The following is a 71,839-nucleotide window of genomic DNA, read 5'->3' as shown; positions in this document are numbered from 1 at the left end:
CTCCACCAAATCAGCATTGCAAGATATGCAAAGGGACTACTTTAAGATGAAGAGAAAGTTTCTATGAATACCCAGTTCCTTTCACAGTCACCAATACTTGATATTACCAATATTTTTAATTCTTAGTAATCTGATTCTGACAATAATGTGTTATTCTAATTGTTACTTTATTATTTGTTGAAAGTAAACCTGTTTTTGTATATTTCTTGCCTATTTCTATTATTTTTAAAAAGCTTTAAATTACTTTTTGGTATTCCTTAACCATTTTTTGATTAAATGTTTGTAGAATTTAATAACCCCTAAACACCCCCCCCCCAAAACTCTTAACCCTTTTTAGATGTGTTGGAAATACTTTCTATTCTATTACTTGTCCTTTAACTTTTTTTATATGTATATGGCTGTATAGTTTTAAATGTTTAATATAGTCATATTGTCAATATTTTACTTTATGGCTTCTGGGTTTAAATATTTCACTTCGGGGTAAGAAAAATATTATTTTGTATTTTCTCCTAAAACTCCTTAAATTTAACGTACTGATTTTTAACTCACCTGAATACTTTTTGTATAATGTGTGAAATAGGGCTCTATATTTGTTTTATTTCAAGTAATAGTGGTCTATGCACTTTATTTGTTGAATAAACCTATTTCCCCATTGATTTGAAATATCAATTTAATCATATATTACATTGTTAGACAGATATATACATTTGTTTATAGAATGCTCATTTTATTTCATTGATCTACTTGATTATTTCTGTGTTGGTGTCATGTTTTAATTGCTGAAACTTTATAATGGATTTAAATTTTTTAATATTTTATAATGGATTTGACATTGTAAAAAATAAATTAAAAAATCAATCTGCATTTAAGAAAAAAAAAAAAACAAGAAAAAAGGGAGAAGGAACCCCTACCTTTTGCAACAACAGGGATGGAACTGGAGAATATTATGCTAAGTGAAATAAGCCAGTCAGTGAGAGACAAATACCACATGATCTCACTTGCAAGTGGAATCTATTCAACAAAATCAACTAACAAACAAAATAAACCACAGGCATGGAAACATGGAGCAGACTGAAAGTGACCAGAGGGGATGGTGGAAGGAAGGGGAAGGGACTAGACAAAGAACGTGTATGAATGACCCATGGACATGGACAACACAGTGGGAATTGACTGTGGGAGTGGGGGTGTGGCGGGGGTGGAGAAGGGCAAAGCGGGAAAAATTGAGACAACTGTAATAGAATAAACATGATTTTAAAAAAAAGATGTGGTACATACATACAATGTGATATTTCTTGGCCACAAAAAAGAATAAAATCAGACCATTTGCAACAACATGGATGGACCTAGAGGGTATTACACTAAGTGAAATCAGTCAGACAGAGAAAGACAAATACCATATGATTTTACTTATATGTGAAATCTAAAAAACAAAAGCAAATAAACAAAACAAATAAATTCATAGATACAGAGAGCAAGCTGATGGTTGCCAGATGGGAGGGGGTTGGGGACTGGGTAAAAAAGGTTAAAGAGTTTAAGAAGTACAGATTGCCAGCTATAAAAGTAGTCATGGGGCCTTAGCTGGTGTGGCTTAGTGGATTGTGTGCTGGCCTGCAAACCAAAGGGTCGCCGGTTCAATTCCCAGTCAGGGCACATGCCTGGGTTGCAGGCCATGTCCCCAGGAGAGAGCATGCAAAATGCAACAACACATTGATGTTTCTCTCCTTCTCTTTCTCCCTCCTTTCCCTTCTCTAAAAATAAATAAATATTTTTTTAAAAAATAAGTAGTCATGGGGATGTAAAGTACAAGTTAGAAAATATACTAAATAATATAGAATAACTATGTATGTGCCAGATGGGTGCTAGACTTATTGAGGTGATCACTTTGTAAGTTATGTAATATCATATCACTGTGTTATATATCTGAAATTAAGATAATATTGTATGTCAAATGTAATTGAAAAATAATTTTTTTTAAAAAAAGAGCCCATGGTTTGTTGGGTCTTTTAAACTATGTTTAGGAACTTGAATCTTGACCCAAGGCAACGGGGAGCCATCATCTGTCCCCTCCACCTAACCGTAAGCTCTGTAAGTGTGGGTTCTATGTTTGTTTTAGTCACCTATACATACCCAGTTCCTAGCACTGTGCCTGGCAAATGGTAGAAACTAAATAGACATTTGTTGAACTGGTGATTTTATGCTGGAGATGAAATGATAGATTTCTGTTTCTAAAAGCTAGCTCTGGCTGAGACATGGAAAATCCGCTTGAAGAAATCAGAGTTGAAGTCAGAGAGACACACTTCTTAGAAAATGGTTGCAACAATTCAGACAAAAAACGGAGCGGGTTTGCATAAGGCTGGCATCTGTGAGGATGGAGGGAAAGTAACATGATCCAACCATCAGTGATCGATTTATCCAACTGCGTGGGACATGTTGGCAAGTATCTGAATGTCTCTAAGCCTTAGTTTCCCAACTGCAAATGAGGGATAATACTAGTATGTTGTGAGAATTCAATGAGTTTTTAGCATAGTGCTTGGTATATGGTAAGTATTCAAAAATATTAGTTTAATACCGTTGCTGTGGTTGTTCTAAATATAAGGCCCTGGAAGGAACTCTGGACTAGCTACAAACTGATCTCATCATAGCTCAGCTTGGCCTAGTGCCAGTCACTCTTTCACTGGCCTCAGTCACCTGATCTCTAAAAATAAGGGTGTGACTAACTGACCTGGTCAGGACCCCACAGTGCTCACATTTTGTGGACGCTAGAGCTTTTATCAGCCTGGACAGACAAACATAGATTTACAGGAGTCAGGCAGGCTCTCTCAGCACGGAAATTTAGCATCTGCCAAAATTTTAGTTTGGTGCCTCTCACTCAGTACAGCTTCCTGGAAGCAAAGTGGAGGATAAAGAATGTTAACTGTAATATCTATTCAAGGGTCCACAGCGGAACTATTAGGTGGGGGGTGGTGATAGTGGTGGAAATCTACACACTTCTGAAATATCTGTTTTCTTCTTGCAAGATAGGGCACAGAATTCAAGCTTTCAAACTGTTTATAAAGTAATCAGCATTAATTTGTACTGTTCAGATTTTAATTATACACTGTAGGCCATTCTGACAGGACACTGCCACCGCCAAGCCTGTCAGGAGATAATTTCCCACCAGGATGACCATGCACCTCATGAATTATACATGAAACTTTGTTTCCTTGTGACTGTTGCTAAAGATGCTGTCAGCCTCCTGAAATCTCAAAAGATCTGCAATTGTTTTTCAATAAGTCTAATTAGCAGCAAGTAGGTGGGGAGGTGTTAAGAATGACTTCCCAGGGATGTGAGATGCTGAGAGATGCTGGAAGGGTCCTTTCTCAGCTGGTGACCCCAGCGGGCCTGACACAGAGCTGGCCTGGCCTCCACTGGTAGGAGTCAGGTCAGGATACTTGCTCCCACACAACCAACAGGCAGGAAGATTTACACTAGTTCTCTCTGAGACTGGGCTTCAGCAAGCCAGCCAGAGACTTCAGACATAATTCTGTTATTCAAATGGGAGAAGAGTTTGATAGCTATGCTAATGACTTTTATCTGTGAAAACATAACTAATAGCTTGGTTTACATTTGCGTACATTTATGAGCATAATTTTAGCACATAATTTTATTGCACAATAAAACATAATGCAGCATTAGTCGGCTTCACACACACAAAAAAGAAATACCTTAGAGTGATCTGCTTGTAAACCTTTACACCGCATTTATATGACAGTATCATTTAAAATGTTGACCCGTTTGAATTAATGAAAGAGTTTCCCAGTTAACAATTAGCTGTATAAGACCATTTCTTGTAGACATAATATTTGGGGCTGATGCTTATGATTCACTGAATAATTCATCACAGCATTGATTGTTAAAGATAGTTTTTCAGCACTGTTATTCTTTTGGTTAAATTGGATGGAATGAAGGTGGTCCTTCTTATCTGGTATGCACAAGCTTTCTTGGAGCCTCTGCAGTGTGGTTTCCATCTGAGGAATGAAGAGACATGGACTAGCCAAGCAGACCCCCTTTGGGCCTGAGGACAACAGGACCTTGACAATGCATGGGGACACCCATATCTGCACAAGAGGTCTCATGGAGTAGAGCCCAGAGATGGGGCTTACAGAGCAGGGAAGGGTAGGACACCCGGACTGGAAGCTGGGTTGCAAATGGCTAATGTGAAACAAGAAGACAGCAGTTCAGATGTTCTGAAGGAATGCACAACTTTGGCTGAAGGCAGAATCAGAAAGAAGCAAGGAGGTTTAGCAATACCCAAGACCAAGCACAGCCAGTCCTTCTTAGGTGGCCCATAGGAAAGCACTGGCTCGACTGGATGTATTGGTCAAGACTCTTGCTTGCAAAGGAAACAAAACAGGTCAAACTAGTCCAAGCAAAGATGGCATTTGTAGGATCACATAACTGAAAAGTCCAGGAGTAGTTTTGTATCAAACACAGGTGAATCCAAATGCTCCAGGGACATCACCAGAAAATCTGTCTCTCTCTCTCTTCTTTCCCCTAATATCTCTCTCTCTCTCTCTCTCTCTATCTCTCTTTCTCTCTCTCAATTGTTTTCCATTGTGCTGGCAACACTTTCTACTAGGGCCTGTCCCAGAGGTAGGAAAGATACCCCTTGACACTTGCATGATAAAACAAACCCTGATCACAAATGACTCTCAGCAAGAGTCCATCCTGCCTTACATACTGTGTCCAGAGGGATGAGGTGCTCTCCCTGTGGTGAGAACATTAACACCCTTGATCATCCTCGTCAGAATCACAAGGAGCAGGACACAGAATCTTCTCAAAAGGAAGGAAGGCAAACAGGCAAGAAAGAATGGTTGACCTGGCCCTCCCCCACGGGCTGTGATGTGAGGGGCTGAAGAAGCTTTGTCATCATCCATGTGAGTGGGTGGAGCCACAGTGGAGGTGCCCAGGCTAGAGAAGCTACTACAGAGGAGAGTGCTCCACATCTGGAAGGGGCCAAAAAGTACATTCAGCACAGGAAATGGAGCTACTCACCCTGAGACCAAGAGAACTTAGGGATGATGACAGACAACACTCTGCAAATATAGGAAGTCTGCTTGTCTTGTGCGACTCCAGATGGAGAAAAGAGCAGTGGGTGAAGTTACAGACAAGGAAGCAGGTCCAGCTTAATATCTGGCCAATCCAAGATCCTCAAAGGCAGACAGAACCTAGCTAGACAGGTTCCCTGGGGTTGGCAGTCTCCCTGGGGTTGGTGATCTCCCCATCCATGAATAAATGCAAGCAAGTGAGCAAGATGCTAGTAAGGCCTCCTGCCAAGATGCTATAGAAGTGAAATCAGAAAAGGAAGAAAGAATACTCTAGTGACCATCTATGATAAAAGTGCAGGGAGGGGCCAAGGTCTGCCAACAGTGTCCTAACCATGGGTATATTCAGATTGAAAAGACGAGGCTGGGATGCATACATGTAAGCCCCCAAATATTAAAAAATAAAGTATGAAAATGGGATATAATGGAGAAAATAGTGGACTTGGAGAACTGAGTGAGCAGACAGAACATTGGGAGAGGACCAACTTTCTGAGTTAAACAGGAAAATTGAAAGTAAGTGGAAGAGATAGGGTGATGTCCCCATTGTAAGATAAATTACCCTTCCCAGACAATACTGGAGGGAGGGTTGGGAGAGAGCTTAGTAGGAAGCAAGCTGGACTGGTGTATTAGTTTCCTTTGACTGCTGCAAAAAATTATACAAACCATGTGGCTTAAAACAACAATTTATTCTCATAGCTCTGGAGGATAGATGTGCGAAATCAAGTGTCAGCAGGGCCACACTCCGTCTGGAGGCTCAAGGAGAGAATACTCCTCGTCTTTCTGTCATCTGGTGGTTGTTGGCTTTCCTTGTGGCTGCATTGCTCCAATCTGTTTCTGTCTTTATAGGCTGTCCCTCTTCTCTGGTCATGTCTCATCTTTTGTCTTTTCTAAGGACACTTGTCATTGGAGTTAGAGTCCACTGCGGTAACCCAGGATGATCTCATTTTGAGATTTTAACTTAATTCCATCTGCAATGATTCTGTTTACAAATAAGTCCCCATTCACAGGTTCCAGGTGGGCATACCTTTTGGGGGCCATCATTCAATCCACTACAATAGGCAACTGGCTAGGCTTAAGGACATTTCAAGAGGATATCATGCATGTGGTAGGAAGTGCTAGCTGAGGGGAGAGAGGCTGACTTCAGGCAGAGCTAGCCCAAGTTCTCTGGCCTCTTCAGAAGCTCAGAGCCTACAGCAGATGTCCAGAGTGGAGGAATGTGTAAAGGTGTCTTGTGTGCTTGAATGTCTTCAGGAAAAGAAAATGCATGAGTTGCAAACAAATTTTGCAGACTGACATCTCCCATTAAAATCCCAAGGTTTATATCTGGCCTAGCCAAATAATAGTAGGTATCTATTAAGCTCTTAATCAAATATTAAATCTAATGTAACTTCTGGTAAAAGTATTTATTTGTATTTCAGATTTCCAGGAGTATTGGTTAATGACATATGCCATGATATTAATTATTGGGACAATCCATGAGAAAACTCAGAGAGAGAGGCTCCCCTCCATGCAATCACTAATCAGTGTGAACATGAACAGTCACAGTCGGCAGATATTTGAGTGAGGGAGATCACTCTCAAACTTCCTGACTTAGCAACCCCACAGTGTCTGAGGAGTGTCTCCATTTATCCTGATTGCCAAGATTCCTGCCATATTATGTCTTCCTTGGGGGGTTAAATCTAAGCTTAAGATCGTGCTCCCACCATTGTCATCACTCTCTCTATAGAGGACACCACCATCACCGTTTTTAATGAGCTCCCTCAATATGTGTGCCACGGTGTCACTGAAAACCGTAAAAGGAACCCAGGCTTGGAGTTATTTTATTGTATCATCACACCTGCCCTTGGTGGCAGATATTATTGTCACCACTTTACAAAGAAGAAAATTAAGGAAGAAGATGGCGGCTTGGAGAGATGAAATGACTTCTTGCAGTTAGTAAGAGGCAAAGCTGAGAACTAAAACCAAATCTTTTTATTTCAATATTCTTTATGGCTTAGATTTGCTTACAGCACATGACCTATTAATAATTGCTTTCTGGGCCTGGGTGCTGGTCCTAACTCAGTCTGTGAGTTCAGGGTGTACCCTCTCGTGGGTCTGCCCTAGGCACATCTATAAAGTGGTTGCTGCGAAAGATTCCTATGACAAGTGTCACATATAAGTAAACTGGGAGAGGCAATGTAGTGTTTTACTCTTATTAAGTTGGCTGATTTCAAAAGATGAGAAACTTATAGTATTTCCCTTAAACACCTGAAGAGTTTAGGGAGCTGGTGGGGCAAATAGAAAGACACCTACTTAGATGTCCAGCGGGGGGGACCTCTTTCCATTCTTGGCTCTGCAGGGTTTAGGACCAGCCAGCATTTGAAGACCCCTATCTTAATGGTGTTATAAAAGCTCCTTTTCCCTCATGGCTCCCACAATTACAGAGAGGCCCCCAAACTTCCCACTGCATTTAATATTTAGGGAACTGCAATTTGGTCCCAAGTTATCTTGTCTTTACTTCTTTTTTTCTTCCTTTTACAATTTCTTGTCTTGGTCCTTTGTTTAGCCAGCTCATCTTTGTAATTAACCTTTTTGTGAGTGTCTCTGGTGGGATGCAGACTAGCTTTTTAGAGGCCTCTAATGACACCCACTTTGGCTCCTGCTGGGCCCCAGGAGATAATGGCCTTGAAAGCTTTCTTAGCAGCACACAGAACCTCTCCTTCCCAGCCCACTGTGCCCTAGCACTGGGCAAGGTTTTGTATTAATAGATACTCAGTTTAGAAAAGTAGACAAAGAAAGATGACTTAGCCTGTTGTGTCTGAAAGACACAGCACCATATAACTGTTTTCCTGTCCCTAAAGCCAAATGTTCCCTAAGCTCAAGAGCACTTCTCTCAGACCCCTGGGATGTACCATTCAAACTTGATTAACCAGAGTGTTCAGGGAAGGGCCAGGGGCAGGGAGAGTGAACTATAAGCAATTGGAAAGTTCTAGCTTATTTAAAATTAACCAAAACCCCCCCCCCCCCCCCGAATCTATACTTCAACTTTTGTCTTGAAATGTTTTGGGAAATCACCCATTTCCATATTAGGGTAGGCTGGTGAACATGGTGGTTGTTCCCATGTTCCCATGTTAAATTCTTAAAGAAGGAGTAGTTGAATATTCATCTATACTCTCAGAGCACTGGGTTTAATTCTGTTAGCCCTAGTTCAAGTGGTTTATTATTTTCTTTTGTATCTGTTCTTATTTCTTTACACTTAGAAGGAGCAGGAACCATGTCTTATATTTGTGTACAAAAAGCAGGATGTTTGGGCCTCACCATTGTGGCTACAAATTGGTTCCACATATTGTGTCCTCCACTTACTACTGGCCTAGACAAAAGCACAGGAAGGACATACCGTAGGCATAGATATGGGAAAGAGAGGCAATTTGGACTAGCCATACAATAGACCAACTCAGTGCCAGAAAGTCATTCAGGAAATCCAAGGGTGATTGCTCACAGTTCTCTAGGATTTGCTGTAAATAATTATTGTGATTCTTTTATCCGAGTCTTAATGAATATTATCTTTAAAAGTAATTAACATGAAATAAAAGACAATGGATAAAAATAGAAATGCTGACATGTGGACATATATAATTTGACCCAGGAAAACTGAACTTGAGAGAAGTAATGGCTAGAAAGAAAACTCACTAAAGCCAAATCTATAATCAATGTAACTTGACATGGATCAAAAACTACAAATCATATCTCTATTGCAAAGTTTTCATGGAAAAAGAATGAACAAAAATAAGTGTTATTTTAGTAATCTACAATTATGACCAAAAAAGAGACAGTTTAATTAATAGTTTAACTACAAAAAATGAACAAGGATTTGAATTGGCCTAAGGTCTTTTGGGGACTGAAAATATTTTCATAGTAGAAATGCATCAGTGTTAGCATAACTGATTTAAATATTTATATTCAAAATGCCTGGATCAAAATGGCAAATTTGAGTATCCTTCACCTTGTGTACCTTCATTGCTTTGCACAGGATCTCCATCCATAGAAGCTACGTGCCTGTGCAGACCCACAGGGTGAAGAAATAGATTGTTGTTCAAAGGAAGGGGAGTATCTGTATGCACTGACACAGAGGGGTGCCCATAATAGCATTTCAAATGTAATTGCCGTAATTTAAAAATATAAATTAAATTAGTGAGTGTGAATGTGAGTCTGAGAGAGGGACAGCATGCACATGACAGAAAGAGATTATATATGTACACATGAAAGTTTGGAAAGATAGATACCAACTACTGACAGAGACTGTATATGGGGAGAAGGAATTGGGAAAAGGAGTTTTTTGTTTTTTAAAACTTTTTACATTTCTGCATTATTTAAAATGTTCACAGCCAACAGGTATTTGTTTTGTAATTAACTCAATAAAAGATGTTTAAAATGTTAAATGGAAAAAAAAGATGACTGAGTGGCAAGAACTGTGATGGGTCTAGATTTTATCTTACTGGAACTAACAAATTAGGAGTTAGGCACATTTCATGAATGCTGGACTGGGTGACCAAATTGGAAGAGAAGAGGTGCCAACAGAATAGCCAGAATATTAGTACTTGCACTGTTTTCCAAAGCCCCAGTTCTCACAAGTGGGCCAGATGGTCCCTGTATATGCACTGGAGTGCACCACAGGGGAACAATCCTCAGTATAGGGAGCCCGCATCTTTTATAATGAACACCTATCCTTCCTGATTGTTGTTCTAGAAAGAGGCTCTGTCTTAGTCTATCAAGGATGTTAACTATACAGACATCCTTGAAAAGATAGTCTGGAATAAAGGCGATCAGTGCCTCTGCTTGCAGGACATCCAGAAATGTAAGAGACCCATGAGAATTGTCTTCCAATGATGACAATGAATAAACTTGAATCTCTGTGTCAGCTGTCATTCTCATAGGCCTCCAAGCTATCCTCCCTGACTATTAAATCACTTGGTTCAGTGGTGAGGGTGGAGAAGAGACTAGGCTAAATCTTTGGGGGGGAAGTTTGTATTTAAATCCTAAGGATGTATCATTCTATTTCATGTCTCTATTCTCTTTGAATGGGAAACTCAAGTACAGGCATTGCATTCTACTTCCAAGAGATTTAATTGCGCCAAGAATAGACAGCTTATTCATGCCACAAAATTTTATTTACTAAGTGCCAACTATGTGCCAGACATTGTTTCAGGTAAAGCCACTACATTGTATTCTACATTGTATTACATGCTAAGGGTGCTTCTTGGAGTTGTGTGATATCTTAGCCCAGGCTCTAGATCCAAGGGTCACAAAAATGAACAAAAATGACCAAATCCCTTGCATCCCAATGTGCAAAGACAGACAATGTTTCAAAAATATAAGTGAAGTATATTATATGCCAGATGGTAATAAGTACTGGAGGTGAGGGATAAAGCTAGAAAAGGAGATAGGGGTTGTGGTGTGAGAGGTTATAGAGAAGGCCTTGCTGATAAATTAACATTTGAGCAAAGACTAGAAGGATGAGGGACCAAGTTCTGCAGGTATCTGAGATAAATGTGTCTCAAGAAGAAGGAACAGCCCGGGGACTACTGTGTCCAGTGTGTCAAGGATCAAAACAGAGGCCAGTGTGGCTGAAGTGGAGAGAACAATGGGAGAAAATTAGTAGAAGAGGTCTGGCAGCTACTGGTGCCCTATCCATTAAGTAAGACCAAGGTGTAATGCAGAGAGCCATGAGGCCCTCAAACTGGAGCAGAGGGCCTTTGGAGCAAAGAGAGGTATTCAGCCGACTCTGTCCTTTAGTTACTGAATGTACTTGTTGAGGATGTTAAACAAGTGCACGATCAGATGCCAGGTGAGCAAGGAAACTGCCAAGAACAACCTCTCAGTCTGTTCTTGAACTACGCATCACTCTTGTTGGAGCAAGAAGGAAATTTGGAGAGCCATCTTCTTGCTGCCTCTAGTTCATTGGTAGGCATTTGAAAGCCACAAGAGGAGAACCCATTTGCCCAAGGTCACATCAGGACCCATGGCAAAACCAAGTCTAGGACCCAGAGCTTTTGGAACACAGTTCACAGGTGTTCCCTCACGCTTCCAGCCTTCACCCCTTGATTTGGGCCACAGAATTATATGGTCAACCTCAAAGGATTATTGAGAAGAGTCAATGTAATGTATCCTGAGATTAAGTGGTGCATAGCACTGGGAGACAGAGTCAGACACATCTTGGCGTGTCCAAAGGCATGGCGCAGAGACTATGGGCTCCTCTTTGCATGGAGAGAAGGGGATGTAAGCAGGGGAAAGGTAGGGGCAAAGACATAGATGGTAATGACAAGATGACATCTGTTGGGGATCTTGGTCACCCAGTGTAGCCCAAGGAACTTTAGGAGAAGCTCCATGAACAGAGTAGCTGCAAGGAGAAAAGGGGGGAATAAATTTCCAGAAGATCTTGATAAAACATGGATTATAACCAACACAATCTGGGATTCAAGCAACACAAATGGGGGTGGGGGATGGGTAGAGGGAAGTCCTAGGTAGGGCACAGTCACATTCTAGCCTCCAAAGAGTGACAGATTGAGGTGCATTTGGGGACCTGGCCCAAGTTACTGATGACAGAGTTATAACAACTGCCATGGGCAGGAAGACAGGAGAGAAAGACTCTGACACACAGGCTGTGTGGCCATAACAGCCAACCAACTAGTTCAGGAGCTGCTGGGTGACCATCCTAAGGTCCTCTAAACAGGACCAGGGAGTTCTGCAGGATGGGGCAGGGGCCAATGAAACATGAGATACAACTACCACAGAGACCCATCCAGGTTCACAGGCTAGAATGACCCTGAACAAAGTTAGAATATGCTTGTAGAGTGCCTGGTCCACAGCAGGAGTTCAACTTAGTCCCCTTGAACCCTACACTCACCGAACTTCCAAAGAGAGCTCCAGCCAAAAGCCCAATCGGTTGGAGTGACTAAGAATAAATTTCACAGTAAGATTTTTTTTGAGGAGCCTTGGTGAACAGGAGACTATAAGTCTCTGGCTGTCCCTGTATGGTTGGGAGTGGTCACTTTATAAACCCTGAGGCAGCTGCCAAGATTGGAAGTTGCATGTATCTTGTGTGTGTATGAGCGTGTATGTGTGCACCTGCCAAGCTTGCATGATTAGTAGAGGGTAGGCGAGATGAGAGGGAAAAGGTAAGGCAGATGCTGGGTTGGGAGGAGCAAAGCAAGAGCCTTGAAGGCCAAGCAGAACAGCAAGTACGGGGCCCATCTATCCATTGGGAAGGCCATGTCCAGTCCTTTGAAGCAGGTCTAACCTGAGCTGGGAAGGGAGTAAAAGGAAGCTGGGGATTCCATTCAGTCTCAGGCCAGGCAGCTAATTGTTTCTGATATGTGCCAGAGTTCTGCCAATAATCTCAAGGCTTATCCTCACATTCAAAGTAAAAAAAAAAAAAAAATGGTTTTCTAACATCTGTTCCTGATTTCTTTTTGATTTCAGGCAAGCCTCAGCCCTGTTATCTTTAGGCATTTGACACTAGTGATGAGAGCTGGCTGGGCTTTAAGGATGAAGCAGCTCACAGTGATCCCTCTGGAACAATCCCTGCTTTCTAACTCTTAAGAAAGGGTCACTCTGCCCCTCGGGACAGGCCGGGAAGGACTTCCCCTGCAGGCAGGACTCTCACCCATGCTCCAACGCCCACCTCGGAACTCCAGCCCAGTGCCTCTGCTCCCATCAGCATGCAGCCCCTGCCTCATCGCTAGTCTCTGGAAATCTCCTTAACATGCTGTTATCATCTCGTCTCTTCTAGCCCTCTGCGTTCCTCCAAGAGCCTCAGAGGCTTGTTTGCAAACTGCCATCTTGGTGCCAGAGGATGCAACAGAATAAAAGATTTCTGGGATCCAGCAGTATCAGCCATGCCTCTTGCAGGCAGCAGATGGCCACTGGGAAGTTATTTACTCTGGGTCTCAGTTTCCTCAACCTCAAAGTAGACATAAGAGTTCCCATCTTGCAATGGCGGATGTTGTGCTCTGCACAGTGCCTGAAATATAGTACATGCTTAATAAATATCACCCCTCCCCACAGCCTACCATGAGGACAGCAGTTCTCAGATGTTTTACTCATTGATGTAGTCCCAGCACCTAGACAGGTGCCTGACACATGGTGGTAACTCAGTACATGTTTCTTTAAGGAATTGGGGGAAATTTTAACTGGCTGACCCAGAAGCCATCCTCATTCTACCTCTCTATCTCCTCCTGTTTTACCAACAAACTTATTCTAGTGCTCCCTTCCCACAAAGAGATCCAAACTTTGTCAAATACTAATGCATTTCCCTTCAGAGCCAGACTCCTTCACCAAGTGGTCCCTGTTTTCTGCCTCCTCTCCCTGCACACTTGCCCTCCTCGGGGCGTCTGGCATCCTCCTCCTTTTATTGTACAAATTAGGAAACTGAGGCCTAGAGAGGTAAGTGGCATGCTCAGTCAATAGAGAAGCAGGGACATGGATCCCATTTTTTCAGGCTCTACTGTTTCTGTTTTTCATCACTGTCCTGCCCTCCTGCCCTATGGCTCCTCAAACCGCTCCCCAGGATCTGCTGGTCCCCAGCTCTGCAGCGGTGGCCCCTCAGGGGGAGGAGCCACACTGCGCAGTCTCCCTTCTTTAAGCCCTCCCCTGCCCTCACTCCCATGGCTCACTCTCTCTCATCTAAAGGGTTCAGGAGGGTTTCTATAATAATTAGTCACAACTCTTTTTTCCCTCTGAGTTAGAGTCAATTAAGAAATGGGATGCTGGAGTCAGGCAGATGGTGGGATAGTGTGGATAATTCAGTAAATATCCACTGCCCTCTGGGCTCACTGGAGTGGGCAGAGCAGATTTCCCTGGCCCACGGAGGTTGGGCTTGGCCACATGGCTGGCTTTGGCTGGTGGAATGTTTGCAAATGTGACACAAGGAGAGACCTTCATGTGCCGAGCAGCTTGGCTGGGCTTTGTGCTTCTGCCATCGCCATGGCTCTTGCTCTGGGTGGTCCACTGGCCCTGGAGGAAAGAAAAATACAGGGAACAGACCTTAACCCAAACCAAAGCCTTGGGGCCGATCCCAACCCCAAAATGAGCAAGAGGAAACTGTTATTTTAAACCACTAAGTTAGAGGGTTTGCAGCTTTATTATAAACAAACAAGAGATATGGATGGAGATCCCAAAACCAGATTCGTAACTGATAAGGCCGACTGGGTAATCCCGGCCTCCTCGTCCACAGCCGAGGCTGCCTCCAGCTGTGCTCATCACTCATTACCATGCCTGGTTCAGTGCACAGGGCCGTACATACCCAAACCTGCAACTGGCCGTCATGCCCAGAGAAATGCAAGATGCTGTATGTTTGGATCTTCAGGTAACCGAAGGCTCAGACTCCTTTTGTTTCCACCTTTGTTCCCGAAAACCTTTGTGAAATGGGATCATCCACTCCCATGGTTCGCCGTTGCCAATGCCACGGTGCCGGGGCTGGGTCTAAGTGTCAGGATGGGGGTCAGGCTGCGGTGGGGCTGTGCCAACCCTGGCACCTCTCCTGGGTGCCCCTGCCACTACTGCTCTTGTTATGAATGCTGCCTGCGTCCACGGACTCCCAGATCGCAACTTGATTTGTGATCATTGACTCTCAACCAAGAGGTAAGCGTGGAGGAATGAAGAGCAAAGCACAAATGACTCCATTATTTTGTTTCTAGTATGCTGAGGTTTTTCTGTAAAAGCAATAAAAAGAATCCCCTTCTAGGTCATTGAGCTGCGGTCAGGAGCTTGCGGTTTCCAAGGTGCCCTCCCTGACCCCAGGCAGGTCACTTAGCCTCCTAGCGTCACGCTCCTCCTCCACAACGTGAGCATGGGGGTGTCTCCCTGCCTCCCCCACAGAGCTGTGGTGAGCTGCAAATGACATCAAGTCAAGATGTGGAAGCACTTGGAAAGCCATCACATGCCACAGACGCAAAACGCTAAAACATTTCTCACCTCTGGCAACCATGGTCTCCCTTTAAAAGTCAACAAACCTAAGTACAATTTCACTGGGCTGTATTTCTTTAACAAGAATGACTGTCCTGTTCCTCATTCTTCTGAAAAGAACAGATTTTTTCTGTTCTTGGGATGTTCAAAAGGGCACAGGATTTAGGAGCTCGAGAGATGGAAATCCAAACCGTGGTTCACATCCTTCTAAGCTATGTAAGTCAGGTAATATCATTGAGTTTGAATTTTTTCATCGGTAAAATGGGTATAATAATAAATGTCCCTTATGATGGTTGGGAAAGTCAATAGGGACTTTGGTATCAACTCACTTTTGGTATCAAAAGTGAGTTGAAAATGATGCACAGGTCTCAGATCTCATTATTATCACTTTTCAAGCCCCTGTTGAGACCTACTGTGTATAAAGGCCCTTGATTTGATGTCACGTTCAATCAGGATAAAGCAGCAGTGAGGCAACTTGTGCTGTGTTCCCGGGAATCTCTGCTTTCCCTCTCTCAAGGCGCCTTTTACAGTCAGGAAGTCCCCAGCTCTCCTCAGCAGCGGTGGCTGAAAGGAGAAAGTGGCGAGAGAAAGTGATGTGTGGAAGGAACCGAGACTCTCCAGGTGCCTGCTACATCGCCGGGTTTCCAGAAAGCGCACCAGCTCCTCAGGGACAGGGAAGATGAGGTGCGTAAACGGCTGCCAGCTTACAGTCATAGCCATAAAGGTGACCCTGTGAAAAGTCCATTCTGTGGGTAACAATGAGAAGTTAATGCAAAGACTCATTGCCCTTCGTTAGTGAAAACTTTGGCAGCGACCTTTCCAGGCTCCCGGGAAGCCTTTGCAGAACGCTGCTTCCACCCAGAAGCACATCATCATTTATATGAATGAAAATGAGTGCAAACAGATTGTCGGGATGTCTGTTAACATCACCTCTTTTTTCTTTCAAGGAATCCCCTCCGTAATTACATTTTGCCTGTCAGTTCATAAATTTTTCTTATTACAAACTGGCCATTATTGATTGCTTTTTAAAAGTACTAAAACTGAGCCCAAAGCAGTAGATCTCTCTGTAAATTCAAAACATACTGTCTTCGGTCCCAATCACTGGTGAGGAGCGAAGGGAAAAGTCTCCGCGTTCCTTGTGGACTCGGAGCAGGGGCGGGCCTGCCATACGTTTCAGTTTAGGGACTTGGCTTTGAGGGCTGCGTGTTTTAAGCCACAATGAAAATAATAAATAAAGGATAAACTTATTTGGCAAATGCCGACACTTTGCAAGCCAACATCCTGTCATTGTTCTTTAGCTGAGTCCCACTGCTCAAAGCATTCTATTTGGGTTTTTGGCGTTTACGAGCAAACACGATGAGCAAGGGGAGAGAGGCGCTGGGGGACGGGGGCAGGGCAATAAAGGCTTGCAGTCAAAGTTTTTAAGTAACCAGTAGGTTCTTTTCCCAAATCCTTTTAAAATGAGATGCTGTGGTTTTATATTTAGGTCTATCTAGTTAAAATGTGAAAAGAACAAAATATCAAGTGATTTCTGGGTTCTGGGGAAAGAATGGGTGTTCCTTATTTACTATTTGAGGAAAGTTTTTAGAACCTCTACTGGTCACAAATCAGGGATGCGTCCACACACAAGATGCTTAGATTCTGGGCCTCTGCTCTGGTTGGAGGGTCTGACCAGGGGAACCTTCGGGGTGTGCCCCCAGCCCCTCCAGCCCAGCCTCCTGAACATACAGTCTTTTTAAAAATCAGCATAGGCTGCCCACCCCCAAACCCACTCCTTGAACCTGCAACTGTGGAAAACAGAGAGGGGGAGGGAGAGCAAATGAAAACCTGGACGTGCATGATCAGTTCCTGATTCGGGCTGGATGGAAGCAAGTAATCAAAGCAAGCCACAACGTGGTCTAAGTCGGGCTGCCAATCTTGGACGGCTCACTCGCTAAAAGCAGGCAGCAGCTACTGATCTGGCCAGGAAACAATGCCCCATTCAGCTCTCAGTATCTGTTCTTAATATCAAGACACAAAACTGGGGACCCCGTTGGTGAGGAAGCAAAGCCGGGGCCAGCAGTGCAATTACACCGTAGGCAACCAAGTGAACAAAATGAGAGACATAAAAAACATTTTTAAAGTGGAAACAATTGAAGGGCCCCTAAGTATCTCACTGGCGCAGTTGGCCACGCTTGGGATTAAGAAGCAGTATTTTATGTTAGGCAGCAGAGCTTCGGTTTGGGATACGTGCATTTTTCTTTTTAGCCCAGGGTCTGAAGAGAGGACTGCATTCTGTCAAAGTGTGGCACTGACCCCTCGGGCCCCTGGCGGGGCATGGCATCCCCAGCCTTTGGCAAGAAGACAGGACGGTCCGTGATGAAACAGATCTGGTCGGTGCCTTGTCCCGGCGGCTTTGAAGCGCACCGCCACCCCGAGGCCGACAGCCCCCCGCCCCCACGCGGCCTGCCACCCCAGGCTTGGTTTATGGGAGAGGGCTGCCTCTGAGCAAAATCTAAGAGACAGGCACCAGTCCACAGCACAAAGGCTTTGGCCATGGCCCCAGGAGCAGGGTGGAGCTGGAACTGGGACACCCTCTGTTTTCTGTCAGCTCCCAGATAAGAGGAGAAAAGGTCAGCACTGCTGAGAGGAGCTGGTAATCCCAGCGGAATCCCTCAGTCGTCCCTCGTGTTGGCCTCCGGGCCATAAATCTGCATCTCTGGAGAAGCAGCCCTGCTCGGCCTGGCCCACGGGCTCCGCGCTTGACTTCCAGACATCTTCTCTGTGCTCGGCACTGGGGTCAGGGGCTGCCAAGACCAGGCTGGCAGAGAGCTCAGAGCAAAGAGGTGGTGATGATGACAGAAATAATGGGGAGAACTAACACTTATAAAGAGCTCACCCTAAGAGCTTTGTAAATAAATAATAACTCCTTTACTCCTCAACCCTGTGACATAGGCATTCTCATCATCCCCCATTTACAGATGATGAAGCCAAGGCACAGAGAAGCTAAGTAATGTGCCCACGGTCGCAGAGGCAGAGACAGGCTTTGAATCCAGAAGATCTAGCTCCAGAATCCGCATTCTTAACTCCTTCGCACATGAAGGAGTTGAGTGTGGGAGGGAAGTCAGAGAAGATTTCCTGAAGGAAGTTTTGAGAGGCCAGGTAGGCATGCCCCGTAGCACAAGCCCAATGTGTTAACCCTCGGGCTCTACACAGGGGGAGAAAAACACTTGGACTCGCACTGTCTACAGTGTGGCTCAGAGTCCTGAGGACGAGAACAGGACACCAGTGTCCACCTCATCTTCCTCATTTTGAAGCTGGTTAGAAATACAAGTTCTCAGGCCCCTCTGCAGCCTTCCTAAAACAGAATCTACTGTTTAATCAGCCCCAGATGACTCCCAGGCACTCTCAAGTTTGGGCGGCCCTGGTACAGGACGTAAGAGCTAGACACACCCCCGGAGGTAGTGTGAGTGGTGTCAATGGAGAGCCAGACACAGTGTTTTGCCCTGACTCCCAGTCGGTGCCTTCTGCACCACCACAGTCAAATTCGGTGCTGTGGCTTTTCTCACCACTACAGAATCAGTCCCACGATAAGAGGCAGCCACTGATTGCACTCCCAAGCTCTTTCCACAGTTGACTCCCCTGTGCCCTCCCCATTCAAAAGGAAGCCAGCTTCTGACTTCCATACCAACCTCTATTTAGGAGAGGGGTGGGCAGGAATAGTCTCTGACACCTCATTCACTCACCTCAAGTCCCATTCTCAAGTGAGCTTTCCTGTCCTGTTTTCAAACCTGGACCTTGGGGAAGATGCTCGCCCACTCTCCCTCTCCTCAACAGGAACCTCCTTCAGGTACAAAGCCATTCTTGCAGCACAGAGCACAGACCTTGAAGTCGCAAAGACTCAGGTGCAAAAGTCAGTTTTCTTGCTGCCTACCTATGTGAGCTTGGGAAGTTTGATTAACCTCTCTGCGGTCATTTTTATCATCAGTCATGTAGAGATGAGAATACCTGTCTCACAAATTGATGATATAATACAAGTCTAATGCCCAACACATTGTTCCCTTCCCTGACCACCTTCCATCACTGACTGCCAGGCCTGGGAACCAGGTGTTTGGGAACGACATTGGGTGATGTCTACCCAGAACAAGGTACCTTGAGGGATGCTGAATCCAATCTCACAGAGGACAGACTGTCAGGGCTTTAGACACCTAAGACCTGTCCTGTCACATCCCTTTCATTGCATCAGCTCGAACCACAGCCCAGTCCCCTGCAGATGGGACTCAGGAGCACATCTCTTCTGGAGTTCCAGTGACTCCCGGTGGAACTCAATTGGTAGGTCTGGGGATCCAGGTCAGACCACAGAAGATGAGAGAGAGGCCGAGACCCTTTACTTCTGGGACTGGAGTCAGCAGCCCCCAGGTCTGTTCTGGGCTGGCATCACCACATCATTCCCAAACACCCTCTAAGCCACTGCCTCTCACATCCTGGATCCTAGAAAGGCTTTCAGGGACCACAATACAAACAATTCTAACAAGGCTTTCAGAGACCATACACAAGAGTAATCCTTACCTCCCAACCCACAGGACAAGCATCACACACACAAGTGTCACACAAGTATCATCCTGGCCAATGTGGGGGGCAAGGAAGCAGAGCAGTCTGAGAAAGTTGCTGCCACAGAGACGAGGACTCACCTCCCTGCCACTGCCTGTGCCATCACCCAAAGCTCCAAGGCCATTTAGTGCATTGCCTTCCCAGGCAGGAGCCTCTTCCAGGATTCCACTCCTCATACACTTCCAAGGATGCCACCTGCTCTCTTGGAGCAAGCCTAGTCATACTTAGAATTGCTGTTATTTGTTGAGCGCATGCTCAGTGCTAAGCATTTTACATAATAGAGTACTCAAATTGACCCTCACAAAACCATATGTGATAAGACACATTATTATCTTCTTTTAGAGATGAGAAAGCTGAGGCTCAGAGGCAAAGAGGAAAACATTTACTTAAGGCCACACAGCTAGTCATATGGAGTCAAGATTCCCACTCAGAGACCTGTAATTCCAAGATCTTGCTCATAGCCACTTGTCTATTCAATGTCAATGCTATAAAGATTCCTTCTACCCTTCATAGTTCTCCTGCTTAACCATTAATTAAGTAGTCGTCTAAGAAACTAATCATACCACTCTACCAACTTCTCCCCTTAATTTTACATTGTCTATATTCTCAGTCCGTGATGGGGACCACACCCAAACACCCTGATTTTATTGGAGCTAATCAATATGGAGGTTGGTAGGGCAATCACCTCCCTCATTCAGCACACTCTACCTATATTAACATGACCCAAGACATTGGCACTCTAGGCAACCTTCCTGCACTGCTGACACACTGAGCTAATGCCGGGACAAGAACCTAAACGTTTTTTCACCTTCACAGATTTCCAGAGGGACTGGGAGTGAGTGGGCCTGCCACCTGCCTGGCGGGGTCTCAGAGCCAGAGTATTGCAGGGCAGTTTCTGGAATCTTCTCTCCCAGTTCAGCCTGTTCCTGTCACTCTTCTTTTGCCCTGAGCTTGTAAATTCCACATTCCTCATTAGCAGCAAAGTCAATAATTGCACTTCTTCGACAAGCAAGAGTCAGACCCATCCCCAGGCACCCCAGATGCCCCAGACCTGTGTACTTTTCCAGAATTTATATGTAAAATATAATAATTGTTGCCTATTTCAAATGACAGATTCATCCTCCTGACCTGTGGTTTCAGTTTTTGCTCTTCAGCTCAAGCCGGAGCCCGGAGCCAAAGGGCCTTCTTGTAGATTCAGAAGGTTCTCTCTGGCCCACAAGGCAGCCCACTCCTCATTCTTTCCTCAGTAAATGATACAAAAGTTCTCCCTAATTAGAATCTCCCTTTAAGTTCTGTAGACCGCTAATGAGTAAGAAAGAAGAGGCACTTGGGAGCCCTGAAGAAATTATTTGAAAGCAAAACCAAGTGGCCTCAGTAAAATCTCACCATTTCAGTCAAAGGGAATTTTTCCCCCTTATCCATGACCACCTGACATGGCCCAGCTGGCAGCATATTGAGAAATCAGAGACACTGGCTTTCTTCAGAGAAAACAGGCCTCTACTTTATATTCCTGGGGCTTCTTTTGCTTGGCAAACCATCTCCCTATCAACTTGACCCTTTCATGACCCTTGCTCTCTCTCAGCCAAGGCAGGAACTGGTATCTCCTTTTGCCCAATACTCTCCCAGGGGTCCAGAGAGGCTAATAAGTTAATTGCTTGAGACTGCACAGTAAGTTGAAAACAGGGCAAGAATTGGTGCTAGGGCTACAAATTCAAAGCCATTTCATTCCATGGTTAATAATTCCTAATACTTCCTGTGTGGCAGGAATAATGGTTTGCAAGCACTAACTTATTCACTTATTCCTTTACCAAATAGCTATTGAGCAAAGGGTTATTCAGTTGTTGGCCTACAGCAGAGAGCCAGATAAAGTTCCTACTCTCTTGAAGCTTACAATAGGTAAATACATGAGACCATGTCAGCCACTGCCAAGTGCCATAGAGAAAAATACATCAGGGTAAGGGAATAGAGGAGGGCTGAGAGTGCTATTTAGAAAGAAAAATCAGGGGTAGTCTCTAGGAGGCAGTGGCAACAATCTGAGCAGAGCTTAATTGAGTGCAGAGGCAACGCTACGCAGAAATTTTCCCATTAGTCAGGGAGAGGCATTTAAGCAGAGGCAACAGCATGTACAAAGGCCCGGAGGCAGAAGCTTAGGAAGAGCAAGGAAGCTGGCTGCTGGCAAAGTGCTTGAGGGGCATCAAACAGATGAGAGGTGGCAGGAGGCAGATCACAGAGGGCTTGCCAGCCCACGGGGAGGACGTCAGATTTTATTCTAACCACTCTGAGCTGCAGGCTTGGGAAAACAAGTTCGGATTTCAGTTTCTAGGACTTATCTGGCCACTCTTTGGAGCATAGTCTGCAGGAGGTCAAGGGTAAATCTGGGAGCTAAGGAAGGGGCAAAAACCATCAACCCTTCAGCAACCCTGTAAGATAGCTTCTATTATTATGAGGCGACTCAGGCTCAGAGGGATTACAGAACTTGCTACAGATCCCATACCAGGACGTGGCAGTCTGGGAATGAACCCATGTTTGACCCTGAGCCTGAGCTGTCCCAGGACTGGAAGCTCAAAGACCAAATGACACTAAGAAAAAGGGCACTAGCTGCTATCTTTAAGGAATAAAGCTCTCTCTTATTTCAGGCTTACCCCTGACCAGCTCCTTTGAGCTCAGTTTACCTGAGAACCACCATTTATCAGGGCCTCGCTGTGTCCCAGGCACAGGCTGTGGCTTTGACGTGCTGGATCTCATTTAATCCTCACTGTAGCCCAGGGATCTGGGCGCTATTATCCCTGTGTTACCAGATGAAAAAGATTTCATTTTCTCAGTGCAGATAGTGAAAACATTCCAAAGCTGCTTTGGGTTTTAATTCACAGAAACCTCAGCATTTAATCTACTAAACCAGAAAGTAATCTCCTCTCTGGCTGGCCCCAGGGGCCTGAGTCTGTCCGCGGTTGTGGGGAAGAACTGGCAGGTCACACTTGCACACGTGCACGTGCGCACACAGTCTGCATTCTAGGCCCCGCTGATCCTGGCCCATCTGAATGATGCCAGCCCTTGATGAGTCCTACATGGCTCCCTCTCCCATCCCCATCAGAGGGCTCTTGTCCTGCCCTCAAACCTTTCTCTCCTTTGAGCACACACAGCCAATGGTCTCCGCAAGGCCACTGCGATGCTGCTTCTGGCTATACCCACACACCCACCTCTGTTCCACCCTCACAAAACACTGCACCCTCCAACCTAGGCCTCTTTCCTCCCTGCTCTCTCACCTGCATCAAAACTTACCAGATCTGTGTCTGTTTTTTTCCAGGCCCTAGAATAACTAATGGGACAAGCTGGGCTGGGCTCCATTGTAATGGCTGCCAGGAAGTTATGGATACTGCCAGGTAATCCTTTTGACTTTCAGAAGGGACCTTCTGAAACAACTGTTTGGCCCAAGGCAGTAAAGACAATGAGGACTATTGCTGACATAGAGAAAAGGGATGACAAGGGGGAGATTAGGCGTGTTCCCTAAAATTCTTATGTTCCAGGACTCCTGACCTCGGAGAGCAATTCAATTTGATGATGATTTAAGCCCTGTTATGTGCTAGGTACTCTGCTGAAGACGCTCACAGCCTGGCCTGGAACCAGGCACATAGACAATTGCAATGGCAGGGTGATGGTGCAGCCCTAGAATTATGGACAAGGGATAGGAGGATTCAGGAGGAAGGGGTTAAGGTCTATCCTGGGAGCATCCATAATGGCATCAGGAACAGGGTTGGAAGCATAAATATAAATGTGTTTGCATGGCTACACAAGGACTTTCTTAACAGAAGAAACTGTGGGGACCAAGGAAAACAGAGGTGACGTACCATGGGGATGGGCTGGGGGAACTTGGCATTGCTCTTATGGATGGGGAGGTGGGCAGATTAAAAAAGGTGTTTTTTCCCCTGGTAATGTGTTTACAACCAGATGTTTCATTGAATTCCTCAGCAAATTGGGTGTCCCAGACTCTCCCAGGAACTGCAGGAGCTTCAGCAAGGACGTGGCTTTCTAATGGAGTCACTGCCATGCTCAGAAACCCTCCATGGCTCCCCAGTACCTAGGAAATCCAGCTCATGCAAGTGAATGAAGACTAGGGGCTCCTGCTAAGGTCCTCGCTGCCTCTCAGACCTGCCACCTTCCCCCAAGCTCTCCTGCCTTTTCATGAAGCTGTCCTTAGCTCTTCCCTGATGGCAGGGTACCTCTTTGATGACCCTGTAATGGTCCTCCCTGTGTCAGAGACATTTGTGAGAGCCACAGGCTGGGAAAACAAGTTCGGATTTCAGTTTCTAGGACTTATCTGGCCACTCTTTGGAGCATAGTCTGCAGGAGGTCAAGGAGCAGGAGTCTGCAGGATAGTCCAGTGTAGAAAAACAAATGCTCAGGAGTCACCACGATGTGTGGCATCAGGAGCTACGGTGAGCAGGGCTGGGCCAGTGCAGTACTGTGGTTGAGCCCGCAGGCTCTACAGAACAAGTTCTGAACCCGAAGTTCATGCAGCTTTGGCATGAAGTTATTGAATATCACCACCCAGTCGCACCCTCAGAGGTTCTGATTTTATTGGTTTAGGGAGAGCTCTAGATATGGGTATGTTTTCAAAGCTCTCCAGGTGATGCAAATGGGCAGCCAAGGTCAAAGCCACTGATCTAGAGCCGGACTGTGGGGTTTAAGGCCTATCTCCACCATCATTAGCGGGGACACCTCAGACAGGATAAGCCACAAAATCTCAATTTCTGAAACTGTCAATGGGGATAATAATACAGCACCTCCTCTAAGGAGTCCTGGAAGACTTAAATTAGATCATGTGCATCAAACTCCGAGCACAGGCCCTGCCTGTGGTAAACACTTAGCATTAGCTCTCATTAGTGTAGCTTCAGGCAGGGTATACTGGACTCAGCTCTGGGTAGCCACCCCCAACCCCAGAGCCCACCATAAAAGAGGTGCTTGGAGGACAAGTGTTGTATGGGAATCAGTTTAATTGGACTTACTCATGGCCAGCTCCTCCTGAGGCTTTCCTGAGAATGTACCCTTGCTCCTTAGCAGGCTGGCATCTTGGGTCCTCTCCAGCACCCTTCCAAGACTAGCTCAAGGGCAGACAGGTGAGGCCAAAGGCAACCCCAGGACTCCTCTTTCTTTTTGTTCTCTACCCCACCATGAGATGGCCTGCCCTGTCACAGACCCTCCTATCAGCAGGATCCCATACCCCAAGAGAGTCCTTGGTATGTTCTCAGGACCCGAGCCCAGACATCCCAGCACCTCAAATGCAGACCACTCTGGGCAGTGGTTGGGGGAGTCCACCAAGGACTCTCTCCTACTTCTTGGGCCCTCTGGCCTCTGGTCAGTTAACAGTAAGATCCTGACCAGCAGGAGTTGGTTTAGGTGTGCGCATCTCAGCCTCTCCTGGGATCCTGCTGATCTACAAACCTGCATCCCAGAGCCCTGGCAACGAAAGCTCACATTTTCCAGGAAGGCTAGGAGATGGCTGCATGCCTCCTGCTGTCACATTTATCAAGAACTAACTGTAAAATCCAAAATGTGTAAGAGTCAGAGCACAATGGCCAGGAACTCATTTTGTTGTCGCTAAGCCTTAACAGCACAATCAAAAGAAATGTCTGTAGAGGGAAGGACAGCTTACATCCTTCTCTTCATCCCTCTGACAAGATTTTTCCTCCCTCCCCATAGCCAAGAAGAAACATCCTATTCTGCTAAATGGATTACCTTTCTAATCAGCATCTTCTCTCTTGACATCTCTTACATGTGCTACTACAATGCTGCTAAAATATGGTCCATGGACCACTGTCAATCTCTGAACTGGTCTTTATTGTCCGCAGAGAGATTGAGAGTTGTGCCAGACTGTGAAGTGACTACATCCCTATACACACTGTTTAGTTCAGCTGATATTTTTCCCAGCAAGACTATCTTGATGAAGGAAGCAGAATGTCTATTTATGTTCTCCATGAAGAACATAGGCGTCATTGCAGAAGAGTAACAGTAGTGGGGCCTCCGTTGTGGAGCTGAGTGTTACAGGACACCCGTCACCTCAGAGAGTGGTAAGGGTTGGGTTTGAGTGTAGATGGAGGGAACAGAGGCCCCTCCAATGTTCCAGCTCTGCCCTACTGGGCCCCTGCCCCTGCGAGCAGCAGACCTGGCCCAGCTCCTGTTAGAGTGGGGCTCGTTCCTTTTCCTTGTGTGTGACCACCCCCAATAGCCCAGTGGGAAGGATTCAAGCTCAAATACAATCCTTATGTCCCCAATGCCCCTAACTAATTGCATTTGTATTTAAAAGTATATTGATAGGAAGTGTGTCCAAGGTTACCGTGAAGGAGCCAACAGGTTTCAGATGGATGATCCACCGCAGGCAGAGTCCGTGCTTGTGGATGGACCCAGGAGACAAAAACCCAAGAAATATTCTGAAAAATTATCCCAACCAAAATACATGTATATACGAAAGTGAGGAGAGCAAGCCACCCGTTTAGGTAACCTACCTGGGACCACAGGTAACCCTCAGTCAGTTGTGCTTGTTATAATTATCAGCAGTCAGGCTTCACAGCAGAGCGGTAACAACCACAACCTTTCTAGTGTATTGAGCAGACAATTCGGTTCTCTAATCTCTCAAAACACTCGCTTTTTTGCACTTACCCTAGAAAGTGGCCAGGACTCAATTTCCCCATTTGTGAAGTGAGAGGAAACGTAGATGTCAAGAAGACACAGATGTGAGTTTCATGCAGGGAAGCACATTTGACAGAGGGACCCCAGAAAGGGTGGCCTGAGGCCATGCGGGCTCTCTGAGGCATCGGATGGCAGCTGGGTTTCTCCATGAGAAACAGGTTGGCGAAGGGAGCTGGTGGCTTCTGCAGGCCCCCCAAACAGTTGACAATTGTCTGTCCTCCCTGGCCAGAGATCTCAACAGCCAAAGCCATAGGGCAAACCTACCAGCCTATAACTAGACACTCGGCCCCCATATCTCCATGGCCTGGTGTGGTATGAGGGATCCAAGTGCATATGTGGCTATTCATTTTCACTTATTTTTACTTAAACAGTAGCAGGCTGTGTACAATGATGTCCAAGAAAGAAAGGCAACTTTTCATCTTCCAATGCCAGCACAGTAGTATCTTAGAGCTGCTTAGGTGGTATTTTTGAGACAGGCTGAGCCTCTCTTCAGTGGATAGGGATGCTTTTTAGTTATTCGTTTAAGGTCCTCTGGGATACGTTTAAAGCTTCTCTTCAGGCACACTCCCCAAAGAGCCTGCACCTGTGGGTACCAGCCCACAGTGGGAACCTGGAAAGCAAAGGTGCGAACCTGGAAAGCAAAGAGCTTCCCTCTGTGCCTGCACCAGCTGATACCAGCTCACAGCAGGGTCTTGGAAAGCAAAGAAACATACTCTGTGCTTGCAAAAAGAACATAGCCCTATGTAGGCCAGAGCCTGGCCACACTTCAGAAAGCCCTATTCTTCATTAGTATGTGCTCCCTTGAAGCCTCAAGCTCCCTCCCATTCTCCTTTCACTCCGCCTTGTTTCCAGTAAACCTCTTCATCTAAATCTGTTTTGCCTCCTCTCTTGATTTCTATCTTGGGGTGGGGGGTGTCCCAAGAACTCCTTCATGAGTGACACTGTGTTACCACCAACGGGGGAGCTTAAAACAAGAGAAGTTCATTCTCTCATGATTTTGGAGGTCAAAAGTCCAAAATCAAGTTGTCAGCTAGGTCCTGCTCCCTCCAAAGGCCCTAAGAGAGAATCCTGCCTTGTCTCTTCCAGCTCCTGGAGGTTCCAGACATTCTTTAGCTTGTGGCTACATCACTCCAATTTCTCTGTCCATCTTCATATGGTCTTCTTTTCTTCTGCTTGCTCTTCTGTCCTTATAAGGACAGCTGTGATTGGATTTAGGCCCCATCCAGGTGATCCAGCAGGATCCATCTCATCTCAAGGTTCTTAATGATATCTGCAAAGATCCCTTTTCCAAATAAAGTTGGGTTTGCAATTCTAGAGATTAAGATGTGAACATACGATTTTAGCAAGGAAGCCACCATTGCCGCACTACAGCAGCTTTCTGTCATCAACAGCAAGAACAGCACCTAACACACAGTAGAGATAATAAATGTTGCATCAAAGGATAAATCTGATTTGTTCACTTCAAAGACAATACCCGACAATGCCTGCCCTGAGCTAGGTCTTGTGCCAGCTCCTAAGGACACTAAATGGTTACACAGAGCCCTGAACTTGAGGAGCTCAAGGTCTAGAGGGAAAGATAGAATCAGACATAGCAGTGTGAGTCTTAGCTTTGCCTCCTACCAACTGGGCAGCTGTGAACATCAGCCTCCCTTCACTCTCTGTAGAAGAAAATAATTCAAATGGCTGGGGAGGGAAAGGAGGTTCTGCTTCCTTACTATGGAGGGTGCCCACAGATCCAACTCTCTGCCCTCACTCAGCCTCCATAAATGAGAAGATTATCGGATTGGTCAATTAGGTAGGACTAACATGGTCATGCTTCCTTCAGCTCCTCACTCTTTCATCGGGGAGCTGACTTCTCTGCGAGGTCATGCATTTTGCTCTCTCCTTAACAATTTAGAGATCTGTGCTCTCCCGCTGAGGCATGTGTGTGCCTGGGGAAGGTTCAGAATTAGAAACATGGCTTGCCTGCAGATACAAGCCACCTTCTCCAGTATCAGCTCTAGTATCAAGAATAAGCATGATATTTTGTCTCTTATTTGCCTTGCACATTTATCTTATTTCTCAACTGGTCCAGAATAAGGGAGGAAAAATGAGTTTTATTTATTTATTGAACTTGCTTAAACTCTTACAACAACTATGGTGGGGGGGCTGTTGGAAATTTTATAAAGGACAGTGCATATGAAAGTCCTTAGCATGTGCTTGGGACATAATAGGTGGTCAGTCAAGAGCAGCTACGCCATTCTCCTTCCCTTCTAAGCCCCTGAATCAGGGATGCACTAAGCCTGGCACGGAGGTCCTCTGCCTTCGGGGTTCCCTGAGCCGCTGGTCCAGGAGCCAGGGCCCCGCTTCAGATGCCGCCCGCTCCGAGCGAGCGGTCGCCAGCCTGGGTGGTAATCAGAGATTCCAGCCGAGCCTTTGATGCCACAGCCGGTGCGGTGAGCCGGGCACTGTTTGAAGTGCCTGCCTGTGTAATAAGGATTTCTAATTCGCTCAAACCAAAGCAACATTTACAGTAAAGATCATTTTCGGAATGAAAAATAAATTGTGACTGGAGGGTCTGGGTTTGTTTCAAAAAGGGAGATCACCCACAAGCATCGCGTGCTCTGAGAACGCGCTGGCCCCTGTGCTTTGAGATGGAGAGCACGCCACTCAGAATTTCAAAGTGCGGCTAATTAAGAGCAGTTTATTAAAATGTCAATCTTTAAAACCAAAACAACTCTCTTCCCTAGCTTGCTGAGTGGACGTCCCAGCTACTCTTCCCACTCCAGATAATCCAGTGGGCAGCTTCCCCAAGGCCTCTGGAAAGTACCTGTCTATATATATCTCTCCTAAAGAGTCGGGGGCAACTGCCCTCAAGGATGGCCCCCAACACCTGTCATTCTGCTACAAGCCCAGCCCCATGGAACCTACCTTTCAAGACACAAGATGGCATCTGAGTGTGTGGATTCAGGAGCCGGGCTGCCCAGGCTGGAAGCCTCACCTTATCTTGCCTCCTATGGGAATTTTCTGTGCCTCGGTTTCTTCTTCGGTCAAATAAGAATGACCATAATAGTACCTGCTTCGTAGGTGGCTGAGAGGATTGAAAAAGATGATATGTATAAAGCATTTAGACTGATGTCTGGTACACAGTAAGTGCTAAATAAGCACTAGCACTCTTAGTTCCCAAGCTACAGAGTAGATCCCAGGCAAGGTGGGAGGCAGCCCCTCACCCCTCCATCAGGTTGTTCCTTCCTTTATAACCTGTATTAGTTATCTATTGCTGTGTGACAAATTACCCCAAAACTCAGTAGCTTAGAACAACAACATTAATCATTTCAGCTCCTATAGGTCAGGAATCTGGGTACAGTTAAACTGGGTCCTCAGCCTCAGGGCCTTTCTAAGGCTGCGCCATGAAATCTCACTTTTTTTTTCTTTACAGATCCCTCTTTCAAGGCAGGAAATGCACCTTATTTAGTTTTATGGCCTCAGCAATCAAGATTTAGCACACAGTAGGTACAGAGTAAATGTCAAATAAACAAGTCAAGGCACGAATGAAGGCATGCACATCCCCACCGATGTTTGCGAACAGGACACAGTTAGCTGCCCCGCAGGAATTCATGATCTGAGAGCTGCCAAAAGAGAGCAGGGCTGTGTGGTGGCAGCTTCTGGCATGGCTCCCAGTGACCCTGCCTCCTGGTGTTCATACCCATGTAATCCCTCCCTCGGGTGTGGCAGGACTCAGGCGCATGCTTCTCATGACAGAGCACAGCAAACTGTGATGGGATGTCACTCCCATGATTAAGTTATAAAGACTGTGGCTTCCATCTCTCTGGCACTCCCTGGCGTTCTCAGCTTGCCTGCTTTGATGATGCCAGCTGCCATAGCGGAGAGGCCCCCACGGCAAAGAACTGGGGCAGCCTCCCGCCAACAGCCAGTAAAGAACTGAATCCTGCCGGCAGCCAAGGCACTGAGCTTGAGCTCGGAGTGGATTCTTCCCCAGTCCAGCTTTCAGATGACTGGAGCCCAGCCAGTACCTTGATGCAGCCCGTGAGAGACCCTGAGGCTGAGGACCCAGTTTAGCCGTACTCAGATTCCTGACCTATGGGAACTGAGATGATTAATGTTGTCGTTCCAAGCCACTAAGTTTTGGGGTAATTTGTTACACAGCAATAGATAACTAATACAGGCTATAAAGGAAGGAACAACCTGATGGAGGGGGGAGAGGCTGCCCACCTTGCCTGTGACCTACCCTGCTGCTTATTCTCTCCAAGGGACCCCAGGAAAAAGCATGCTGAAGTTGGGAGGCCTGGGTTTGAGGCCCAGCTCTGCTGTTCTTGAGTGTATAATCTTGGGAAGCTTTCCTAATATCGCCTCTGCCTCTTTGTCTTGAAAAGAAAATCACAGCATCTACCTCGTGGATGTGTTGGAAAGATTGAGACCATGGATGAAAATGCCAGGCAGAGGTTTCCAGACCTTTCAGGGAAGAAGCAGCTGGGAGAGCCCCTCACTCTGAAGGCCATGTAAGGACCCCAGTGGTCCCTTCAAAGTTTCAACACGTCATTTTGAAGCATCTAATGTATGCCAGGCTCTGAGCTAAGCACCGGGGGTACGGAAGTAAACAAAACAGCGCAGTCCCTGCCCTCATGGAGTTTACTTTCTAATGGAGATACAGACACTGACCGGGTACTGCCAAGGGTAAGATGCGACCACGGAAGCCCAAGGCCCAAAGGGGAGGGGCATAGAAATGCAGGGTGTGGGGTGGGCATGGGCCAGCATAGAGAAGTCAAGGAGGAAATAGCCAGAAATGAGGCCAGCAAGGTGGACAGGGAAGATGATGCCTTTCAGCCCAAGAGAAGGTTGGCCCTTTCCAGCCCATGAGGGAAGGTATCCTGGTACCAACAGCAGCCACTGGAGGGTCAGGAGCAGTGGGGGTGATATGACAATGTTTGAGTTCTGGAAACATACCGCATGGAAAATAAATGGGACAAGGGGAGACAGAAGCCTGGCAGCCAGGAAGAGCCACTGCAGGACAGGTGTGAAGGACAGAGAGACGGTGGCCAAGGGGATGAAGGCGAGGGCTGGCTTCCAGAGCCCAGGACTCCAGCTCAGCGCTGCCTCACCTGGCCAGGAAAGACACCCAACCGGGGGTCTGCACTGGTCTCTGAGTAAGTCCCTCCCTCTAAGACTCTCCCTGCAGAGGGTTCCTTCCACAGATGGGCATGGGAATTACCAAGAGTCTCCCTAGATCTTCAGAGGACTGCCACCCTCCCCCATTACAGACCTTCCATCAAAGGTCTCTGTATAAAGGATGGCAATATAGGCTCTGGACACACATTGCCAGGGTTCAAATGCCAACTCTACCACTTCATAGCTGTGAGGCCTTGGGGAAGTTACTTAAGCTCTCTGTGCTTCAGTTCCCTCAGCAGTCAAATGGTCATAGTAATGAAGACTTCCTAGTGTCGTCACATAGATTAAGTACAGTCCGTGCTGGAGCCCTGGCCCAGTGACAGCTCCCCAGCAGGAGTGATTACAGGATTAAATGTCCTTCAGGCTGCTCTGTGACCTCCTCTTCATCACATCAAGCTTCGGGTCCCCAGGGTGATTTGCAAAACAAATGACAAATGATGTCTCTCCATACTCAGTGCCTCCACCCAATTTGACCTGATGTAGCAGGTCCCCCAAGGAACCCAAGGATTTCTTGCCTTCCCTACGCTGCATTGGGCCCAATGCCCTGCAAACCAGGCGTGCTCTACAGCTGCTCCCACAGCACAGTGCTAGCAGGTAGCAAGGTGTGTGGGGCCCCGGCAGTTCCAGCACCTGCCCTCAGTGTCCACCTTTCCAGTGGGCCCCTCCTGGAGTGGGTTGAGGGAGGGCTGGGACTATCTCTGCTCTAGACTCTGATGGATCCTAACACCCACCCAATGCTCAACAGCTGTGCCTTATATAAATAAATGAATAAATACATGAATGAAGGAAAGAGTGTGTCTTCTCTTTCAATAGGTGGGTTTCTTAAGGGCATTCATTTATTCACTGGACAGATATTTACTGTGTGGGGATCTTCTCAGCTGCTCCTTCAGATCCCACTTACCCCACTCTGTGTCCTAGGGGGCTAATCTCACAGACTGCATGACTCAAGCACCCTCATCCTTTGGCTTCAGAAGACCAAAGGCCAAGAGCAGATGCCCACTTCTGCCCAGCCGGGCAGCAGTTCAGCAATGGCCCTGCCCGGCCCATCAGCCTTCCAGTAACCAACGTTCTCTCACATGAGGCGAGTGAGCATCCCACTGTTATTAGCTTTGGGGTGTTTCACATCTCTCGACCATGTACATGGTTTATAAATAGTCTCTTCATTAAACTCTCTTTATATCCTGCCCCCGCTTCACCCTCTTGCATTGGGCGCAGTCACTTGTTCCCTGCCAGGTCCCTGGGTCATGCAGCCTGCTCTGTCTCAGGATTCTTTGAGTCACTGAAGCGAGGGGAGAAGTTCCTGCTCTCAGGGAAATTGAATTTTAGTGAGAAGAGACTGACAAGAAGTGTGATCAATAAGTAAAATATATCTCAGAGAGGAGCAAGTGCTAAGAGAAAGGGGATGGTAATTGCGGGGGAAGGGAGGGTTGCTATTCTGTGGCAAAGGAGGCTCCCTGAGAGGGTGACTTTAAAAAATGACCTGAAATAAGGGAAGGGGCCTGGATTCTGAAGGAAGAGAAGGTGAGGGAAGAGAAGTGCAAAGGCCCTGAGGCGGGGCATGTCCTCCTCGACCAAAGAATGAAGAGGAGGCCCAGATGGCTTTAGTGAATGTTGTTGTGATTGAAAGGAAGAGGGGAAAGAGGGAAGGAAGGCCAGAGGAAGGCTGTGTCCACAGAGGAAGCATAGGCTGGGCAATGTTCTTATGACCATGCCAACCACAGGAGCCTCTCTTAAGCACCCAACCCATCAAGTGTCTGGCTCCACATCTTACCTTACATAGCATAGGCTCTGGGTCATCCCCAGGTGAGGGGCCTACCTCTTACTGCTAGTGAACCCCGATCATGGCTGTCTCTTCTAGTGCTCCTCTCAGTGGAAGCTGCCTACCTTCTAGATTGCACGACATGCCATCAAGAGAGCTGGTTCCCTAGGTTCCCAGTGGTAGCAAAAAGCTGCGAGGAAGCCCAACATACCGAGGGGCCCTGGTCCTGGGACCTGAGGCCTGCCCTGCTCCCCAGGCCTGGAGCCCGAGGGTCTCCTCAGCTGACCACAGTCAAGAAGAGGCCCCCTGTAGAGGGGAGGGGGCAGGAGAGGAAGGGAACGCACACCGAGCCGGCAGAGGGCAGCCCTGCCCTGCGCCCTGCCCCTGTCCCTGGGGAGTCTCTCTCCTTTGGTGATTGTTTCCCAGGCTCCCTGGAGCCAGAGGAGGATGGAATGTTCTTATCACTTCCCAGAGGGAAGGCTTTCTTCTTCCTTCACAAAAATGTTAAGCTTCATAATCCGATATGGAACCTGGACAGGCTGCAGCTGGCGGCCTGGGTCCTACTTCTGGGAACTGTGGGGAGGGGAGAGAGTTGGGAGGGAGGAGGGGTAATGGGGAGTGACCGCTGCTGAGCAGAACCAGAGAGGGGAGACTAGAGGTGAGGGCGAGGGTCCAGACCCTCCCCTAATGAATGGAAACCTTGGGGATTCACCTAAAGACCCCAAGACTATGAGAGAGGCCCTTCCCCCAACCCCACCTCACCCCTGAACTATGAAGACAGGGTTCCCCGCCAGGGCAGAGTTGGCTGTGCAACCACCAGCAGCTGACCTGCTGACCTGCACGGACGCCTCTATGGAGAGCAGGCTCACTCTCTGCAGGCGGGTTGCTCTGTCCCTTGTGGGAAGCTGGGCCTGAAAAAGTCCCTCCTCACAGAGCTGCGCTCGCAGATCAGGGGCCTGCCCCGGGGGTGACAGGATAGGTGACTTCGGTGGGGCTGTTCTCCTCAGAAAGCCACTGGCTCAGGAGGCTAGGACCCTGTAAGCTCCTAGGAACAGGCCCACTTCCTGAAGTGGGTCAGGGTGGGAGGTTCCCTGAAACTCAGAAATGCAGTTGGAGCCAGCGAAGAGGGTACCAACAAGGTGACGTGCCGCCATTCATTCCTTCCTCAGATATTCAGGAAGCCAGCTAAGCTCTAATGCTAAGCAGTTACCGACTCCCTCACCTTCCGTCCTGGCCCAGGTTAGCCTCTGGAACTGTAAATGCCCCCCGGGATCATAGCTCTCGGTGACAACAGCCCCAGCCATTTCCATGGGGTCCCCAGGGAGGGGCAGTTCTTCCCCAGGTCAGCCTAGTGGGGGGACCTGGGTCCAGATTCCTCAGAGCCAGGGTACCCTTTTCCCTCTGCACCTCCTCAGGTCAGTCTGGGGGGTGACCATGGCTGGCAATTCTTGGTCTTGGCACCTACTGGGCGTCAGGGTCAATTGTGATAAAAATACAGGACTTGCTGCTCAGGCCCAGCTCTGCGCCTGACTGGTCGGCCTCTGCTAGTATCCCTCTTGTGACAGGGAGCTCACTGCTCCCACAGCAGCCCTGCTAGGGCTGGGCATTCAGGGAGACGGCCTTCCTGTGTCACCCAAAATTGGGCGCGAAACAGTGTGGCCTCTAAGATACACTGGCTTTTTACAATCGAGACTATATTAGAATATCTTTCCATGTACACACTGATTTCATCTTTACATATACAGATAAGTGCATTTATATGTGTAGATTAAAAAAAAAACTTTTAACAAGGGTTATTGAACTGGAGTTTCAAATAAGAAGACACCTCACTAATTTATAGGTTTATAGAGTGCTTGAATTTTTATAAAGTATGAATTACTTTTATAATAGACAAGGACATTTCTGTTCTAAAATTGTAAATAGACTAATATAGTTTTAAAAGTCCTTTGTGTGGTGATGCAGTGAGGTAAACTGAGGGAAAGATCATTGTGGGGGGGGGCAAGAGGGTGTGTTCTGACGTATTCAGTTCCATACCTGGTGTGCCCCACGCCATACCTCCAAACACAGGGTGACTCCTTAACAGCCAGAGCTCTCCTTCTCCTTCTGTAAGTCAGTCAGGGAAGGTAGGGTCCACCCTGGGCACAGGGCACTGCACAGAGTGAAGGTCCAAGTCAAGTTGACAGTGTTAATAGCCTTTCTCTACCTGTAACCAGACTGTTCTTCTTGGGAAAGATGAACATTCACCTGGGCCAGGTGTGCAGGCTGTCAGTGTCATCCGGGAAGGAAGCAAGGGGCAGTTCAGCTGGTTCTGGGGGCACACCTCTGCCTTGCTCACTGGACAGACCCCAAGGCCACCCCCAGCGGCAGGATCAAGTCAGGCAAAGGTGTCGCTTCCTTGCATCTATCTACTCAAAGCTGGGAGATGCCCAAGTACTCAAATACTTTTTTTCTAAATGAAAGAGGGCAGAAGGAGGGAGGGCTGGGGCTGAACCTCTTCCCCTGGGACAGAGGTGACTTCCAGGGTTAAGGAGGTAAGGACACTGCCTGTAGGTCTTGGCAAAGGACGTGTGCTTCAGGGAGGGGAAGCCAAGGCCTCTCTGTACCCCAGGCTCCTGCTCCCACCCTTGGGAGAGAAAAAGAAAAGAGAAAGACCTTTGTGCTGCTTTTCTGAGACAGGCTCTACACCCCTCTATGGTGGTCAGTCGTCACCTTTGAATACCCCCCCTTACTCCGCGGGAGGGGAATTCCCTTCTGGCTGGCGTCAGAGTCCTCCTCTTTGTATGGAAGCTTGACCTCTGCTTTCCCAATCTCCTGGCAGCCAAAGGTCAAGTCATGACCTTGCTCTGTTGACCCAGTTCTCCCACATCAAACTTTGAATCTTTGAACCAAAAGGAAACGAGGCAACAAAGCAGACGCTGCCTGGAACCCATTTCATTGAGGATGCAACAGCTACCACACCCTGGCTCTGGAAGAGCCAGGGGCTAAGGTTCTGGGACATCCTGTACCCCGGGCAGGCAGTGACACAGTGCTGACTGCAGTGTCAGTGCCCAGTGCTGATGGCCATGCGACTCTCCCTGAACCTGATCAGTTCTGCCAAGTAATTGCGGGTGTTGTTCCTGGCGGGGGCGGGGGGGGGGGGCGGGGCGGCTGCAGGACATCTCAGAGATTCTGCCAGTTTCCCAACAGCCCTTTAATGAATACCCATTTTATCCAAATTAGCCAAAGCGGTTTCTGTGTTTGTAAAGTAGAAACCAGGTCTGAATCAGAGGCCTGCATGTGTTTGGTGTGAGGAGGGACAGGAAGGCAGGATTCTCATGAGGGACAGTGACTGCTCCAAAGCACCCAGGGACATGTAGCCCTGTGGAGAATTAAGTACTGTCCATCAGTTACCAGCATCAGTAGAGAAGACCCCTCTCCCCACTCTACCTGCTGTACCTGCATAAGACACATTAAAACAAATTGCTGAGGCTGCATCTGCAGGATGGCCCAGAACCCCAGGGTGAGCTGAGGTTCCCTTGCCCACAGCAGGCTTTCATGAGGTGCTCTCAGTGCTCTCTGCACAGCCCCAGGGAGTGCATTCGGTCCACGGTCTATGAGAGCAGCTCCAGAATCCCAGGCAGCATGACTCTCATAGAACTCAGTGTGAACAGCACCCCCTGGGGTTGTGCAACACAAAACGTGTGATCCTGGCTGCCGTGGGCAGTAAGAGCTCTGAGTGAAGACCCACAGAGTTCTGGGAAGTACACATTAGCTGGGAGTTGAAAGGACTTTTCTATAATCAGAGCTTTCCTGCCCCCACCTGTACCCTCCACTAAGCTTCCGGCCGTCCAGCGCCCGGCATCTTGCCCCAGATGTCTCCCTGCCTCCCCTGGTCTGGATGCCTACTCCCTACTCGCCCCTTCCCTTAAAATGCCTTCTCCTTCACTGGAATGTTGGCACGTGAGCTTCTGTTTCAAGGCAAGTTTTGGAAAGGGTCCAATGGATGAATGGGATGTGGGTAAGTGTGTGCACGCATGTGCACGCATGTGCACATGTGTGCATACATGTGTGCGTGAGTGCGTGCATGTGCAAATAGGAGCCCACCCATCTCACCCATGCCAGTGAAGAACAAGCCCTATCTCTCTGGAAGCTGGGCGGGCCCTGAGATGCTATCAGCAGCTCCTCAATCTTGCTCCTGGGAGCCAACAAAAACAGAGCACAGAGCCGCCCCCAGGCTGGGCGGCTGGAGAGGGTCCACGCCTCCATCCCACCCTCTTGGGCAGCTACCCGTGGAACCAGGAGCCAGGTATCAGGCTTCAGCTGGCTGGACTCCCAGCAGCTCCTGCTGGCTCGCGCTGGGCCTACAGCCCAGCCTGCCCACAGGCGTTGGCCACAGCCCGGGCAGCGGAGCCTTGGAGCTCAGCTCCTTAGCACCCACCACCCCCCCTTCCCTCCGGCCCAGCTTGGCAGAGAAGCAGGGCACCTGGATAGGGTGCCCTGATTCACTAAGCTCACCAAGACCTCCAAGTTTGCCCCAGGACCCCTTCCATGAGGCAACAGGAAACCCAAGCACTCAGGCCAGAAACAGAACATTTAGAACAATTTGAGGGGAAAAAATTATTCAGACCAATTTCGAGACATCTGAGAGCTCAAGGGGAAAATCAGAGCCACCTCTTCAGGCACCATCGTGTGTTCACGCCAAACCCCAAACAGCTTGGACTGAAGTAGCACCAAGGCTGCGAGTCCCCACATCCCTCCAGCAGGGAACTGGCCTGACGCCCAGGGCTCTGGTCCTCTGGGCCACTGGGCACGCTCTCTCCTCCATGACTCCACTTTTCTGGACTCCCGTTGTGTGCGGTTGATGTGTGTGGTACCACCCACCAGCTGAGCCATCCCCCTGTTCTTTAGAACTCAGCTCAGGCATTGCTTCCTCCTCAAAGCTTCGTTGGCCCCCCAGGACACCTTGCTGTGTGCCCTGACCCATCCATCAACTGTGTCCCATGGTCCTTCAGACTAGCATTTCCTGAGTCCCTAGCAGGCACTAGGCTCTGAGCAGGGAGCTTCAGGTGGGTCATCCCATTTAAAGCGCACCACCACCCAATGAATGGGTGTCATCATTCAAAGCATAGATGGGGACACTGAGGCTCTGAGAGTTTGTCGCCCAAAGTCCCAGCTAGTAGGTACTGGAGCTGGCATTTGGAACCAGGCAGTGTGGAGCCAAAGGCTCTTCCCTGAACGGTGTCATATTACCTCTGCAGTTGCTGCGCAGAGGAGGGAGGAACCAACTCAGCTGGGGACTGGGAAGGGCTGGGAAGGGCAGAATGAACACTTCCACAGGGGCTGGGCATGAAAGGATGCAGAGGCGTTCCCCAGGGAGATACAGGTAGATACGGTAGAGAGGAGCATTCTCAGTGGAAAGCACATCAACCGCAAAGACCTCCAAAGGTGCAATAGCAAAGGCCATGGCTCTGGGTCCCTAGGTGGGGTGTGAGGAGAACATGACGGACAAGGCTGGAGAGTCCAGCCAGACTGAGGCAGCACCGCTAACCCACAATGTCCTCCTCCCTTTCCCCCGACCCAGACACCATGGGCCCAGGGACTAGGCCTATGTTCTCCAGGTGAGGAAGAGCCACAGCTGGGATGTAGGAGGATAGGTGCTCAGATTTGACTGAAGGATCATCCCTCAGATCAGGGCCAGTCGCAGCCGACACGGCCCTGTGGGTAAAGCTGAGAGTCTGAATGGGCATAAAGGACACCTCTGGAGGCATTTAGGAGGCACAATTTTTTAGAAAAATATATTATTGTCCAAATTCTATGGCATTTGATTGTATTCAAGTGAAAGATAATTTTGTATTTAGGTTTTTTTTTCCTTTAAAAAGGTCATATATACTTATAACAACAACAACAAAAAGAACACCCAGAAGCATATGCAGTAAAAAGGGGAAGTCATCCTGATCTCTGTCCCCATCAACTTCTCCTCCCAGGGGTCATCACTGCAATAAATTTGGTCTTTCCTGAACTTTTGTATTTACACTAACATATATATGGCCATGCATATGCATAGGGGTTTTTTTTCTTTTTCCTTACGAGTTACACATATTCTCTGCATCTTGCTTTTTTTTTCCTCTCCATAATATATGGTGAATACAATTGTTCACCCATTCAATAAATATTCATTAGGATGCTCCTGTGCACCAGTAGAGAAAAGAGTGAGGCAGAAGAGGAAGGCAGAGTGAGAAGGACTGGGGCCGTCCTTGCTGGCTCTGAAGGTGAAGGAAGGGGCCACGGGCTGAGGAGTGCAGGCAGCGTCTAAGTAGCTGGAAAGGGCAAGGGAACTAGTTCAGCCCTTGAGCACCCAGAGGGAATGCAACCCTGCCGAGGGCTTGATTTTAGCCCAGCCTGCATCAGACATCTGAACTACAGAACTGTGAGATAAGTTTGTATTGTTTTAAGCCACCAAGTTTACAGCAGCAAATAGGAAACTAATACCAGAGGCTAACTCAGGAGGCCAAGTGAGAGAAGCTGAGGCTTAGGCCAGAGTGGAGAGAAAGATGTAGACAGACCAAGTGTGGTATCAACAAATACAGCAGAGAGGCTCCTGGAGGAAGACTCAGGGGTCAGCTGGATGTGGCCCTTGAGGGGAAGGAAGGAGCCGACAGGGACTTTTGCTTTGGGATGGGCGATGGGTAGGGTGGTCACTTCCTTTGCAAGCCTTGTGAGGGCAGAACTTTGTCTCACTCACTGTTGTGTCCCAGCACCCAACGCAACGCCTGGAACATGGTAGGTGCTCAGTAAATACGTGTCGAATAAATTCGTTAAATAAAAGGGAGAATCCAGGGAGCTCAAGTTTGGGGAAAGAAAATGAGTTCAAAGGTCAAAACACCATCTCCCACGTGGTTCTGCGGCCCACCGCAGCCTTCAGAAAGCTCCGTCAGGAGCACAGCCCTGGGGGCAGAAAGAGGAGGCAGCCCCTGCCAAGAGGCCCCCGCTGGCCTTGGCCTGGGAGGCTGAGCTCAGAGAGTGTGCTCAGCCAGGGGTCCCCAAGGCAGGCATGGCAGGCGGGCGGTGGCTCCACTGTGACATTACCTACTAATAGGAGGTCCTTATCACCCAGGATGGAGCCAGGCACTCTACTTAATTCAGGGGAAAGCTACTCTCCAGGAAACAGGTGCCAATTTGCAGCAATCACAATAAGAAGCATCCCCTCTCTGGCTGATGCAAGCCAACAAGGTAATAGGGCATTGTACAGTGGGGAGATCAAAAGGATTTTCTTTCCAACCCCAAGGTGGGCACTTAATCCATCTTTTTCTCTCTCCCTCTCCCTCCATTACAGCCTGGGGATGTACTATTTACAGAGCCGACATTAGCTGCCTTTTCAGATAGCACACTTCCTCAAAACCACTTTGGAAGGAAAGTGAATTAGAAATGAATTTGAGACCCAAGCGGCAGCTTTCACTGCCTCCTCCCAGCCCCCAGAGCCGCAGCACCTCCCTGCCTGACGGTGGGAGCCCGGGCCCACAAGCTCCGGCAGCTCCCAGGACCCACACCGCTGTCCTCCCAAGACCGTGGACACACGGGCTCCAGCCCCTGGGACGGGTGTGGAGGTGGTGCAGCTGAGGCAGGCCGGGAGTGAGGTCTGGACGGAGATGGGCAGGAAGTGCCAAACTGGGCAAAGGCTGGGAAGCCAGGCTGACAGGCTGAGGTGAAAAAGCAAATCTGGGAGGTGGATCCTGGGAGAGGAGGCCATTTTGGACATAGGCTGCCCTCTGCGAGGCCTCTGGGCAGGACCAGAAGTCAACTTCCCTTATGGGCCTTCCCACTGTGTTGCCAGAACTCCAGGCTCACTTCCAGCGCCTTTTCTATGGATCACCTCCTCCTTCCATCCAGACGTGCAGGAGGGGGTGTGATAGGCAATGACTCCTCCCCGAAGTGCAGGTGTCTTCCAGGGATGTGACTCCAGGAAGAGCAAGGGAAGGTTTTTTTGTCCCCAGAGTGGGAGAAAAATCTCAACATAAGAGAATGAGCATCAGAAATCCCTCATTCAGGCTCCTTCTTTTATAGGTAAGAAAATCTGAGAAATAAGTGACTGACTGGGAGTCCCTAAGACTGGGACTACGACCTGACATTTCTAACCCACGACCAAATGCTTTCGCCTTCATTTGATGCTATTGGCATCTGGGCTGTACAACTGGAAAGAAACCTGCACTTCATCTAGGCTGAGGTTCCTGACCTGGAATTGGGGGCACAGAGATGAGAGGAGGATCCCACCCCAGCTCCAGTTCCATTTAAATCGTCTTATTTACTGGGATTTCTCCCAGGAGTTTGAAATCAAATGACTTATTAAATGAGGGGAGAAGCTGAGGGCCCATCCACGTCAGGCCAGCGGGCCTCATCTCCGACGGTCACGGGCTGACTCTCAAATGGCTTCGGGGGTCCCCACCTTTTACCCTCACACACCATATAGCTCCCCCTTGGAGCGTGGGCTGGACCTTGTGACTCACTTCTAACAAACAGAATCTGGTAAAGTGATGGACAGCACATTAAGATTAGGCTACCAACAAATTCTACTCTGCCTTGCTCTCCCTCTCTCATCCGCGCTCTCTCTCTCTCTCGCCCTCCCTCTGAGGGAAGCCAGCTGCCATGCTGTGAGCTTTCCTGTGTAGAGACCATCTCTGCAAGAAACCAAGTCTCTGCCCAGCAGCCAGGGAAGACCCAGGGTCTGTCAACAACCACGTGCGTGAGCTCGGAGGCAGATCCTCCCCGAGTCGAGCCTGAGATGCCTGCAACCCTGGCTGCCACCCGCATCGCGCCCTTGTGAGAGACCTTGAGACCCTCTGAGGAGCCAGCTAAGCTGCGTCTTGTTTCCTGACCCACTGGAACTGCGTGATAATAAATGTTTGTTATTTTAAGCCACTTAGTTTTGTAATAATTTGTTACAGTGCAGTAGATTGCTAATACAGTGTCCTTTCTGGAGGGCTGTTTTTCATGAGAAGGGCAAAGCAAGGGTGAGCAGAGACAGCCGTGAGATTGTCACACTCTGAGGCTGGACTCAAGTCAGAGGACCTAGGCCCCCCGTGTGGCCCTGCCATTGACCCACCCTCTGGCCTTGGTCAAGACCCTGAGCATTTATGGGTCTTGGCTCCCCCAGCTGTACCACTGGGCAGGACTCTGGTGGCTCCAGTTGCAGGTGACACAAGAACTAGGAAAGGGAAGTTTGCAGGCCTGGGATGATGGCTGACATCCAAAGGGGGTGGAGGGAAGACGCCTGACTGTCCTCGCTATCCATTCTGCTCTTCTCTCTGGACCTGAACCCCATGACATGAGTCAGCGGCATTGGTCTTCGGTGACAGCCTCTGACCTCAGAGGGCAGAAAGGAGACTCAAGACACTAGGGATCCCTTAGAAGGAAGAGAGATGCTCTCACTGCTCTCTCTGCCCCACACCCTCTCTTCTGTCCCAAGGAGCCCTTCACTGATCTGCTACAGTCCCTTCCCTCTCAAGAACCCAGCTGGGACTGCCAGCTCAGCCACCCTCAGGGAGGGTACCCATCAGGGGCTGGGGTGCAGGAGGCAGACACCCACCCTTTTGTTTTTGCAGAGCCCCCAGCAGCTGCACAGGCCCCCTGCAGGGTAACAGGAATGCAGACCTCTGCTCTGTAGCCCAGGTGGGGGATGGCTGCTCTACTCTCCACACCAGGCCTGGGATGGTCCCCAAGTCCCACTTCTCTCCTTTGAGCAGCGGGCAAGCCTGGGAAAAGCCAGGCAGCTCCAACACTGCTGGGGGATAAAAACAAGCCCAAATAAGGGTCCATTTCTACAGCATTCCTTCAGGCTGCAAGGAAATGCCAGACCCAGGCAGTCCTCCACACGGCCCACCCCTCCCACCAGCAAGGGCCAGGCCGGGCCTGCGGTCTCCGGGCCAGGAAGAGCTGCCCCTCTGCAGCGGGGCCGGCAGGACCGCTCTGAGTCAGCGCCGTCCTCTCTGAGTCTGTTGTTCCTCCCAGGCCTGGAGCAGGGGCCTCTGGGGGCCTCCCCCGAAGGGCTAGGACTCGTCAGCATCCCCCAGGATTCCTGGAGCCCTGTCAATAGATCCTCTTACCATCCTAGAGGGCTCTGCCTGATTCAGCTACCCCACTCTCTCTCTCAAAAGCCATTCAATCCTCTCAATCAGGGGTTCTCCACCTCAGCACTACTGACATCTTGGGCTCGATGCTTCTTTGTTGTGGGGAGCCGGCTGTCTTGTCTGTCACAGGATGTTAGGAAGTGGCCCTGGCTTCCACCCACCAGTAGACTGTGTCAGTAGCACAATCCCTCACCCCCTTGAGTTAGAACAAGCAAAACTGTATCCGGACATGCCAAATATCACCCCAAATTGAGAATCACTGTCCTAAATGAATTTAAGGGACTTTTGCTAATCTCCGATCAAGTGTCCTGGCCCCAGGGTTTTGGCAAGAAGGAAGGCAGGTGGCAGAGAGGAAGAAAATCTCATTGGACCCATGACATCACAAACCTCTGACATTCTCTCTCTCTCTCTCTCTCTCTCTCTCTCTCACACACACGTACACACACACCAGGGTGGATAATCCATCCCCCCCATGCCTTGAGAGGCCAGTATTAGTCTCTCTGCTTTGTTATAAATCTCAGGGGAGCTAAATAGCTCACTCACGCAAGGCCACGCAGCTCAGCAGAGGCAGAGCCGGCCTGTTTCTCCCTCGCTAGTCACACACCCCAGGGCTGCCACGTCCACCCACTCCCACTTTGGGGTGCCCGGGGTCCACATTCCCCAGCTCAGATTGAGTTTCCTGAGCCTTCTTGACTGACTTCTACCTTCTAGCTGCTGAATTGTCCTGATCATGGGTGATCGATTTGCATATGGTATCGATCTCAAGGGCTGTGTAATATGTTTGACTGGTGGCACTTTGCATAATTTTCTGATTAAGTTACTTATTTAACCTATTGACCTTTTCTCTTAATTAGAGTATCTGGGTACTGCAAATGTTGAGTAGTAATCAAGTTGTGCATTTCCCTGAGTGGAATTCGCAGCCTCTCACTTTCCTGCTTCTTCATGACTCTTGTTTCCTCTGCACTATCTCATGTTTCCCCAAGGGGAATGAGGGGGGCACATGTGGGGCCCAGCCCTCTCTGGCCTCTGCTCCACAGAAGGTTCCCAGAGTTTAGGAATGAGAAAAAACAGGGGACAGTATAGGCTGGAATAAGTATTCCCAGCTGAGTGGGCAGACAGGGTTGTGGGTCAGAGGTTTAGACACTGTATCACTTAGCTGTTGTATGTAGCAAACTACTCAAAAATGTAGTCGCCTGAAACAATGCCCATTTATTATTTCTTAGGAGTGTATGGGTTGGCTAGACAGTCAGGAGAATCTGGACCAGGATCCAATGATTTGGGCTGATTTCGCTCATCCACCTGTAGCCAGTCAGTTCTCGGCTCAGGGCTGGCTGGTCTTAGTGGGCCTTAGCTGGGATGACTGTGCTCTTCTATGCCTGGCTTTCATGGCTCTCTAGCAGCTTACCTGGGCATGTTCTCACGGGGGACAAAGGAGCAAAACTGGCAGGACAGTAAGCCCCAATGCACAAGTGCTTGTGAGCCTTCTGCTTGCACACTGTACCTCTCACCATGCCATTGGCCAAAGCAAAGCACCTGGCCTAGCCCAGAATCAAGAGCATGGCAAAGAGCCCATCCACAATGGCAGGAGCTAAAAATGGGCCAGGAAAGGCTTCCCTGTCCGCCTCAGAAGAAGAAATGCTCAATTAAATCTGAGGGTCTTGACACAAGTGCAAAACAAGGGTGAGCCTCCTTCTCCTGCACCTCCTGCCCTGAGCTCTCATCCCAATCTCCAAGGCCAAATGTGGTGAGTTCAGGGCTCAGGGAAATGAGGGCTGAGTGTGCTGTTGGCTACTTCCTTTTGTCTTGGCATTTACTTCTTGGAGGGTCTGGATTAAGATACCTTTCCCTAGAGCTCCTAAAAATCCCTCTGCTCTTCCAGAAAAACAGCAGGGGGAGACTAAGAGAGCTGTCTCCAGCTGTCTGTACCCCTGACCACCACCCTCTCTACCAATGTGGCAACAAATTATCCACTGTTTCATCACTGGCCCAGGGAGCTCCTACAAGTCTCCTGCCTCCAACAGCTCTGTCAGGAAGGGACATAGGTCCCTCCTACTGTCAATCACAAAACCTCTTTGAAAGAGCAAGAATTAACTTCAAGGAGAACCAAAACCATTTTTCAGAGAAACCCACTGGCATCTAAACATCTCCTCTACTCTCTATGGTAGAGACGGCTAGTTGCCAAAATTCATTCTTTATTTCTCGCACAGTAAGAGATTTTATTTTTGTTTTATGGCTCTATTGAGATATTATTGACATACAACAAACTGTGAATATCTGACACATGTATATATCTGACCCGTGAAACCATCAGCATAGTCAAGAAAATGATCATACCCATCACTCTATAAGTTGTTTTATGCTCTTTTGTAGCCCCTTCCTTGCTTCTTCCTTTCAATGTCCCTCATCTCCAGGGCAGCCAATTATCTTTCTATTTCTATAAATTAGATTATCTTCTCTAAAGTTTTTACATCAGTGGAACTATAGGTATGTATTCTTTTGTCTGGCTTCTTTTGCTCAGCATAATTACTTTGTGATTCATCCATGTTTTTGTATGTACCAATAGTTCATTCCTTTTTATTGTTGAGTAGTATTCCATTGTATGGATGTACAACTATCTTTTTATCAATTCACTTCTTGATAGATAACTTGAATTCATTCCAGTTTGGGACAATTACAAATAAAGTTGCTATATTCACATGTAAGTCTTTGTGTAGGCATACGCTTTCATTCTCTTGGGTAAATATGTAAAAGTATATGGTCTAGATCATATGGTATACATTCATTTAACCTTCTAAGAAGCTTTCAAGCTATTTTTCTAAGTAGTTGTACATTTTACATTCCCACAAGTGGCATATGAGAGTTTCAGTTGTTCTAAATCCTTGTCAACACATGGTATGATCAGCCTTTTTTTAGTTTAGCCATTCTACTGGGAGTTTACTACCATCTCATTATGGTTTTAACTTTCATTTTTCTACTGACTAATTAGCATACTTTTATATGCATATTTGCCATCCATACATCGTCTTTTAAATAAGCAAAGAACAGCCCAACTACAGTATAACACTTCCAGCCCCCCTTTCAGCTAGATGTGGTCATGTGATTAATAAAGTGGGAGATAAACTGATTTTTTTTAACTTCACTCATGCTTGCTTAAGATAATCTATATTTTGTATCAGTCTGCTTTTGCTGCAATAATTCTGCGCAAAACCACCCCAAAACTTAATAGCAAACAAATATGAGTATTTATTTCTTGCTCACAGGTCTACAGGTCTCTGAGAAGCTGCTTGGTTCCCAGATGAGGGAAGAATTCAGATTTTCTTCACATATTTCATTTGGGCACCCAAGCTCCAAAGACAGAACCTTGGGCAGGTTCTACTCATGGCTAAGGTCAGAAGCTCCCAAAGGATCAAACAGAAACTCACAATGCCTCATAAGGTCTAGACTTAGAACTAGGGCTTGAAGCTTACTTCCCTGGGGAGATGGACCAAAAAGAAGTGAAAATTTGCTGAATAATACGATCCACAAATATACCCTTCTCCTTCCCACCAGCTGGAACGTGAATGTGTCTGTGATCCACACTTGACCATGCAGCTGAGGCCATTATTCTAGGGATGGTAAAGCCACAGGATGGAGGGTATTTGGGTCCCTGTCCCTGAGAGTCCTTGTGGAGCAGACTGCCTGCAAACTTGTCCCACTCTTATCTAGGGATTGAGAATGAAATTACCTCCACCTTATTTGTGATACTGCATTTTTAGTCCTCTTTGTTTCAGCCACTGAGACTTTGCCCTAATATACCCTCCAGCTTTTCCCTTTCCAACACAGGGAGCTTTTGTTTTTGTTTTGTTTTGCTTTAATCTCATGTCAGGTGGAAAAATAAATTACTTAGCAAGCATTCTTTCATGACTAGCAGCCCAGAAGAGGAAAGGTCCCGGAGTCAAAATGCCAAAGTTAATATTTCATATTGTCATCCTGCCACATGAGCTGCTCTACTAGATGTTTCCAATAATTCTGACAAGGAACTGACATGCCATATTCAGAACATTGCCTTCCCTAGTCTCCAGTCCAATAGGTTCACCTTCCTCTTGCATGGAGCTCCTGGCCCTGGCTCTGCCCCCGGTTCCTTCCCTGAGCCCGTGGCTGGTCTTGCAGAGCCAGGTGCCAGAGCCAGTGCTGGTATCCTTGCCTCTGACTGGCAGTGCCTCCGCCTAGCCTTGCTCCACTCAACAAACACTAAATAACAGGCTCTGGCATCTCCTGAAGCTCCGCACTCATTAGCACGCTGGGAGGTAAGTGCAGACAACCAGGGAGAATTTACCCTGCAGCAACGGGCTTCTCATATAGAAGCCAAACATACCCCAGCAGGTATCAAGTGCAGAGGTTGGGGGCCTCCAAATGCCTTGAAAATCTTTCCTTTTGCTCTCCGCAGAGTCAGCCACTTCCTCCCTTGCCCTGTGTCTCCCACAGTCCCAGATTCATTTCTGTGTCCCTTTTGCAGGAACAGCTGTCAGGCTCTTCTCCAGGGAAGTTTTCTGAGAGCCTGGGAAGCTGCCCTGGCCTCATCTGCCATCTCTTCTCCCTGCACACACTCCCTGGCTACTAGCAACTCAACCCCATTACATAAGAGCCTCCAGATCTCACTGCCTGCTCTCTTCTTTGCCCTCAATGCCTTCACTTCTCTGCCTGGCTAACTCCTTCCCATCCCCCAGGTCCTGATTAAGTGACACCTCCTCCAGGAAGCCTGGCCCTCAGCCCCCACACACAATGGTTATTTCCTCCTCTGGCTGCCCCCGATCTGTGAGCATCTCTGTTCCCCAGTCAGCCCCTCTGCATCATTGTTAGATATTTATCTGTTTCCTCCCACACATTATTCTGTGCATGATTTGAGGGAAGGGTCAAGGTCTTTTTTTGTATTTGAGTCTCCAGCACCTGGCCTAGTGCCAAACAAATGACAAGTGTTGAGTCAGTATTTGTTGATGACTGGAAGAGTCAATGAGCAAAAACAGACAAGTGAAGACATAAATAGCTAGCTCCATGGAAGTGGGCTTGGATGCATTTTTCCCTTTCCAGCACTTATTTCTGTTGAAATAAGTATTATATATTTATTTACTATCTCCTCTTCTTGCCTGTGAGCTCCCTGAAGACACAGGCAGTGTGTATTTTATCCATGGCTGTGTCCTCCGTACCCAGCTCAGAGCCTGGAACTTAGGAGGGGCGCAATAAAGTCTGCTGCATAAATGAAAAAGTGACATTGGATTGGGGCACTAGTGGATATGTGCATGGGAATCAGGAAGAAAACAAAAAGGATCCAGTCAGTTTTGTAATCTAGAGAGACCTGGCCATTTCTTCCTGGGTTTGAAAGACTGCTTTTTTCTTGGGAGAGAAAAAGAAAAGTAGGAACTGTCCCCTTGGTTTTTATAAAGACATGGACCCAGGATTCATCTAAAGTATAGGTTAAGGAAATTCAGTGTCAAACTTAGTTATAAAACAGTTATTAACTGTCTGCCCTATGGACAGAGGCCTACTTTTCATGCTAGAAAAGTGATAGTTTTTCCTTTAGTTCTGTTTTGTTACTCCTGGTGGGTGGGAGGTAGAGGTTTCCTGGCCTTGGGCCCAGAGAGAGAAAAGAGCTGAGAAAAGACCCTGAGCTGAGCAGAAGCAGCCCCTCCCTCCTCAGCCCCTGCCCACAGCCTGTGGGCACCAGGACCAGGGGGAACGGGCAGGTGAGGCGCTCCTTACGGTGGGCTGTAGAGAATGGCTGTGTGGACTCTGCTGCGGGAGGTTTAGTTTTAAGTTTTCCTTCTTGGTGCCACAATGTCCTTAGAATATCCTCAACAGCATCCATTACCCATGACAACGTTATGTCATGGGGGCCTTGGAGAGAAGGGAGGGCTGCTCTGCCCAGGCTTGGGGCAAACTGCTCCAGGGGGATTAGAGGGGCTCAGAGAAGCAATAACAGCTGGGGAGTGGGAGGGGACAAGCCACAACCACCACCGGGAAACAGACCCTTGGGTGGGAGTGGGGGTGGGAAAGCTGAGATCTTCTCTAGTCACACAAGAGTCCAGAGAATGGTAGGACTCAGGTTATTAATGGATGGATGGATGGATGGATGAGGGGGTAGATGGGAGGATGCATGGATCAGAGTGGTGGGTAGGTAGATGGACAAAAGAAGAAATGGATGAATGAGTGGATGGGGAAGTAACTGGTCTTTATCGCTCACTCTACCTACAGGTAGGTAGGCCCAAACAGAGTGCTTGGCCCAAACAGAGTGCTTGGTCAGTGGGATGCCTGAGTTATAGAGGATAAACATCTTGCTCACCTGGAACTCACTTCACTGCCTAGACTCCTTAAAAACAAGCCTGCCTCTTCTGCTTCCTGGCCCTCTGCCCTGGCAGCCCCTGTCCCAGGCTGGTACATGGATGTGCCTCAATCAGCCCAGGGGAGGAAATCTCCTAGTTAAAATATGCAACCACAGCAGCTAAGAATGCACACTGATTAGCCAAGTGCATCCCAGGCCCAGCTACTCCACTCACAGCAGTGGCCTGATTAGAGAAGAAGGTGGTTCAATCAGCACAGCCTGCAGCCCCCAGACAGGGCCCTGGCCTGGCCAGCTGCTCATGAGCAGGCCCTCCTGGGTGGGTGGGGCAGGCAGAGGGATGTAGCTGTTGCTGACCCCCAGGAAGTCAGCCCTGCTCCCAGCCTCTTTCTGACTTTTTGATACCAGGACCCCATCAGTACCTCGCAGGCTGCGAGGCTGGGTCTCCTTGCTGACCGCTTACACTTTAATCACTCAGTCATCACGGCACTTTGCAGCTAGTCCCATTCTATAGATAAGGATACCGAGGCTCCGTGAAGTCAGGTAGGCCATAGAGCTGGAATTTGAACTCAAGTCCTCAGTCCACATGTAACCTTTTAAGAGGCTGCAGTAATCTGCCAATGAGGTAGTCTGGTCAGGGACCTGCAGGGACCCTTTAAATCCAGGAAGGCTGGCCAGGTTGGGGGAGTCTAGTCAAGGAGCCACTCTTTATTTTCCCAAAGCAAAGGCCCCACAGAGCTCCATCCCTGGACCTACCTGTGGCCTCTGAATACCCCATCAGACCCTCAGACAAGAATGGGCCCCTCACCCAGCCCTCCCTACCCTCCTCTTGCAGCCTTCACAGCCAGAGCCAGGGACCTGGCCTCCTGCTTGCTCTGAGCTGGCATCACTGGCTCTGGGGGTGCCCACCCATCGAATCCCTCTTCTTTTCCAGAGTCTAACAGGCTGCTGCGAAGTTCTCATTGACTTGGAACAAGAACATGTGTAGCTCAGTCATGCTCCCACCAGTCTCTGCTCCACCAACTCCTGGCCAGGCCCACAAAGTCCTCCTCCATCTTCCCAGCATCCCACTCTCTCTTGTCCTGCCCTCACCATCACCCTGCTGCATCGTTCCCATGCCCCGGCCATACCCCAAGGCCACCCAACTTCACCAGGCTGCTCACTCTGCAGCAATGCCATCCACCTCCTCCTCTCCATCCACCCAGTAAATGCCAACTCCTCTTTCAAATCTCAAGTTGGATGTCATTTTCTTGATGGAGATTTTATAGCTCCCTTCTGCCACCTGTACCAAAAGTAAAATAAGCGCTCCCTCCTCTGGGTCCCCCTGGGTCTGCCTCTGTCATCAGAGGCTCAGTGTTCCTTGAGTGTTCTTTTCTGTTCTCATGTTTGGCTCCCCTGTCAGATTGCCAGATTGCTAGATTTTGAAGGTAGAGCCTCTGTTTTCCTTTTTCCTCTAGCTCCCAGCTCAGAGGAAGTACTTAGTAATGTTTCATCAACCAATCAGCAAATAATTCTCAGAATGAAGCCTTTCCTGTGCCTCCCAGCACACTGACTGGCACACTGCAGTGGAGTAATAAGTGAACGTGGATGGTGGGTGGGGAAGAGCCGATTGTCCAGCATAGATTCAAATTTTTGCAGAATGGACACGAGTGAGAATCCCCCTGCAGTGAGACATTTCAAGAACTCTCTCTGACCCACCAATGAGCTACAGGAGGTCCAACATAGCTTCACAAGACTGTCTGTGGTCCTGCCTAGTTGAACCCTGCATTGCCCATCTCCTGGCAAAGGAGATGATGAACTGTGACCACCGTGCATCATCAAGCTAGAAAGGGAGCTTATTAAGCAACAGAATGACAACTCAGTTCCTTGGGTATCAGCCAACTACAAATCACTCCAAGGCAGACATTCTGTAATCTTCCATCCATCAAGCCAGTCCACAGGTCCAAGGCCAAGGCCAATGAATGACAAAGTAACCCCACACCCATCAGAAGAGTTTCCTCAGTGAGTGTGTCTTCTAGGAAGAGAGGCTAATTTGATTTAATTTATATATGTGCCTCCTGCCTTTTGAGAGGGAGGGAATCACAAGAGAGCTCAATTTCTCCCCAGAATCATAATAGTGGTAGACCAGATACATGGTTATAGGTGTGGTATACAAAATCATCGCCAGTACTCTAAGTGTATTTCTATGTTATCTTATTTCCCATAGAATGAAGATGAAAACATTTTTAGTAGTGCAGACTGTAAGAATGTCATTAGATTCCTCTGAATCTCTTTTTAAAAAATGTAAAACATTAAGTTCCACTAGGAAGTTTCCTTCTCTCCTTATCTCCCTTGATCCTTCTTCCTAAGACCCAGGAACCCCTGAGAAAATGTCTGTAATTTAAATTTTATTCCAGGAATACTTGTTTTGTTAATCTACATAAATAAAATCATCTTGAAGATGGAAAGCCTTTTGTACACAAAGGTGTCTATCACAGTGTTTCAAGTAATAGCAAAATATCAACATAGCCTGAAATCTAAAAACAGGGAAAGGGTTAAGTAAATTATACTACAACAAGCCTATGAGATATTATATGGTCAGTAACAATGGTGGTTAGATGACAATGTCAGATCAGTTCCATCAATATGTGTTAGCTAGTCGCCACGTGCCAGGCACTGAAATAAGTAGGTATCCAGCCAAGAATGGAAAGATAAATAATATATAGACTCCTAAAAGAACCTCACACACTATTTTTAGAACACGTTAAAGAAAAAATGTTTACATATATTACATTTTAAAAGAGTAAGATATGATGTATGTTTGGAAAAACACATTTTCATGTCCAGTATGTTCGCTATAATGATCACATTCCTCTCACCAACCCCATTAACACATTCCAAGCTCCCATCTCCCTATTGTGAGATTCTGCTGCACCCCCTGATCCTGGATGAGGAATAATGTCTTTTCATGACTGTTTACATGTATCATTCAGTCCTAGCCATCCCTCGTCACCATTAGTCATCTTGAGCTGGTGTGTCAGTGTTTGTCGTAGCCAGAGACTCTCTCAAAGTGTCTCAGGGCAAGTCCCAGCCTATGCAGCTCTGCTCAGCATCGCTGCTTAGCCATGCACAGCCCCAGAGCCACCCAGGAGAAAACAGATGGAGACCCAGGCATCTGTGCTTCCAGAAATAGGCAGTTTTACAGGGTCTCACACAGACATACACTGCCTTGTCCATGGCTGTGATGCACCTTAGATAGAAGGCACTAAGAAGAAGGAAAGATGAGCCCTGGTTAGTGCGGCTCAGTGGATTGAGTGACAGTCTATGAACTAAAGAATCGACAGTTCAATTCTCAGTTGGGGCACATGCCCAGGTTGTGGGTGGGATCACCAGTTGGGGGCACTTGAGAGGCAATCATACACTGATGTCTCTCTCCCTCTCTTTCTCCCTCCCTTTCTCTAAAAATAAATAAATAAAATCTTTTTAAAAAAAGAAGAGGGAAAGATGGAAACAGTGGACCTCTTACTTGTAGTTGGCACCCACTTGAGCCTGAGCTTTTTACTTTCGGAACCAATAATCTCAGAGAACACTTTTGGGGCCGGGCTTCTGATCCAGCCTCACACCATATACCATCCATCTACCCCCAGGGTCGTATGGGATCCAATGTGGAGCCAGGGCCACAGTGCAGACATACCCTTACCGCTGTGGGGCATTTCCCCTCAAGCTATCCCTTTCTCCATAGTGCCATAACCTCTCTATTTTAGTATCCTGAATAAAGGCTACATTTCTCATGCTCCACTGGCCCTGAAACTAAGCTCTGGACAATAGGATGTAAACAGAAGGGCAACAACTTCCTTAAACCCTCTTTTAAAGGTAGTTAGGGTGGACTGTTCCCCCTTTTTATTCATTAGTCCCTCCTGCTGCCTGGAATGTGGACAAGCTGTCTAGAGCTCTGGTTTCCATCTTGGATTATTGAAATGAGAGCCATATTCTAGGGATGGAAAAGCATGAGCTGGCTGGGGCATAAGAGGAGCAGAAATAGTTTATCAATCATGCATTGCTCACCTCCAGGCTTGTATAGGAGAGGGAAATAGCAATTTCTCTTCCTCCTCTTCTTATTTTGCTAAGTTACTGCTGGTTTGAGTTGCTGTTACTTGCAGCAGAACACACTGGAGAGTCCTTTCCCTGCCCATGAACCTCAGGCTCTTCATCTGCAGCAGCTCTCCAATGGAACAAGGGAAGATTTCCATCCTCTCTTCCTCTCCCAAGAAGCTCTGTGATCTTTATGCAGATTTATCCACAACCACCTCAATAACCTCTGAAGACCACATACCAAAGGAATGTGCAAGGTGTAACCTTTGTCAAGACAAAAATGTGTGTTATAAACAAAGTATTGAATATAGTAATAACGGTTAACTCTTAATCATAGGACTATGGGTGATTTTTCTTCTTTCTTTTTCTATATGTTCTCATTTTCTTCAATGAACATTTATTACTCTTAATCATAAAAAGTAAACAACTTAATAAAAACAATGTGGTATGTCTCGAATGAAAAAATGTAGAGCTGTCTCTGACGACCACTCTAAAGCCCAGAAAATAGCTGGTATTGCCAGAGCAGGCAAAGAAGGGGGTTCTGCCAGCCCTGGCCAGGTAGTTCAGTTGGTTAGAGCGTCATCCCTATACGCCAAGGTTGCAGGTTCAATCCCTCCTCAGGGCACATACATGCAATAATCATCCAGTGAATACATAAATAAGTGGAATAACAAATCAATCTCTCTCTTTCCCTCCCTCCCTCTCTCAAAAAGAAAAAAAAAAAAGAAAGAAAAAGAAAGTAGAGGTGCTCCCCTTAAGGGACCATGCATGGAAGGTATGTTTGGTGGGCCACCATGCTAAGTGATTTGCATATACTATCTCTAGTCTTCATATACCCCAAAGTCAGGCACTACCTCCATGTCATAGATGAGAAAACTGAAGCTTGGAAAAATTAAGTATTTTCCTCAGGGTCACACAGCTGATTGATAGAGCTGCAATTTTGATGCAAGTCTCCCCAGCTATAAAGCCTACACTATTTCCCATATGAAGCTATTTCATACCCCTGGATTTTGGAGTAACTGGACCCACCACATCACTCTTATAATGGTTAGGACTCTATTGGTTATAGATGGAAGAAACTCCAACGCAAGCCAGAGTAAGGTAAGGGAGTTAAATGGCTTGAAAAACTGAGAAGTCAGGGAGTAGTTTCGACTGCAACTTGACTGGCGCGCAAGCCATTGCGGCAGGACTCGTTTCACTCAGTGTATCGGCCTCATCTTCTTAGACCATGGCAGCAACCTGGGCCACAGCTCTGACCTACAGGCAGCCAGGTTTATAGCCAAAGGGGAGAAGCACATATCTTTGCTCCAGAATCCTCAGCAAAAGTGTCTGTTATCTCATTGGCTCTGTGAGACTCATATGCCCATCCCTGAACCAGTCCCTGCAGCCTCAAGAATGCCAGGAGGTGGTGTTAACCCCACCCCCAAAGGGCTGAAAGTTGATGAGATGGTATTTCCCAAAGGACATTCCAAGGGCCATTTAACAGGAGAGGGGTGAAGGAATGACAGGGCACAACGGCATCCCCCAAATGCCGGTGCCTGCGGAGAGCCTCTGCTGCCCTCAGCCTACTGCTGGAACCATTTCTCTGTGTAAATGCTCGAAAGAGCATCCTTACCTTACCTCTGACAAGTGGGCAACGCATGGAAAAATGGCTTCTGTGAGACCCACTTACTCCTTTCTTAAATGGACATTGTTCTACTTGAAATCCTTTAGTGAGGAGCAAACAGGCATCACACATCTGCCTGGATGTGGACTCAGAGCCAGAGACATTGGACGATTTATTGATTGATCCACCAAATCTAAATTTGTCCCTGCAGGCCAATGCTAACAGGCCACATTTCACTTAGTATTAGGCCAAGTTTGACTCCATAAAGCCGATTCCTTTAAGATTCCTTCTAATAGATTAATTTCCATTGCTAGTTCAAGTCAACAAGCATATATAAAGCACCAACTATATGTGTGTCATGGATCGCTGAGCTGGGAACGTGGTAATGGAGGTGACTCGGATCCTGCTCACAGCTCAGCGGATGGGGCAGGTCTGGGAACACATGTGTTCAGTGTTGTGCAGATAATGCTTACTGGTTTTCTATGGCTGGCCCAGTAAATTACCACACACTGGGTGGCTTGAAACAACAGAGATGCCATTTTCTCACAGTTCTGGATGCCAGAGTTGGAAATCCTGATATATGTAGGGTTGATTCCTTCGAGAAGTTCTGAGAAAGAATCCATTCCATGTCCCTCTCCTAGCTCTTGGTGGCTTCTCTCTGTGAGCTAGTGGCAATCCTCGGCATTCTTTGGCTTGTAGACACACCACTCCAGTCTCTGTCTCCATCTTCACGTGGCCATACGCTCTGAGTCTGTGTCAACTCTTCCTTACTTTTTCTCTTACGAAGACAGTTGTCACTGAATTTAGGGCCCGCCCTAATCCAGAATGATACCACTTCAAGACCTTTAGTGAGATTTCATCTTCAAAGACCCTTTTTCAAAATAAATTCACAGTCCCAGACGCTGGGTGGACATATCTTTTGGAGTCCTCCATTTTCACCCACACAACTCACTGTGTAGGGTATGAATAGGATCAGAGAAGGGAGAGGTTTTCTGCCTCTACAAGGCAATGGCGATGGTGTCTTCACAGACAAAGCTGTGGCTGAGGTCTCTGAGGAAAGAACGGAAGTTTGTAAGGGAAGGAAGGAGACAAAAGGCATTCCACGCAGCAGCAGGAGCTGAAGCAAAGAAAAGAGAGCAGGTAGTCACCTTGATGGAACTAGCAGTAGTGTGGGATGGCTGGGACAAGGAAGGAGAGTGACAGAAGATGAGACTGGAGAGGGAGGTGGCGCCAGACCTTGAGGGGCTTGAGAGCCTTGGAAGGGAGTCTGGACTTGATCCTGGGCATCACAGAGCCACTGAAGAAGGAACTGGTTTGTTTCAGTTTATTTTGTGTGGATGAGCACTCAGTTCTTCTCAAAGGCTCGCTCTTTTGTTATGGCTTTTATGCATTTCCTTTGCAATCTTGGCGATGAATAGATGTGAGCTATTTGAGGGCAAGACGTATTTGATTTACCTTTGTATCTAGCACAATGCCTATGTCTGAGGTCTAACACACATTATGTGCTCAGTAAACATGTTCTGTTTAATGAATGAACTGAAAAAGGTGATCACGAAGAGCAGGTGGCCTCCGGTCCTCACCCATCAGCGGCAGCGTGGGATAAAGCACAGAACTTGTGTTTATGAGATGGTGTCCAAATCACAGTTCTGCCACTTATGAGCTCTGTGACCTCAGGCAGCCCCTTCACTTTCCGGTTCTCACTTTGCTCTTCTGAATGACGGAAATCATCATCACTGCCATAAACACTGCCGGTTAATGTCTGAACCTCAGGCAGTGCATGCCCAGGGCAGCCTCCCATAAACAGGAATTGGATCTGAAGAGGCGGGAGTGCTGAGGGAGTGGGGCCCAGAGCCGGGGCTGGCCAGGTCAGCATCTCCAGCAGCTTGGATGCCAGAGGCTCAGGGGGACGCCAATGACGCCACTGGCATCAGGGCAGCCTCTGGCTGTGGCAGTGTCAGGGATGTTGCTTCCGTGACAAGTCATGGAGCTGCCACCACAGCTGCTCACACACGCTGTGTGGTTGTCCCTCTGAGGGAACTAGCGTTTTCCCAGACCTAAAGCCAGAGGTGGGGACAGGTGGGCTCCGGAAAGGCCATGGTGGGACCCTGCCTCAACAAAAGGGACTGGGGTTTCCTGCCTGACGTGAGTCCACCCAAGCTGCCTCCCAGGTCCCAGCTCCCACAGGCTGCTCCCAGAGGCCTGGGGATAGAGCAGACATGGTGCTTTGTTCTCCACTGTCCTCTCCCCAGGGTGGTGGGGGTGTCCTGGCTCTGGGCCTCTTCTGTCCTCCCACCTCCCTGTGCTATTTGAGTCCCAGGTGAACATGGCCCTCTTCTCCCAGGCATCAGCTCACTGGTGCGGAGCTGCTCCTCACCAAGCTGGGACAATCAGAACGTTTCCCTGAGGATTTGGATTTGGGACACTGTCCACTGGCTGCAAGGGCAGGCTGTGAGGCTCTAGCACCTGCCAGCGTTGCCGATCACACCAGGGGCACACGTGGCCCCAGCTGTGAGCAGCAGGAACAAGTAGTGATGAGAGAGGAGAGTGAGGTATAAACAGGAAACTGAAGATGAGAGAAGACACCCATGGAGGGGGTGGCAGACCCTGCACCTCTGTGCCCTGCAAGCCCCGCTCTCCTTCCTGAGAGCCTCTCCTTCAACTGAAACTACATCGAGTGGGTTTCAGCTTCACGTAACTGGGAAATCCCAGCCAGAGATGTGCGTCCCCAATTCAGTGCTGACGCAGGATGACGACGTTCGGCGCGGGTGGAGCACCTCTTAGGGGCTGTAGGGCCCCATGTGCCTGACAAGGGTTAATTCTATAACTTTTGTGGCAATGCTTTGAGGAAGTATTATTTTGTGTCCAATTTCAGATGAGGAAACTGAGATACACCAGGAGGTATTAAGAAAGTGTGCCAAGGTGACCCAGCAGTGAACAGAGGGGCTGGCCTCCAAGGGCAGAGTCCACACCTGTGACCCCAGGTCACACGGCCAGGCTGGGACACAAAGGGTTGGTTTCTTCCCCAGAGACCGGTGATGAGCTGGCAGAGTGGGAGATACTTTGTAACCACTGTGATAAGTAGAGAAGAGACTTATGCACTGGTGGTAGCCAGTGCTGTGGGAGTCACCCCTGGGGCAGTCAGAGAGGGCTTCCCTGACGGGTGGCCATAAAGCTGGGCCACGAAAGATGTGTAGGAGTCCATCAGGGTAGAAATGGAGAAGACATTATCATAGGTAGAGGCAAGAGATGGCACCAAGGTGTACAGGGACAAAAGCCTGGTCCACCTTGTCTGGCCCACACTGACCTTAGTCTCTTCTGAAATTCTATTGCACTGCTTAGGGGTGCCCACAGGCTAATCAAATGCCCAATGGAAAGGTGCTCTGCTGGTCTCCTTTGTATCCATAGAGGCACATTTGCATGGCTGGTTCCTGCCTCTTTAAACCAATGTTGCGCCCCAGCCTTGTGCCGTAAGCTGATCCCCATGAGAAACGACCCCCATTGCCTCAAAGACTTTCTATTTTCACCCAGTTCCAGGGAAACCAAACCTGTGGCATGTCCTTCTTTTGGCTCCTCCCCCTGCTTTCAGGCCCGGCATCTAATCCCTCCCTTAGTGCTCATTTCACCCAGGTAGTGCCTCTGTCCATTCAGCTAAGGCCCATGTCTGCAGCACCCAGCACCCTCGGACCCCACCCTGTTCCCAGCCATGCAGCTCCAAATGCCCTGGCCAGCATGCCCCGCACGTCTACACCAAAGGGCTCAGTGACAGTGCAGAATTGTTGGGCTGCTTCTCTGCCCGGCAGTGAGGTCCCAATAGACTCTGAAAAGCCCTCCCCCTGGATCCTGCACTAATCTCAACAAACAAAATCCTTAATGCATCGCTGGGCTCCCTGGAAAGTCCAGGAAATTTTCACGGCCAAACATGGAGTTAAGAAAAGAGCAAGAAAGATCAGAAAATTACAGCTCACTGGTAAAAGCCAGGGTTTCCTTGAGGGCAAATGTCCACACCATGATAAGAAGACTAAGCCCTGTGTTGAAGGCAAGGTCAGAGACCTGAGCCCAAAACTCTGACTTTAACAAGGGGCCTTTGAAGGGGCTAAAGTGACTCCAGGTCTCTGAAGCTCCTTGGCTCTCAGCAGACGTGTATATCAACCACCTCTGAAAAATTAACCTCCCAATCTAGGTCTGACTTGGTTTTCAGACAAGTTCAATTCAAAAAGAGCTTTCTATAGAAATTACAAACATATATATAATAAAATGGGTGAAGGACAGCAGAATGACAAGTGAATTTAGATCTTCCAAAGCTTTTGACACTGGGCTTGTAATATACAGATTATAAAATAACCCTATACTAAATGAAGAAAGAACTGAAATATGGAGCTAAATGTATACAAGGACCAAGAAATGAGTAAAAATAGGCAGGCAACTGTGAAAATGGGTAACACAGAACTTTTAGAAATGAAAATTAAACTATTGAAGTTAAAAATTTAGTGTTTGGGTTAAACAGCTGATTAAATACAATTGAATAGGGAATTGGTGATCTGGAAGCTAGAGCCGAAGAAATTTATGAGAATACAATTCAGACGGGAAGATGGAACATAGGAGAAGGAGCAACAGGAATGAAAGGGAGCCAATATTCAGAGAAGTGATGGCTGAGAGGATTTCCAGAACTGATGACAAGTCATGAATATGCAGAAACATAAATATACTAAATAAGGCTAAATAAACAAATCCACACTGATAATGTTCCAGTAAGCATGCGGAAAAACTAATGAGAGAGAAGATCTTAAAAGCAGTAAGAGAGTCAAGGCAGGTCACCCCAAAGGACTGACGATTACAGCGACAGCAAAATTCTCAACAGTAACAGAAGAAAGTAAAACAAGACCATCAAAACTAGGTTTACAAACACTTCAACTTCTCTTTAAAAACTTCTAAATAATGAACTTCAGGAAGAAGAAACATGACCTTTGAAGAAGTATGGCAAAGAACAAAAAAAAAATGGTAAACATGTAGGCAGACACAAACCAGACCTTGTTTCTATGGAAAATATAATAATCACAACACCAATAACAATATAAGAATATACTATTTATGAGGCTAAAAATGGACAGACCTAAAGTATTCAATTACAATGTCATGTCAGGCAGGAGAAGGGTGAGTATATTAAAGTATTTAATATTCTTGTGTTGTTTCTCAGACTGTTGAGGAGAAATGTTCAGATATTGTTTAATGATGTTAAGCGCAAAAGGTAAAAAACAAATGTAAAAACTAAAAGACTAGAAATTAAATGTTCGACATAAAATGCAGATGTAAAAAAGAATTTTAAATGTTAAACCAAAAATAACCATAAAAAAGCAATAAAAATAAAGCAGGAGAAAGAGATACAGAGAAGACAGGCAAAGAGAAACAAGAGACAAATACAAATATAACAACAATCACAACAAACATAAAAGGACTAAAATCACCTATTAAAATATAAAGCTTAGCAGATTTGATAAAAAATATAAATATATGCTATTTAAAACAGATTGATCAAAACCATAAAGACACAAAAAGGTATTGGAGAGTAAAAAAGATGGAAAAAAGTATACCAGATCATGTTTAACTGAATAAATTTGGGGTAGCTATATTGAAATCAAACTATACTTTAAGACAGAAAGCAATGGAGTCAATACCATATAACAAGTTCACTCTCCAGGATGTTATAAAGCCTATTAACTTATATTCCCTTGATGAGAGACCTTTAAACTTATTAGAAATATAAGAAGAAAATTAAAAAATTATCTTCATAGTGGGAGAATTCAACCTATCTTCTTAACTGTTGACAGATCAAGCAGACCAAAATTTGGGAAAGATACAGACATTTGGATAACTTCATCAATTATCTTAGTTAAAATTCTATATCCAGGAAATAGTTGGGACACATGTTTTGAAGCACATAATGAAAACATTTACAAAAACCAACCACATATTAAGCCATAAAGTGGTTCTCAACCCATTTCAAACACATTTTTATTATGCAACTAAGGTGTAAATCAATAACAAAAAGATAACCAAACAATCAAAACCACCACCACCAGGCTGGCTAGACAGTCTGCTTTACCAGGGAAATCAAGGACTGCAGGCTGTTCCATCCTGATGCCTGATCATCCCTCAGGATGGTGTCCTCATCTCCCCAGCTGAAGCCTGGCCATAGGCATGTTTGTCTGCCAGCTTGCAGAAAGAGAAAGAGTCCAGGACAAGCAATTTTATTTTAAACTCACATTGCATTGGTGCTAATTTAATCACATGGATAGGCCACACTCAGCCCAACAGAGGCTGAAAATGTAGTGTCTGGCTTTACAGTCGTGTCCAGGAAAATGTAGAGTTCAGAGTTGGAGTTTCATCCAGCATTCTGCCACACGCCCAGACTCATTCTCTGAAGTATAATATTATTACCAAAACCACAAAAGAATAGGAGGAAAAAAAGACAATTTCTGGCCAATCTCACTCATGAAAAGAGATACAAAAATCCAAAACAGGAATAAGGAAAACCTTACTCCAACAACTTAGAAAATATATAAACAGAATTAAGCATTCTAACAGATTTTTTTAAACAATGATCCTCTCAGAGTAGCTCTACTGTCAGTTGATTCTTGCAGATGAGAAAATAAAGACAAAGAGAAGTTAAATGACTCATTCAAGGTCACCTAGCAAGCTGAAGGCTCCAAGTTCCCACCTGCATCCTAGCCCCCTTAAATGCCACGGCCCAGACACAGAAAGCAGCCAGGACACTTGGAGGGGGCCACGCCCTTTGTAGTTACACATCAATTACGTCCACTTTTCTGAGTCCACTATGAACCAGACAAGCCCCTGATTTTCTAGTCTTATAAACTAACTTCATGAGCACTTGGACAGCACTTACTTTACAAAGCACCCTGACATGCATTATGCCTTAATTCTCACAGAAATCCAGTGAAGTGGAGAGTATCAATGCCAATTTGCAGGTGAAGAAGCCAGAACTGGCCTCCTGGATTACTTTGGCCATCTTCTCATCTCTGGGGGCCCCAGCCACCGTAGTGGGCCTCGACATGCTCCCTGCACAATCGTACTGCCAGCTCCCTGTGGGAAAACCGGCTCCTGAAGGTGTCTTGGGGACCAAGGGACAGTCTTGTTCTGAGAAGCCCCAGAGGGCAGAGACTGAGGCCAGAGGGCAAAGGGCAGCAGGCTGGGTTCGGGGAGTGCAATTCCTTCAGCTGTCCCTGGAAGGAGCCCGCCCCCAGCCTGCTGCTTTGATGTCCCCATTTAAAGGCTGGAGCAGGATTATAGCTCCCCCCTCCCTACACCACACACACGCACACACACATACTTCACACATTATTTATAGATTTATAGATGGACAGGAAGCTTTGCTGTAGGAGAAAGAGGACAGATTAGGAATCAGACACTCTGAGCTCTGGTTTTGTCTCTGTCAGTCACTCACCCACATGTGATCCTGAGCAAATCACTGTTCTGAGCCTCATCTGCAAGGCACCCCCAGCAGCTTCCGTGAAGTGCTAGATGTAGAGAGATGGGCTGGCAGCGAGGGAAGGGGATGCTTCCTGGCAGCATTAGTATTTTTCATTGCAAAAGTCAGGTCTGTTCTCTGGCTCAGCAACTGTTCTTGAACATTAGCACATTGGGGATGGCCAGGGGACCCATAAATCCTACCTGTCTTAAGCAGGATAGAGGCTCAGCTACTGTAATGAAACCTCCAACTAACAGTACTTTAAATAAGAACTGTATTTCTCTCTTATGTAACAAGCAACCTGGGCTTGATGTCATGCCTCCATAACATCAGTGGCCAGGATTCTCCCATCTGTTGCTCTGCCATCCCTTGGGTGTTACTCTCATCATATGGTCCAAATGGCTGCCACCACCGCTGGGTTGCATGAAACAGGTTGGAGGGACAAGGCTCACCCTTCCTTCTTAAGGACACAATCCCCTCCCTCCAACCTATTGGGCAGAACTTAGTTGCATGACAGAACCTAGCTACAGTGGAGGCTAGGATATGAGGTACCTAGTCTTTAGCCGAGCAGCCATGTATCCAGTTTAAAATCCTACAAATATTGAGAAAGGGGGACAGACATTGGAGGATAATTTCCAGTCTCTTCTACACACACCATCCCTCTCTTTCCACACTTCAGGGGAATGAGAAAATTGGAGGCGGGGGGGGTGGCGGTTAAAGGGACTCTCTAGCTTGGTCTTGCTTGGCATGCATTTTGAATTTGCAGTGACTTTTAAAGGCTCTGTTTGGAGACACTATGTTAGGGAATTCAGCAAAAGGACCAGGCCTCACACAGGTGAACTCCAGTACAATGGGAAACACCTCCTTCCTGCTCTCAGAGGAGAGGCCTGAGATAGTTGCTAAAGGCAGAGGCAGGCTCAACACAGCATCAGCAAAGGGAGGACCTGCTCATAGCCATAGGCATGTCTGCCCAGCTGGACGCCCAGCCCCTGACGGTCCTGCCCTCAGTCACCCCACCCGTCACCCACTGGGAGCAGAAGTGAGTACCAGCACCCTTCCCTAGTCTTCGCCATTGCACACTTCTTTGTCCATGGAGGCAATGGCTGAGCCACTGGGAATAGAACCCAAAGCTCAGAGCTGGGGTTCAAGAAGCCCCAGCCCTCCCTGAGGGCCTGCACCATCAGCATTGCTGGCAGATTCAGGGCGCTAGGAGACTGGAGCTGGCAAGGCGTGTGCCCTGGCAGACGCCACCGGGGGCGCAGGAGCCCCTCACAGAGAGCTGCGGAGCCCTGTTGAAGACTGACTGCTCAGGGACAAGGGCCAAAGGCAGCCTCTGGCACCGGGCCCTCGCGCGTGGGAGAAAATAAGAATGCCAATATTAGTTTAGCCACTTACAGGGGGCCCCTTGTGCCAGGCATCATGTTAAGGGCTTTATGTATATTTTATAGAGAGAAATTTCTTATTTATTGTTCATAAAATCCCTATGGAGAATGAGGGAACTGAAGCTACAAGAAGTGAAATAACGCTGCAAATCACAGGGCCGGTGAGGGGTGGGTGGCAGGATTCAAAGCCAATTCGGTCTGGCTCCCTCAGGAGCGGGCTTCACCGCCACGGCTCAGAGCAAACTCAGAGCGGAGTGGGCCTGGCCTAGAGTTGGGCGGGCCTCGGGGCCCATCCCAGCCCTTCGTGCCCTCCAGCAGGGCCTCTGAGCCTCAACTTCCTCCTCTGCTTCAAGGGCCTAGTGGGGACCACCCCGCGTGGCTTCACATTGTGGTAGTGACACACCAGCATTGTCTCCAGCACGCGCACTGGACAAAGGTGACCTGCCTTTGCTCCTCTCCTGCCGTGACTGAACCTCACGGGCTGCAGGGACCTTGGCCCTGGCGGCCGCCGCTCCGGCCCCCGCCTCGCTACCTCCCGGGCCCCAGGACTCCGCGGCGATCAGTCCTTCACCCCATTTCATTGTTCCCCTTAGCTTTCCTCCTCTGTGATGTGTTAGCTATCCGTGCCTCGAGCTGCGTTTTGTTCATTGTGATGCACTACTACCATGGAGGCTCAGTGAGGACAGGGGCGCTTTTCTGGTTTCACGCACCACTGTACCCTCAACGTCCAGATAAGAACCTGGCCAGCAGTAGGCACTCAGTAAAATCAACGACTCCATCAATCAAACTCTAGCAGACTGCACAAATGCTTGTTCCCACCCCTAGGGATAAGCTGAACAAAGTGTGTGTGGTGGGAGGGGGGCACTCGCGCACAAACACACACGTTCAGACAGAGTGAGGGGCGACGCTGCTTGGCACCTTAGGACCTCAGGCTACCGTGGGGTGGCACATTCCCTCCTTCAGAAACTCAGAAGTGACACAGTGGGACCCAGCTCCAGGAACAGCAGTGCTCTGCCCCCCAGACACCGCAAGTCAGGTCTCACTCCTTTCCAGAAGACCCTCAGGAAGACAGTCTCTCCCTGCAGAGCCCAAACCAACCCCTGGGCCCCAGCCTCTGAGCCCTTCCAGATGACGGCTTCCTCGGGTTCCCCAAGGCGGGACACCCAGGCACTTGGCATTTCCACCAGGCCTCTGTTCCTTCCACAGCACAGTGGGTTCTGGAACGTTCTGAGGAATGGGCTTTTTTGGCCAGCGAGGGCAAACCCTAAGAATCAGATAAACACCAGCCGCTGGCCTCCACCTCTCTCTCGGGACTGATTCATGAGGCCCCGGCGTGCCCATTAACTGCCAGGCCCGGCCCTGTGTGCTCAGAAAAATATCGCCGCTCTCCCGAGGCTGCTGCAGCGTTTCTCAGAAGAGCCGCGGCCATAATAACAAGGCGCCCGCCTCCCCGCCCCGGAGCCCATCAGTTATTATCTGCAGCACAAACACCTACCACTTTGTCCTAACATTTTGGCAGTTTCCTACAAACAGAGCACTTAGCGCTGCCCCATAACTCTGCGCTCTTGCTGGGCCCCGGCTCCCAGCTGGCACAGGCAGCCAAGTGGTCTGTAACAAAAAAGCAAGAAAGCAAATGAAACGTTTGGGGTTGTTTTTATGGGCCTCTGCGGCCCCCACCAACTCCCCCTGCTCCCGTGGCAGACACACAAGTATGAGTTCAGCCCCTGCACGACACAGTTTTTGGACAGGCCCCAGTGACGCCAACTCTGGGGATTACAACAGGATGGATTGTGCGGCCCGAGTGGCATTTTCCGTCCTCGGCCAGGGGCTTCCGCTGCAGGCGCCTGGGATCTGCGGCCTTCGCGTCCGCCCACCGCCTACGCGTGGTTTGGGCGCTACCCTCCCAGCTGGGCACCCCTGGCACATGCTGATCCAGCAGGGAGGACAGAGAGCCCCAAACACAGCCACCGGCTGCCCAAATATTTGCCTCCCCAGGCCCAGCACGAAGCCCAGGGCCTGACCAGTTCAAAGGTCTTGGAGCCTTTCCTGGAGGAGCTGGGGGGAGACCCTCAGGCCACAGGACATGGTGCAGAGGTACTGCTTGGGCCTGGAGCCTGGTCCACTGCCCGCTGCGTGGATTCTTCCAGCCTCCAGGCTGGAGCGGTGGCTCCAGGGCTGGTTGGACAGTCTGGCTGTCTCCTGTCCCCTTTTCTGGACCCCTCCCTTTTGGCCCATCCAACTAGGTACTGCCTCTTTCTAATGATCCCTGGATCATCCAGTAGCTAAAAATGTTTCAGAGAAATATTGGGGAGGCCCTGCTAGGGGCCAGGTGCTATCCTGGGCATGGTAATGGCTGTTACCTCATTAAACCCTCCTAAAAGTCCCGTGAGAAGGCAGCAAGGTCTCTCTCTGAAAGGTAAACTTGCTTGCACTCAGAGACGTTAATGCCCCGTCCAGGGTCACACAGCTAGTGCTGGGACAGAAACCCAGAACTTCCTCTATCCAAAGTGGATGCTTTTGCCTCCTAGGGGGGAGACAAAGGAGCTCAAAAGAGCTTCTTGAGAAGCAACTACTCTTGCCAACTTGCAGGAGGCACGAAGCACGTGCTATGCAACACTGGGCAATTGTCCTGTTTTCACTGGTCTACAGTGTCATCCTCTCTGCAGTGAAGGGCATGGATGTTGTCTTAGGTCATCCCTGTCTCTTACACTTGACCAGGGTGAGCGCTGACCTTCAGAACATACTCACCCTTCACTCAGGCCTCCAGCTGCCTCCCTGTCTGCAATAGGCACACCCAGCACGCCCACGGGAACCCACGAGGGCTGCGTAACTGGCCACTACACAACATCCACACCCTTTGGCTTGGTGTTCAAGGCCTCTCAGGGTCTCGCCCCGCTCTCAGGCACAAAGCCCGCTGCAACACCAGACCCTGAGGACCAGAGAAAGAGGAAAGAAGCTGGTCCAGGATGGGCAAGGAGAAAGAGGCTCACCTGGGCCAGGGCTGAGGCCGAGCTCAGCTGAAGATTCAGGCATCGGGAGTTCTCAGCGTTGGGACAATGGGCAGTGTGTCAGCCACTCAAGGACAGGCCCAGGCACTAGTGAAAAGATGGTAGAGGCTACCAGGAGCTTGGCTCAGTCCTGGCACTAAGCCAGCTACAGGCGGTTCGGGCCAGGTTCCTGATGAAACCAAAGGGCTAATCAGAGAAACCAAGGCAGCTGTCAGTTATGAAGACAGAGTGGGGCAGAAACCTCCCATTAATCCCCTCCAGCTGTGATTCACTGCTCCCCTGAAGTCCTGCATCCCAGGGTGGGCTGGGGGGCTGAGGCTCTGTACAGCCTGCCTTGACCAGGCCCACTTAGGAGCCTGGGGGAGCACATGTATTGGTGTGGCCGCCCAGCATGCTGGAGATCCCTGCTGGGTTCCCTGCCCACAGCTGCAGTATCTGCTCCTGGCTCCCCGCCACCCCCACCCAATGACACTCCTTTCTCCAGACTCACTCTGCTCTCCCTCATCACCACCCTGCTGTTCCTCCTCCTCCAGGATGTTCCCTGTCAAGCCTGCCCTAACTCCTCAGGCCTGGTTGGCAGGTCGCTTGCAAAGCCTTGCCTTTTTGGAGACAAGTCTTTTCTCAAAGGAGACCTTGGGGCCCTCAGGCATTCATGCAGCACCTTCTCCTGCTCTCAAAGCTGCTCCACTCAGCACAGGGCTGAGCAGCGGGGAGCTTTCACATGTTCATTTATGCACTCGTTCAACAACGGCTAAGAGCCAGGCCACATGCTAAGCGGCAGAGAGAGGGGGACAAAGATGACCTGAGTCAAGGAGTCATCAGCCCTGGAATCTGCTTACAGGATTTTTGCGATCTGGGCACATGGAGGTGGTGGCAAGAATAAAAAGAACAAAGAGAAAAAGCCCATGGAAAAGTTCTTAAAGGTGGTGATGGGGGAGGGGGCTGGCGCATGTAAAGAGCAAGGAGGGTGGGGGCCTAGGGTGATCAGCTGCGAAGGTGGGCCCAGGCTCCCGTAGGACAAACTGCACTGTTCCTGAAGGGCTTCAGGCCCCTAAGTGTCTGGAATTTAGGGAAGGTGGGCTATCTGGTCACATTCTCCTCTTAGAAAAATATCAGAAAACTTTGAAAAAGCTAAATGACCTTGGGTGAGTATCTTAATCCTTCTGAGTTTCAGCTTCCTCATCAGCAAAATGGGGAAAATTGTGCCTACCTCTTATAAAGAGCTATTGCTAGGCAAAGATTGTCGACAATGGTAAGAAAGCAAGGGGTAGTAAGAGGCTTTCTCTCTCCTCCCTCGGACTCCCCAGCTCATTCATCAGGCACCAGCCAGGGCCCAAACTCTTCTTAACGAGTAGAAACCTCAGCCGCAGGGTGGCCCGCTGGCCCACTCCCTTCCCAGCTGCCCAGGCCTGGGAATAGACAGGCCCAGCCCACCCTAATTACTCCCATCCTGCATCTGCCTTTGGTTAAATGCACAGCTCCTCTCATAGGCTTGGAACATCAGCCATAAACAGAGCATCTGCATGGCGGATGCTGACGTTTAAAAATAGCCCAGCCTTGGGAACCGCATTCCCCAGCCCTGGGGAGTTCCTGGAATGGGAGAAGGACCGTCTTTTGCGGATTTAGCCCTGCAGCAACACATCCCGAGTCCCCAGGCCTGGGCTAGAGAGGGGCTGCCATGCTGGTGCAGTTCTCCATGCAGCCACCAGGTGGCGCCGGGGCCGCCGCCTGGGGGGCCGGGAGAGGCTCCAGGACGCCCCTGCCCGTGGCAGTGCCCTGCTCTCCCACCACTTGGCCCTGGGAGTTGGCTGTGGGCAGTGGCTTGGCAGCCTGTGGTGGGGGGCGGACGGCGGGGATGGTGTGGGGTTTCAGCCTCCCGGGAGGGCCCTCATGGCTGTGTGCTGAGCAAACGCTCAGGCCTGATGTCGGCAACATGCGGAACCAATTTTCGGGGAACTCGGCAGCCAAACCATCCACCTTCGGGTGGGAGGCAGGATCGCTGTCAGCCCTGGGGGCTCAGTGTCTCCCGTTTGGAAAATCAGCCCGGTCTCCTCAAGGTGGGGGACAAGGCCAGCCTGGCTCTGGGGGGGGGGGGGGGGGGGGGGGGGGGCCCTGAGAATACTAACCTCGCCCAAGCAAGTTCTGAACTCAGCAGCACTGGTCTGGAGAATTACAATTGGGGCTCAGCTACCAGGGGTGTTTTTTTGGGGTGTTTTTTTTTAACCTTTTAATGAAGCATCTACTACGTTCCCAGCATCACTCTGCACTTTTCATGCATTTTCTTATCTAACTCTCACAAAACCAAGTCACAGGGAAGGTCAGCCGGCACTAAAAAATCATTAGAATAAACTGGAAATGTGATGCTAAATCAGGTCCCTGCACTGAGAGAGAAGTGTAAGCTGATTCTACTGCCACCCAAGTGTCCCCACCTCCCAGACCCCTTTGAGTGAACCAGAGGGGCCTGGAGGCCAGGGCCCCTCAGAGCATCCACCAGGGCCCAGAGAAACCTCCTGTCTGGGGGAAACCTCAGCATCCTCTCTTAAATTACTTCCATCTCCTAAACTATGCCCCACAAAATGAATCTAAAACAATCATTTAAAACGCACACCTTTGAACACAGAATTATCAGCTTTCCTGTGTTTCCCTCTGTCTAGGCCTGGATGCTGTTATAATCATTCCTATTTTACAGATGAGAAAACTGATACCCAGGGCTCTAGGCAGTGGCAGAGCAAGTCCCTAGGGAAGGTGGGGGATGTTACTGGAAGTAGAGTAGATGGCATGACATCTACTCACGCAGGCAAATCAGTAGATGTTCTCTCTACTTTATGAGCTTGTACAGAGCAATTCATGGATCTGAGACTCAGTTTCCTCCTCATCCATGAGATAGAAGTCAGACCTACCCCCTTCAGAAGAGCAAGTATTCCCAGGACATCATTTCATGACTGAACAAGAAGCAAAAGGAAGAAGGAAAAGCCCAACGGTGGCCTCCAGTGAAAAAAATTGAGAGAACTACCCTGAGAAAGGAAAATGACTCCGTAAGAAAACGAGGGTCCTCTCTTCACTTACTTCTCTGCCCCAGGTCATAGAATTCGGTCACCTGTGAATGTGGGTGGCCATGAATGCAGGTGGCACTGAGCAAGTGTAGGACATCTTATTGGGTGCCCACCTGAATGAGCAATGCCACAGCTGAGTGTGCAGCACCTGGATGCGTGAAACGACTGAACAAACATGAGTAACGCCTGAGTGCAGGTGCTGGCGACACTCACCACTGCGCACTGCTGCTGAGGACCAACACATTGGCTCTAAGCGCTCGCTGTGCCTGTGATGTGGTGATTCGCTTCAGCTCTCACTGATGCAGCTTGTGGTGTCTCCATCCTAAGAAACGAAGGGGACTTGCCTCTCACCCCTACCCCCGCACTAACTGGCTGTTTCTGCAGGCGTGGGCAGCAAGAATAGGACCTTGGTGATGGAGCTGGTGGTAGTGGGGTAGCAGGTGTAATGGCTGGGGACAGTCATGACACATGCAGAGGGCTGGGGAGGATGTTCTAGGGCAAGAGCCTGGGCTGCGCTGTAGCTGTCCCCTCCTCCCTCTCCCAGTTGGGTGAAACTGTTTTTTCAGGGTCATTATAATGGCTCCCCCATCACATACAAAAGTGTTTGCAAAGGTCATCAGGCAGGAGGGCTGAGTAATCATGGAGTGTGAGGGAATCTTATTATACAGTTAGGCACCAGCATGGTCCTTACAGATTCCGAACTTCACCTGCCATCTCACTTACTCCCCCCAGGGCGGTCATGATTTCCATCACGCAGCCGTGGAAACTGAGGCAAGGGCGGTGCGCCCTGCAGAGGCTAGTGAACATTTGCCCAGATGCCTCTGGCCGGGCCCTCACCCACTGGCCAGAGCTCCAGGCCCACCTGGGTCAGAGGCACCCACCAAGTCGCCTCATCTGCCACAGGGCCCCTCCGCCCATCCTGGTTCCAGCCATACACAGTGTCTTGCTGTTCTTCATAAAAATCTTCTGGATGACCTTGCCCCTTTCTCTGCCTGACAAACTCCTGCTGTGCTTTTGAGACCTGCTCAGATGTTTCCACCGCTTGCTCACCAAGGCAGAATTGGCACTCCTGTCTCGGAGCTTCCGCTGCGCTGCCCCGCTGAAGCCATGACAACAACCTTAGAAGCTGCATTTCATGGAAGGCTGCTCTGGACCCCATGCCAAGCCTGCTCTGGACTAGGCGCTCGATGTAGACCTCGTCTGCGCATTCCCTAAGGGCCGGGGCCAGGGCAAGGCAGGTGAGGTGCTTGCTCCTGGTGCAGTGTTTATGAGGGTGCCCATAAAAACTCAGTCATCAAAATAAATACGGTTCGAATGCAGTTATTTTGAAAGCCAAAACTGGCACCTATTTGAAACATGAAGAACATTCACACGTGTGTGCACACATGGACTGACATTTGTTCTTCTGATTTACCTGGCTTTTTCCTTAATAAGGGCCCTTTGTGACCAAGGAAATCGTTCTCAGTCCAAAGAGATAGAGATATTGCGAAGGATTTTCCAATCACATGTACACACACACACACACACACACACACACAGAAGTGGGTGTCTCAGAATGCTTCCCGGGTAAGTCTGGGGGGTGCTGGAGTTGGCTGATC

The 71,839-nt window shown here is 48.3% G+C and overlaps 1 long non-coding RNA gene across 1 annotated transcript; it reads right to left on the bottom strand.

The window, feature by feature from the left end:
• Nucleotides 1-29,308: 29,308 nt before the first annotated feature.
• Nucleotides 29,309-61,450, bottom strand: LOC129080537 (uncharacterized). Its single transcript, XR_008530187.1, has 3 exons — nucleotides 61,416-61,450; nucleotides 53,683-53,973; nucleotides 29,309-29,370 (listed from the first exon to the last, which is right to left on the bottom strand). It is a non-coding gene; the product is annotated as an uncharacterized LOC129080537 (long non-coding RNA).
• Nucleotides 61,451-71,839: the final 10,389 nt, after the last annotated feature.

The sequence above is a fragment of the Pteronotus mesoamericanus genome, unplaced genomic scaffold, assembly GCF_021234165.1.
Source record: "Pteronotus mesoamericanus isolate MK-2021 breed Mesoamerican mustached bat unplaced genomic scaffold, CSHL_Meso_final contig_90, whole genome shotgun sequence".
Taxonomy (NCBI): Eukaryota; Metazoa; Chordata; class Mammalia; order Chiroptera; family Mormoopidae; genus Pteronotus; species Pteronotus mesoamericanus.
The sequence above is the reverse complement of the archived record's forward strand: the minus strand, read 5'-3'. Positions and strand labels throughout refer to the sequence as shown.